The 57,171-nt window shown below is 36.2% G+C and overlaps 3 protein-coding genes across 5 annotated transcripts; all 3 read left to right on the forward strand.

The window, feature by feature from the left end:
- The first annotated feature begins 11,688 nt into the window (after positions 1-11,688).
- Positions 11,689-33,254, forward strand: LOC105141172 (germin-like protein subfamily 1 member 16). 3 transcript variants are annotated; one of them, XM_011048307.1, is made up of 3 exons: positions 11,689-11,770; positions 32,178-32,305; positions 32,404-33,254. In XM_011048307.1, the coding sequence occupies exons 2-3, from the start codon at positions 32,179-32,181 to the stop codon at positions 32,955-32,957; spliced, it is 681 nt and encodes a 226-aa protein (XP_011046609.1). In that variant the 5' UTR covers positions 11,689-11,770; position 32,178; the 3' UTR covers positions 32,958-33,254. The 3 variants fall into 3 exon arrangements, with proteins under 3 accessions (XP_011046609.1, XP_011046610.1, XP_011046611.1); XM_011048308.1 differs by lacking the exons at positions 11,689-11,770; positions 32,178-32,305 and adding exons at positions 18,148-18,371; positions 18,470-18,702 and having other exon boundaries at positions 32,637-33,254; XM_011048309.1 differs by lacking the exon at positions 11,689-11,770 and having other exon boundaries at positions 32,087-32,305.
- On the forward strand, positions 11,952-13,133 carry LOC105141173 (germin-like protein subfamily 1 member 16). Its single transcript, XM_011048310.1, has 2 exons — positions 11,952-12,177; positions 12,276-13,133. Exons 1-2 carry the CDS (start codon positions 11,961-11,963, stop codon positions 12,827-12,829), a joined length of 771 nt encoding a protein of 256 aa, XP_011046612.1. The 5' UTR covers positions 11,952-11,960; the 3' UTR covers positions 12,830-13,133.
- Positions 33,255-42,078: 8,824 nt separating the features above from the next.
- Positions 42,079-43,225, forward strand: LOC105141174 (germin-like protein subfamily 1 member 16). Its single transcript, XM_011048311.1, has 2 exons — positions 42,079-42,302; positions 42,401-43,225. Exons 1-2 carry the CDS (start codon positions 42,086-42,088, stop codon positions 42,952-42,954), a joined length of 771 nt encoding a protein of 256 aa, XP_011046613.1. The 5' UTR covers positions 42,079-42,085; the 3' UTR covers positions 42,955-43,225.
- The last annotated feature ends 13,946 nt before the right edge of the window (positions 43,226-57,171 follow it).

Genomic DNA, 57,171 nt, shown 5'->3' on the forward strand with positions numbered 1-57,171 from the left:
CTCTGCAAGCTGATTAGGCAAGATTAATCCTATCCCTCGCACTCCAAAAAAATCTAACTTTTCATCATGAAACCCATCTCAATTTTTTTGGCTTGAAAATAAAAGTCGCAATGTTCAATCATATATAGTTTGGTAGGATGATTTCGGCTATTTTTCTTAAAATCTCTGCATTACATAGTCATTGATATCTGTCCCTTATTGGTTGAGTTTAGTTTTAGATTAAAAAAAGAAAAGAAAATAGTATATGTGAGGTTAAGGGGAAAAAAATACAAAAACCATCTATCGATCGAGGCCATTCCAAGTAGTTGAAATCATTTACCTCTTTCTTAGTTTGAATTAATTAGAGTTTGAATCCAAGAAGAAATTATGGAAAATATACGTTTTTTTTTTTTTGTTATATGTGGATGATCTTTTAGATTCCTAAAGAAAAAGTATTAATGTTTTCTAGATTCCTCAACAATGAACGATCATGAGACTACCTCAATAATTTAAGTTAAAATTATATTATTTTATTAAAAAAACTGAAAGCCACATCGTTTTCAGAATTTAAAAGGTATAGTTTAAGTTGATGCGCCATTAATGAATTAATTTGGTTCAAATCTTGAATCAAATAAATTGAGAATTGCATCTATTTATTTTATTATTTATTATTGTGGTGAATGATTTTTTTATATTTTTTTAATAATAAGAGCATCTAAAAATATTTTAGAAAATGTATTTTGAGATAAAAAATTAAAAATATTTAGAAAAACATGGTGTAATGAAACAACAAACACTTGGTAATTGGCACGAGTTGATCAATGTATCCCCGTGATATGAAACGTGTCCTTCAAATTTAGTAAACCTGAGTGCCCAAGAAAACAACAGGAGAGTTACAAGTAAAAATTAAATGAAGTCATGCTGAAGCCTCCAATCATTTTTGATAATAAACGTTAAGCATGTTATATTAAACTTTCGTTATGATAAATCCTATATATACATATTGATTAGCTGCATTAAATGATAATACTTATGAAAAAAAGATATATAATAATCTTAAACATAACAAATAATTAACTTCTCGTCGCCATGCTTTGGTCATTAAATAGCTATTTTAATATATTTCTTGATTATCATTAAAAAAATGATATAATACTAATGAAAAAGAGAGGAAATCTTAAAAAAAAATGAAATTCAAGGCACCCATCTAAGAAAATTATTATTTATGAAATAATACTTTTGGTATTCCAAAAAGGGAGGTTTAGTCTTCACTAATGCTCAAGTTAATTTCAATATACTCCTATTTCAATATACTCCTAACATTGAGTTGAAAAACCAGGGGTGAAATTGAAAAAATTAAAAGTTTAATGGTTAATTAGAGGTTTAATTGACAAAATCCAATGCTAAGGACCATATTGTAAAAGATGTGTAACTTCGGGGTTCCAATTGAAGTTCTCCAAGGGCTTAATTGCATTAAATAAAAAATTTAGGGTTAATTGAAATCAATTGAAAGCTGGAGGGCTGGATTGAAAATCAATAAAAATCCCTAATTAATAAAAAACAACGTCGTTCTGAAAAGAAAAAAATCAGACAACGCATCGTTTAACACTGTTCATTGTCTTCCCCGTTCTTGGCCGGAAATGCTACCCACGTGGCTACTTTTTAGATGCATTTAATACTTCATTGCTATGTCAAATCTAATAAAAAGTGCACGTGAATGATCTCGTGTAGTTTCTTTACAACACCGACTGAATAGTTCAGTTTGAATGACGACGAGATGACGTCGGCGCTGGCCTAAAGTAGCCAACTCAGGCAGCCTTTTTTGCAAAATTGAACAACTCATGAGGCACACTTTGAGCCAATAGTTGGGATGCTTCCTAACCAAATCAAGGGCTGAGTTTTTTTCCCTTATGTAGACGAGATTACCCTCTTCTACTGGCTATAAATAAAGGCGAATTTGATGGCCTGAGAGAGGAGAAAATCGGGTTTAACGTCGACCAAAAACCAGCCTTCTGCCCTCATTTCTGTAGCTTTTCCTTCCCTCTCTCTCTCCGTCATTCCAGCCAACAACCGAAGCCACCAACAACATATACACCACCAGCTTCGCCACAAGAAACCACCTATCGACCATCGAGTGTCATCGTGAACTTTTCTCTCTCCTCTTTGTAGCTCCTCCTGTTCTCTTCTTCTTCTCTGTTTCCTCTACGATCTGCAACCAGTCCCCACTGCCGGCTCCACCATCGCACAACGTGCTCCATTGATAGATCACCACCGCACCTGATAGTTGCTCCTCTACCAACCTCCTTTTTCGGCAAGCATTTCGATTGCATGTAGAACATGAACATTGTTCACGTTCTGCATATAAATCAATTTTATGATGGGTCGAGCCAGTGTTGGCCCAGCCCTAAAAATTTTCTGGGTCAATATCAGCCTAACCTTTTTGGGCCAAGATCGACCCACTGTTCCCTGGCTTATCGCCTGGCCCAATTATATGGGTCGGGCCGGCCCATATTTTTAATATTTTATTAATAATATATTATATTATATATTTCCTTTTTCAAAAAAAATCTAGAAAAAATTAAAAAATCCTTTAAATTTTTTTGTGATTTTCTTAAATATTTTTCTATTAATTTTGCATAATATCGGTTTGTATATTTACATTGTAAAATATAAATTTGGTATTAAAATACTCGGTTTTCTCCAAAATATTTAAAAAAAATTAAAAAAACTTCAAGAAAAACTTTTAAATCAATTTCTATTTTTAAAAATTATTTTCATGTATACGACCAGATTCTAAAATTTTTCCAATCATATTTTTCATTAAAAAAAATAAAAATTGCATATTTTTCATGTTTAAAAAAAAATAAAAAATAAATATCGTAACTAGTTTATGATTATCCATTAGGATTTGGCCAACATGTTAAAAATATTTTTCCAATCTTTTTTTAGGGTCCAGATGTAGACTTTAATATTTTTAGTGTGTGAAATTACATAATAAAGTACGTCCTCAAGTATTAAAGATACAAAGAGTAAAAATACGACGCTAAAGTTCAGACTTTAGAACGGTTAGGATTTAATCTGATAAGGTAGAGACTCTCTTATAAAAAGAGATCTACCTTGAGCCTTGGATAAGACCAATAAATAGCAACCCAACCAAAAAAACAATCAAACAACAATATAGCTTACTTTAGGTAGGACCTTAGGTAGGGTGCACTGAGGGTGATGCTTCTTTCCCTTGCACAATCAGTCCTTTACTCGGAATCTCGCAGACCATAGGTTGCTAATGACCACAATATTAGGTGACAACTCCTAAAAAACTAATTTTTCCATCATACAACACCCCACAACGGGAAGCACAACTAAGAGCCTTTGTCGCTGCCAGACGACATCGCCCTTGCGACAATGATCATCTGTATAGTCAGCATCTCAAAAACCAACTGGTTTGCAGTCTTTATCTTTCTTATACAAAATGCCATCATCGAGTAGGCCCTTCACATATCTTAGAATTCATTGAACAACTTCCAAATAAAGTTTCTTTGGATTTTACATGTATTGCCTTATCACACTAATTGCCTGAGAAATATTTGGTTTACTTAAAGTTAAATAAATCAAGTTGCCTACCAATAATCGATACATTGTTGCATCTTCTAAATCCTTTTCTTTGAGATTATAAATTTTTGCATTTACTTCCATTAGTGTCAAGATTGGTTTGCAATTAACCATTCCAAACCTCTTTAATAAATCTCTAATCTCTGGAATAGCTTTTCTGATGAAGAATTATTCCTTTATAAGTATAGTCAATCTTTAGACCAAAAAAATGCTTGAGTTGCCTGGGCTTTTTCATTTAAAAGCGAACTGATAACTTCTTTTTTATTAGGGGAGTTTCTTCTTCACAATTTCCTATTATGATTATGTCATCCACATATACTAGCACAATAGCTAGCTTTGTGTTAACCGATTTGACAAAGCTACAATCTATAGATGTCACTAAATAGCCACTATAAGTTAGAAATTCAGCATTTCACCATACTAGCCTTTTAATGCTTGTTTTAATCCATAAAGCCCCTTTCATAACTTATATTCAGGATGATCTTGACTCTGAAATAACATTAATTGGTCCATGTAAATTTCTCGATCCAACTTCCATGTAAGAACGTGTTCTTCACATCCATTTGCCACAGATTTGTTAGCTGCAAGTGCAAGTAAGACTCTATTAGTTGTAATATTTGCAACTGGACTAAACGTTACATCATAGTCCAATCCATACTGTTGAGAGAAACCTCGAGCTACCAGACGTGCTTTATATCTTTTAATTAATCCATATGTGCGATGTTTTATTTTGTAAACCTATTTGCAAGAAATAGGCTTCACATCTCTTAGTTTTGGTATAAGCTTCCATGTCTGGTTTCATTTTAGCGTAGTAAATTCTTCTTCCATGGCTTTATTCCACTCCAAACTATGCATTGCTTATTCAAATGTCTTTGGTTCTTTTACTTCTTCTTCTTCTATTATTTTAAATATTTGGCCTTTTAATTCTTGTTTATCATCTTATTTCCTCTAATTTACTAAGCTCCCTTCTTTACTTGGTTGTTTATATATACCTATTTGCCAATAACTTTGTGCTATGCCTTTTTTTAACATCATTTGAACCTTTACCTTCCCCTAAATCCAATTGAATTTGGACGAATTGCAAAGAATTTGAAACTAATAATGTCTTCTTTTTAGACGACCACCATGAGGATCTTCATCAAACAATATATTTAATGGTGTGTAGCACTTCCTAGTTAAAGGATCACAACATTTCCAGCATTTTATTCGACTATCATATCCCATAAAAATACACCTCACAACTTTTTTTTAATCTTGCTACATAAATGATCAAATATAAAAACATAGCACACACATTCAAAAAATAAAAAATAATTGACTACAGGATTCATGTTCCACAGTTTTTCAAAAGGTGAAAGGGACATAACTATTGTTAAGGAAGCCTATTGATCATATAGGTAGTAGTGTTCATTGTTTTTGCCCATAAACATTCTGGAACATTCTTTGCATGAAGTATACTTTGATAAAGTTCTTTAAGGTGTCTGTTTTTTCTCTCTATGATGCCATTCTATTATGGAGTGTTGACATATAGGAATTGATGATGTATTCAATGTTCTTGTAGAAATTTAGAGAACTTGTCTGAGGTATACTCTCCCTCATTGTCCATGTATAGAAAATAGATTTTCTTACTAATCTCTGCTTTTGCTGCATTTTAGAACTTGTTAAATTTTAAGAAGGATTCAAATTTGTCTTTTTAAAAATAAACCCATACATAGCTTGAAAAATCATTAATAAAAAACATCATGTAGCTCACCTCACTGATAGAAGCTTGCTTCACAAGTCCAAAGACATTAGAGTAGACCAATTCTAGTGGTTTCTTGGCTTAAAATTTAGATTCTTCATACGACAATTGATGTTCTTTCGTATACTAGCACAAACTATATTTGTTCTTACTTCAAGTTGAGGAAATCCCTTCAACACCTGCACCAACTCTGACAATTATGGAGGTTAGCATGAGAACAGATTCACTAATAAAGCCTGCTTTATTATTGTCTTTTATTTCATGCTTTTGAACAAGGTTGTCTATGTCAAATGAGCCCCTGTTAAATAAAATCATATGCTTGCTGTGTTCATATCACACTTTTTTTTATTATTATCACATGTAAATAACACTTTGAGCACAACTTTTGCTTACAAAACTACAACATGAAGAATCCTTTGGTGTTTTTTGGGACCTTCAAAATGAGTACAAAAATAAACATCATATTAGTATTTATCCAAAATAAATGCATTCTGAAAATTCAAGTGGTTCCTTAGACAGGTAAACACACACTTAGAAAAATTAAAAGCAAAAGGACAAAACAAAAACAAAAAACAAAAACTCATTTAGGTGACTCAAAGGCTGAGTTTTCTTTGAATAAATAAAGCATTTTGCATACGCGTATGAAACCAAGACCTATCAATCCTCAATACATTGAGTTTGAGATGAGGAAAGGTCATCTTTGATAATCTTTTCACAAGACTAAAATATATCATTTACAATCCCATTTTGAGCATTTTTTTTAAAAATAACCTTGACTTGGATCACATCCAACATTGGAGGGCTAATAAAAAAGGTTTTAAAAACCATCAATAGGAAAGACTTCATTATCATCCAAACAAAGCAGTTGTCGCATGACATTGGCTGGCGATTTTTTTTATTAATGTTTGCTTCATTAGTTCATTAGAGACACCACCTAGTATTTAATTGAAGGCTACTAGGAAACCCGGGTATACTAGTCTTGTCAGAGATTCATGAGTAAGCGACTGGTTGTGGTTAAGGAAGCTATTAGTACCCCTAACATACCCTACCTGAGGTAAGCTGCTTTGTAACTTTAATGTGTTAAAGAAGTTTTAATAATTGTCTTTTCATCAGATATTAGAAATATGACTTACATGTAAGTTCATAATTCTTTACCGTAAACAAATCAAAATATTAAATTCTTATTTATTCTTTGCAATTTATCATAAAAAAAACATCCATAAAACAAATACAAATACATATATACACTGTCACTATATTTCTTTTCTTTTCCTTTTCTCTTGTTACATCAACACTACAAAATTATACAAAATCAAAACTAAACAAAAAAACATACATTAAACACTGTTAAAACTACAAAACAGACCCAAAACACCCCGAAACAGTGTTAGGAAGCCTTCTGGAACCACTGGAATAGTGGCGACATGTTGCCCCTGATGTAGGTGGAAGAAATCGGTGGATTGGGAACCTCTTCCTTTTCTTTGTCTCCCTACACCAGCGGTGACCCGCAGCAATAACAAAAACGCAACAACCAGTTGATTTTAGTTTTTATTTCCTTTGTTTTTGAAATCTACTTCTCTTTCACTTTTTCTCCGTTTCGGATATGCTCATTTTTCCTGATTGGTTCTTTTCCTTTTGTTTCCCCTTTTCTATTTCAGGTGGTCGGCTGTATGACCAAGAGGGGCCGACAGCTGCTAGGCTTTTGTCAGGTTTGGCCGCCGGAGATGGAGAAGAGATCTGTTGTTTCCCACGGTCGCTGGAGTTGCTGTGGAGATGGGAGACGGAGGGAGTGAAGGTCGCTGCTGGTTGAAGAAGGCAGGCAGCTCTGGTAGATAAGGAAGGGGCCGACATCTATGGGCGCTGTTGTTGTCGGACGCCACTAGGTTCTTCAATGGGAGGAGGCTGTGAAGGGGACTCCTGCTGGGAAGGTGAAGATGGCATCCCAAGCTGGTGGTGGAGGGGATCAGTTGTTGCTGTGTGGCTTGTAGATGCTAGCGATGATGGAGAGACAATTGTGGTTGAAGAGAGTGAGGGCTGAGAGGGGAAAAGGGAGCCTTGCTCTTGGCTGGAGAGAAGAAGGGAGAAAAATTAAAAATAGGAAAGGGGGTGGCGGCTCCAGGAGAGGGAGAAGAAAGAATTAGCGGTTTTTTTTTTAGGGTTTTTTTTTTATTGCCTCCCCCCTTATTACAAAATTGCCCCTCTCCTCTTGTGTGTGTTTAAGGCTATTATATATAGATAAAATATTGTTTGGGCCTCAAAATTAGTCCCTCAACTTTCTTTTTTTATTTTCGATGCTTTTTGCTATTTTTTGGATTTTTCTGAAAATTTATCAAACATGGATCAAAAATTGGATAACAACAGCAGTGAAGGTGGATGCTAGAATTGATCATGTCATTATCATTCAAACAAAGCAGTGAAGATGAGCGCTGGAATTGATCATGTAATTTGATTAAAAAAATCCAAAGGATCGAAAAGGATTTAAGCTACACATAAAAACAACTAAGGTGTGTATGCTCAACCAAAAAAAATAAAAAGAACAAAGAGAAAGAGCCTAAACCTGACATTAAGGGGCAACAAATATATTTTGGCAAGAAATTCCCAAAAACAATATTAGCAAATAAACACATGTGATCTTTAGTCTTAAAATTCCTTAAACACCTTTTTGAGCTTGCAAAATATCTTTTTTTTTTTTTTCATAACTAATAGCCTAAGTCTACATTATGTATCTAATCAAGTCTTTTTCTGATTAAAAGCAAGCAATCCGGATCAATAGGTAGTGCTTTTTCATGCGGGTCAAATCATTATTCATACAAATAAAATAAATGCTTTAAACTGATTCGGTTCTCAATATCCCTCAAATTAAAATTTTAACTTTTTGTAACCAACCGGATATCACTTCATCTTAACCCAAAAGCTTCAAAATATTTTCATCACTTTAAGAATCTGTTAATAGAAATCGCTTGAATGTTTTAGAAGAACTTTATTTTGAACTAATGTCAAAATGATTTTTATTGTTGGCTCCATCAGTCTATAACAATACAAATTTTTAAAGGGTGGAAGATCACCCCAACACTGTACACGTGCAACAAATACCAACTTCTTAATTATTACATCTAGCTTAAAATAGCCAACATGACTCAAACACATATGCCATAAGTCTGCTGTTCATTTTTTCTAGTCTTATTTATGTAAGCGGTTTTTGCAGACTTATTTAGATTGACTCTAGCCTTTGCCCTTTCATCAGTGGCTCTTTTGAAATCTCAAGATTATGATATACTCTCACATTTTAAGGACAAAAAAAAAAAAACAAAATGGCCTGAAGATGTTAACTGTGATACAGAAATAAGGTTTTTCGTCATACCTGGAACATGATAGACCTTTTGAATTGATACCTTTTCGGCACTTTAATGATTAGAGACCATGGTACTACAAATATAAGCTATCGGTAATTTTGAGTTGTTGGTTGTTGCCAACACATGGTTTCCTTTGTATTCTGTCATGTTTTGCAACTTCTATTTATCACTGGTCATATGATTTGAGCAATCTGAGTCAACTATTCAATGTTTCTCATAATCAATTTGATCAGAAATTGCTGTTATCAGGACTAGCTCATCTTTTTTGGCAACATCTCATTCTTCTTCACTTTTTGAAGTAACAGCATCACTCTCCACGAACTTTATTTGCCTTATTGTCATGGCTAGTTCATCTTCTTCTCTAAAAAATAATGCCTTAGCATCCCATTCTTCTTCACTTTTAAAAGTAGCATCATTACTTTCTGTAAACTTTGTTTACCATGTACAAAGCTTAGCCATGTGACCCTTCTTTCCGCAATTGTAGCACTTTCGTTCAAAAAAATTTATTATTACCCTGGTTCTTCCAACCTCCATTCACACGATTACTTCCTTCACCTTAATGATTTCTTGTCTTGTCATTGCTCCTTTTAAATCCACCATTGTCATACTGCTTGAAATCCCCACTCCTTTGTTGGCGTAGAGTGCTTCTTCTTTACTCTTTAGTAAGACACCTTCCATTTACTTAGCTAAAACCTCTTAAACCGTAAGCAAATTTTCAAACTCACCAAGTGATGGTTGATTCTGCCATCCTTGTAATGTAGTAATAAAACCCCTATACTCAAATTTCAAACGATGGATAACTATTCTTTTCATCCTGGTTTCCTGAATTAGAGCTCATGGATCCACCTCTGAAATTTCACGGCATAACGATTTTACTTTGTGAAAATATTGAGCAATCATCATATTACGTTGAGTTATCGATAATAACTCGTTTTCAAGTAACTGGAGCCTTGTAATGTTGTTCTTTGAGAATAGCTTGGCAAACGTATCCCAAGCTTCTTTAAGAGTTTTTGGCACCCCTTCTATGCTCCAGCATATCATTTTCAACTGTTGTCTTCAAAGCAACCATTGTTTTGCCCACTTTTATCTTCTATTTCCTTAGCATACCATTTGTATCTTCTGCTTCTGGTTATATAGTTTCACTTCCGTTGACAACCTCCCACAAATCTTTTTTTTTTTTTTAGATTAACGTGGGTGTCCGGGCCAGCTTACGCGCACCACGACTAATCCCATGGGCCCTGAAGTTAATGACCATGTAATTCTCCAGTGGCCATCATATGAGTAACTAAGGACTCGAACCTGAGACCATAGAGGGAGCAAACCCCTTGATCCCAAGTCCTTACCACTTGGCCACCACCTAGATGGTTACCTCCCACAAATCTTGGCCTTACATGTAGTACATCATACATGTAGACCAAGTATTGTAGTGATGATGATTGAGTTTCTTAATTCGGCTAATAACTTTCATATCACTCATTTTGCAAGCTGAAGAAAACAAAGTAATAATATAATGCCTACAGGAACTTGGCTTTGATACCAAATTGTTGAACAAATGAAAAATGTAGGAAAATAGAAAACAAGATGATGTATTATTATGCATAATTGAGTTGCTTTGTATAAGCAAGAGAGTTACATAAAAATAGGAACTAATGGCTATATTCATTACTTTAGCTATGAAATCCTAAACAAACTTCTAAGGAATAGGAAACCAATCATAAGAAATAAACAAAAAGTGCAAAAGAAGCAGCAATCAAGGCTAACTTTGTCAATTATTATATGAGGCTGGTATTGTAATTTTAACATGGAGGAGGCCGGATGTGTTGAAGTTCCTAGAGAAGAATGAACTTGTGATTTTCCTGTTTTGATACCAAGTTAAGTTAAGAGATTGGTTATATGTGAATTGTAATGATTGTCAAGGATTGCAACCATACTTTACATTTATACCTTTGTGTTATGTACAATACAAGAGTGAAATATACTGAACATGGTAAATATTCTTCTCTCTCTCTCTCTCTCTCTCTCTCTCTCTCTCTCTACACACACACACCTTTCTTAGTTTGAATCCAAGAAGAGATTATGAGAAATAAACGCTTTGTTATACGTGGATGATCTTTTAAAGTCATGCTGAAGAGATTATGAGAATCAAAAGCTTTATAATTAAAAATAGAAATTTAAAATTAAATGAAGTCATGCTGAAGCCGCACCAATGAGAAGACCCGTCCTCCAATGACTGTGCCAATAATTAAAACTATTTTTCAACATTCTGCTCAGAAACAATAAATAAATAAACAAACACAAATATGTATGCTTGCAGTGGTAAAATTTAATTTGATATTGAGTTGGAAAGAATGAAAAAGAAAAAACAATTGAAGTCCATTAACCTCCCGAAAAGAATGAAGAGGTTCTTTCTAAGAGTAGAAGAATTGAAAAATCTAGAAGTTCTTGATGATTGAGTAAGTAATTAAGATCAGATTCCTTCTTAATCGTCGTGATTAAACAGCAATTTTTTTGTCCAATTAAGAGGCGTAATGTACTTGCCTCCCATTAGTCATCGTCACTGTTGTTAGTCTCTGCTTGGTTATTTAAAAAAACAATTGAAGTCCATTAACCTCCAAAAAAGAATGAAGAGGTTCTCTTCAAGAATACAATATTTGAAAAATCTAGAAGTTCTTGATGATTGAGTAACTAATTAAGATCACATTGCTTCTTAATCCTCGTGATTAAACAGCACTTTTTTGGCCAATTAAGAGGCGTAAAGTATCTTGCCTCCATTTAGCCATCGTCACTGTTGTTAGTCTCTGCTTACTTGGTGAATTAATTAATTATATTGCTCCAAAAATGTAGATTTAACTAGTGAAGGTGCGTTAGAGTTTCATCCTGTATTCAATCGTCAAAGTCCAATGTTCGCTTGATTAAAAAAAAATTACTTGTTGTTGAAAAAAGAAATTAAACGATCTCATCGAGTTCCGTTTTATAACCTATAAATACCCATGCTCTGCATGCAAGCTCTCACGCCTTACCCAACAAACAATACCCAAAAAAGGAAAAAGGAAAGGAAAGAATTCAAGGTAGCAAGCCACAGGAAAACCATGATGAAAGTTGCTAAAATTATATTGCTCCAAAAATGTAGATTTAACTAGTGAAGGTGCGTTAGAGTTTCATCGTCAAAGTCCAATGTTCGCTTGATAAAAAATAATAATAATAATAATTACTTGTTGAAAAAAGAATTTTAAACATTCTTATAAGAGTTTCATGACCTATAAATACCCAGGCTCTGCATGCAAGCTCTCACGCCTTACCCAACAAACAATACCCAAGAAGGAAAAAAGAAAAGGAAAGAATTCAAGGTAGCAAGCCAAAGAAGAACCATGATGAAAGTTGCTCATTTGATAGCAGTTTTTATTCTCTTGGCTCTGGCTTCCTCATTTGTCACTGCCTATGACCCCAGCCCCCTCCAAGACTTCTGCGTCGCAATAGATGATGCTAATTCTGCTGGTACATTCAAGATTGTGATATTTCCGATTCACGAACTATTATATGTATTTCATTTTGAATTCGCATTCCAACTGATTACATTTTGCTTGTGTCTGCAGTTCTTGTTAATGGAAAATTGTGTAAGAATCCAGGCCTCGCCACTCCTGATGATTTCTCGTACTCGGGGCTTGATGTTCCTGGAAACACATCAAATCAACTTGGAGCACGTGTTAATATCATCACAGCCGATCTAATGCCTGGGCTCAACACTCTTGGCATATCTTTAGCACGGATAGACCTGGCGCCAAACGGTGGCCTAAACCCTCCACATTATCACCCCAGAGGATCGGAGGTTCTGCTGGTTTTGGAAGGCACTCTTTATGCTGGCTTTGTCACCTCAAATCCTGATCATCGCCTCTTTACCAAAATCCTAAAACCAGGAGATCTCTTTGTATTCCCATTCGGCCTCATTCACTTTCAATTGAATATTGGAAAGACTCCTGCCGTTGCTATTGCTGCATTAACAAGTCAAAATCCAGGGGTTAACACAGTAGCAAATGCAATCTTTGGAGCCAGCTGGCCTCTTTATCCTGAAGTTCTCACCACAGCATTCCATTTGGATAAAAAACTTGTGGAGGATCTCCAGAGTCAAGAATGGGTGAACCCTACATAAATATTTTCTAAATTTCCCAAATTCGCATAGTTGATATGCGATAATAAAGAAGTGTTCTATGCCTTCCCCTTTCAGAGTCTATGTGTTTTTCGGAACGTTCTGCACCTGTTTTGTTAAGCTAATAATTTCTCTGTCAAGTGTCATGTTGCTGAAGGGTTTATACTCTTCGGTTGAGGTTTCCCTTTTGGATTATCCACGTCCGATCTGTATTTTGATTAACTTAAGATGGCAAGCTGCCAACTTCTTTTCATCATGTACCAAGTTTATGTGTTGTTTGATTGTATGTTGTCACTTTCTTTCCTTCTCCCGGGGTTCTTTCCTCTTGGAGCTTTTTAATCTATGTACGTACCTTGGCTTACCAAAAAAATAAAACAAGGTATCAAAATTTTTTTTTACCGAGTAATCAAGAGTCAAAATCTAGACCACCACCAGTTAAAAAGAAATCCAGCCTCGATCTCGAACAAAGAATGACGAAGGTAGAGTTTCAAAGCATAGAGCCAATCTCTTGGCTGAAAAGCTTATAATGTAACCAAGGTCTGTTTTATGGATTATTCATCCAACTTATCATCACTCATTTTTTAATTATTCCTCAATTATATTATTTCTCTTTTAAAAAATCAAAAAATATTATCAAAAAAATATAAACAATGAAATAGGATGTCAGAGCGCCCTAAAATAGTCAAAAATTAGTTGAGAAGGTTAAAAAAATACAAAGATTAAAATTTAACAGTATTTTATTGATTGATAACAGCCCTATTGACAAAGAAAATTCAATTTGAGTAAAAAAATCCAAAATCAGATGTTAATGGACTCAATTAAATTTTATTAAAGGTTTCATTGAATTTATAGAGAGTTTGATTGCAAGAAAAATTAATTTTGGAGTCAATTTGAGTTTTAGTTGGAAGAAATTAAAGTTATGAGGTCAAATTATAATTTTTGAAAGTTAATTTGGTCAAATAGAAGGCTTAATTGTATAAATATTAAAGTTTGATGGTCAATTAGGGACTTAATTGAAGAAATCCGAAACCAATGACCAAAATAAAAAAAGGCGTATAAGTAGAGGGGTTGTAATTAAAACCAAATCGAGGCCCAATTGAAGAAATTCAAAGTTTATTTCTTAATTGAGGGTTAAATTGCACTAATTCAAAACCAAGGAGTAAAGTGAAAAGGGTGGTCAACTTCAAGGCCATTGTTGGATTTTTGGCAGGGGTGCAATTGCATTGATTTTAAAATTAAAATTGCAATTTAGGACTTCATTGAAAAAATTATAAATTGAGGACCGATGTGAAATTTAACACATTTTGTCGTCTTTTCCTTTTAAATAAAACGATGTGTTTTGTCTAAAATGGTGTTGTTTCATGCACTATTTACAAAAAAAAAAGATCAAAACGGTGTCATTTTGAACGGCACCATCATCTTCTTCCCTTGGAAGCGTAGAGAATAGGGGAAGAAGATTTTTTTCTCTCCCCTCTGTTTCTCACCAACTTCCTTCCTACCAATGACTTCGAAAGGACGCCTACACAACCCACATTTTTCACGTGTTGAAGAGGTAGTGGAGGGGCGACAGCATAATGGCCGCTCCGGCCACGTTTCCCTCCCCTATTTTTGTCTATAAAAATAGGGGAAAAGGAAGAAAAAAAAACCTAAGAGAAAGAAAGGAGATAGAGACCGAGACCAAGAGGAGGAAGAGGAAACAGGAGAGAGAGAAAAAAACTAAAAGGGAAAGAAGAAGAACAAAAGGAAAAAAATAGAAAATAGAGAGATAGGGAAAGCAGAGGAAGAACCGATGACAACAATCATCTCTGCCATCTCCAACCACCGTAGGCGACAACAATCGCTACCCTTCACGCCAGGTACGCATCTCTCCTTCCCTACTCCATTCTTCTATTTTCATCCATTTGCATGTAGAATGTGAGCAATTCACGTTCTGTAGCAAGATGAAAATAATTGGGTGGTTACCATACACAGCATAGTAACCAGCCTATTCTCATTTATGAGCTTGTGCTGGCCCTTTGTTGCATATTGTGCCGATACCGACCCGTTTCATTTTGTTCTGAGCCGGTGTTAGCCCATTTTATTTTATGTTGGGCAGGAGCTGGCCTGTTTCATTTTATGTTGGGCCGAAGCAGACGCGTTTCATGCCAAGCCAGTGTCGGCCGATTTTCATGTACAATCGGTGCTGGCCCATTTTGTTGTATGTTGGGTCGATGCTGGCCCATTGCAAATAAATACACCATAAAAGTACAACTTCGGTATTGAAATACCCGATTGTCATCAAAATTTCCAAAAATATAAAAAAATTAAAAAAACAGAAAAATATTGTTATGCATACGGCCAAGTGTATTAAAGCTAAAAAAATCATATTGTGTTTTTTGCACATACAGCCAAGTGTCTCAAAGCCAAAAAATCATATTGTGTTTTTTTTATACATTAAAAATAATGTTTTAGTATGCATTTTGGCTTTAATAACCAGTTTATTAAAGTCAAGAGAACATTGGTCAAAATTTTAAAAACAACAAAAAATTTACTTTGTTTGTCTCTTAGTATCCGAGGTATGACATTACACGTAATATATATTCTGGATATTTAATTCTTTTTTAGACAATAGAACGGTTAGGTTTAACCGTATTAAAGATAAAACCTCGTTATTGAGAATGACTTGTCTTGAATCTTAGACAGACCAACAATTAAAAATCACAAAATAAGACTTTAGATTTTATTAGACAAAACAATGCAGTCTACCTTAGGTAGGATGTATTTGGGGTGTTAATACCTTTCCTTTATGCAGCCAGTCTCCGTACTTAATCTCTAAGACCAGTTAAGGTTTCTAATGACTAAAATACTAGGTGACGACTCCCATTCAAATTTTTCACTGATAAGAGATACAAGAGTTCCTTGTCTCGTCATATTTTGCTAGAAACACACCACATTCTATTTTATTTAGAGAGACGACGATCGTCACGATGCTGCACACATGCGACACAACTAATAACATTAATAAAGTTAGATTCAATAATAATATACTTGTGATGTAAGAGAGAGTTAGAGGCTGAGATCTCAATAGCTTTGACAAGAACTTGTGGCTCGGCTTCATTGGATTGTAAAATTCCAACCGACAACAAGAAGATACCAAGAAAAATTCCATAATGATTTTGCCAAAAACCACCCATACCCAAGGGACCTGGCTTTCCCAGTGAAGATTCATTCACATTCCATTTGAAGCTATTAACCTTAGGGGCAGACCACATGACAACCAAACTAATAGTCCCTTTGCGGATCTTAATATATCTGAAGCCGAATAGGAAAAATAAGAATCTATAGTCCTTTAGCCACAAGCGGAGTCTAGTAATAATAAGAATAGTGTGTTATAGCCAGGGTCTTCTGCTTGAAGATCACATCATTACGGAGAAACCAAACGGACCATGAAACTGAGAAAAAGAGTATCAACCATGCCTTTTTTTTGGAACTTGTCATTGAACAAAGAATCCTACTGAGAAAAAAGGGCTGAAAAGCTATGTAGGCAACACCACGTTGACCCCCGGCAGCTTTAATCTCATCTCTAGAGAACGGAATTTCTAGAGCAGCAAAGGAGGAAGACTAAAGCTTTAGAAAATCCAGATTACAACTAGAGGCTCTAGATCTACCATCATGAGAATAAAGCTTACTAAAGAAATTGAACTTCACATCAGAAGGTTTTGTCAGAGTCGTTCCATCAACATCTAAGGAGAAAATCTAATTCTTTTTTTTGTCTTGTCGTGGCAGAGGGATGAAAAAAATAAGTATTTCTGTCTCCAAACTTACACCACTAAACTCTTGATTTCTGATGACAGGCAGACTCTTACACTCTGTAGAAATTTATAAGACTAAAGGCAATGGTGTTGTTTCTATTTAATTCATCCACTCATAAGTCTCTGCTTTCTTTATGGGAATCTAGGGAATCCACTTCAAGTTTTAGAGCTTTGATTTTACTATTAGTGTTACCCACCACATTTTTACCTCACTGTATGCAACTCTCTTTCAATAACCTCATTGTCGAGGCCACATTATTTTTACCAAAGTTAATAATCAAAGCTGCATTCTAGAAGACCTGTAGCACCTTCCTGAAATCAAATAAGTGCCACCAATAATTCGTGAACCGGAAAGGCTTTGGACCCCAGTTCATAGAGTCTAATAACAAATGAATCGGTCTGTGATCTAAAGAATACTTTGGAAGCCCATACTGGGTAAAAGATGGGAAAAGCTGAAGCCAATCAGTCAACATAAATATTCTATCAATATGGTTTGCTACATTACCTCTAGACCAAGTAAACTTCTTCCTGTTTAGAGAAGAATGAACTCGTGATTTTCCTGTTTTGATACCAAGTTAAGTTAAGAGATTGGTTATATGTGAATTATAATGATTGCAACTAATCTTTGTATTTATACATTTACGGTTATGGTTATATACAATACATTAATTAAGAGATTGGTTATATGTGAATTATAATGATTGCAACTAATCTTTGTATTTATACATTTACGGTTATGGTTATATACAATACAAAAGTGGAATATACTAAACATGATAAATACACACATATAAAAGGAGTCTAGCCTCTTTCCATAACAACTCCTTTCTTAGTTTGAACTAGAGTTTGAATCCAAGAAGAGAAGATGACAAATAAACGCTTTGTTATACGTGGATGATCATCCAAAGTCATGCTGAAGAGATTATGAGAAATAAACGTTTTATGATTAATTAAAAATAGAAATTTGAAATTAAATGAAGTCATGCCGAAGAGCCGCGCCACTGAGAAGACCGGCCCAGCCTCCAATCACTGTGCCAATCGTCAGAAACACTAAATAAATAAACACAAATATTTATGCTTGCGGTGGTAAAGGTTAATTTGATTTTGAGTTGGAAAAAATGAAAAAGAAAAAACAATTGAAGTCCATTAACCTCCAAAAAAGAATGAAGAGGTTCTCTTCAAGAGTACAATATTTGAAAAATCTAGAAGTTCTTGATGATTAACTAATTAAGATCACATTGCTTCTTAATCCTCGTGATTAAACAGCACTTTTTTGGCCAATTAAGAGGCGTAAAGTATCTTGCCTCCATTTAGCCATCGTCACTGTTGTTAGTCTCTGCTTGCTTGGTGAATTAATTAATTATATTGCTCCAAAAATGTAGATTTAACTAGTGAAGGTGCGTTAGAGTTTCATCCTGTATTCAATCGTCAAAGTCCAATGTTCGCTTGATTAAAAAAAAATTACTTGTTGTTGAAAAAAGAAATTAAACGATCTCATCGAGTTCCGTTTTATAACCTATAAATACCCATGCTCTGCATGCAAACTCTCACGCCTTACCCAACAAACAATACCCAAAAAAGAAAAAAGGAAAGGAAAGAATTCAAGGTAGCAAGCCACAGGAAAACCATGATGAAAGTTGCTAATTTGATAGCAGTTTTTATTCTCTTGGCTCTGGCTTCCTCATTTGTCACTGCCTATGACCCCAGCCCCCTCCAAGACTTCTGCGTAGCAATAGATGATGCTAACTCTGCTGGTACATTCAAGATTGTGATATTTCCGATTCACGAACTATTATATGTATTTCATTTTGAATTCGCATTCCAACTGATTACATTTTGCTTGTGTCTGCAGTTCTTGTTAATGGAAAATTGTGTAAGAATCCAGGCCTCGCCACTCCTGATGATTTCTCGTACTCGGGGCTTGATGTTCCTGGAAACACATCAAATCAACTTGGAGCACGTGTTAATATCATCACAGCCGATCTAATGCCTGGGCTCAACACTCTTGGCATATCTTTAGCACGGATAGACCTGGCGCCAAACGGTGGCCTAAACCCTCCACATTATCACCCCAGAGGATCGGAGGTTCTTATATTCGCATAGTTGATATGCGATAGTAAAGAAGTGCTCTATGCCTTCCCCTTTAAGAGTCTGTTTTTTTGGAACGTTCTCCACCTGTTTTGTTAAGCTAATAATTTCTCTGTCAAGTGTCATGTTGCTGAAGGGTTTATGCTCTTCAGTTGAGGTTTCCCTGTTGGACTATCCACGTCCGTTCTGTATTTTGATTAACTTAAGATGGAAAGCTGCCAACTTCTTTTCATCACGTACCAAGTTTGTCTTTTTTGATTGTATGTTGTCACTTTCTTTCTCTCTCCCGAGGTTCTTTGCTCTGGGAGCTTTTTAATCTACGTACGTACCTTGGCTTACCAAAACAATAAAAAAAGGTATCAAAAGTTTTTTTAACCGAGTAATCAAGAGTCAAAATCTAGACCATCACCAGTTAAAAAGAAATTCAGCCTCGATCTCGAACAAAGAATGATGAAGGTAGAGTTTAGGACATAAAGTTGAGCTTCAAAATCTAAATGTAATTTATTTATGTGGAGAGAAATAAAAAAGTTCACCGTTTTCATCGTTCGCCACCTAGAAGATGAGTGTGCGAGGCAAAGACGTGTTACAGAAATCATGATTTCCATCTCTTCTTTCAAGTAGTCTCCATTCAGGTGTGGATCAATGAGACTTTCCCATAGGCCGGAGCTAAGTAAAGACCTAGCCTGCAAGTCAAGGAGACAAAACAGCTTAGTCTTCATTCTGGTTCTGAATTCATTCAAATCCAAATTATTTCTTTTCTTACCCATAAAACCGAGCTTCCGTGATTCACCTGGTTTGTTTGGATAGCCTCTTTCCCAGTGATAAGTTCTATTTAATATTATTTAAAAAATTAAAATGATATTTCAGAAAAAATAAAAATTAAATTATGCTTTAACTGAGTCACTTTAATTTGTTAGGATCAATTCTCATTTTTAAAAATAATTGTTCAAATTTAATTATAATTTGATCTATCAAGTTAAGATAGGTTTAATGATTATAGATTAATCTGTCAGATTTAATATATATATATATATATAAAAACACAAATTCATTATATTTTCTATATAGTTTAATTTGAAATTTATTTTCTCTCTTAACTTTTATAAATTACATTTATTTTTGTGTAATTTACATGTTTAATAATAATTTATCAATGCATTCTGTTTGAACCAAGATAAAAAAAAAAATGTAAGTTATATAAAAATATAGGAGTAAAGTAAAGTTGAGATCAAACTATAGAATGGTTTATATAATTATCCCTTTTATTAAATTCAAGGAACCCCATCTTTCTGTGACGTGATATTTCTTTTGAGGAAATTGCCATTTTTCTGTGACGTGATATTTCTTTTGAGGAAATTGCCATTTTTCTGTGACGTGATATTTCTTTTGAGGAAATTGCCATTTTTCTGTGACGTGATATTTCTTTTGAGGAAATCGCCATTTTAATCTTTGACAAACAGTATATAGTGGCGGTCAATATCCATAGCATACATCACAGTTCCATAGCATATACATCACAGTTTATACTCTATATTTCAAAGCCAATATATAAGCAAATTTGCTAGAGTCCAACTCGGAGGCCACACCAAATCATTCAACAACCGGGTATAACATCAACTAGAGAATGATTAGGCCTTAATTAAGCTTGAAAGGTGAATTCTGTAGTCTTTACGATGACTGACTTTATTACACATACACGATCCCTGAAATGAGCAAATAAAGAAAACCCACAAAAACAGTTTGCTTATAATACGTGTGGCTATAAGGCGTACACCATGACTTTTTACAAAGAAGACACGAGAGCATGATGTGGGTGTAGGTAAGGTTGCAGTAATGATGGGAGTAAACATCAACCTTCTCCAATCAGCATTGATGGACTGTCTTCCTGATACTTTTCCTACCTGTAATATCATTTTGCTGCATAGATGATGCTGTTGAGGGAGATGGTACAGTCAACGCTTTTGTAACTGAGAGGCCGTTCTCTTTTTATGGAAGTGACTCTTTTCTGATGAAGATGGTACAGGATGTCGAAGGAGTGAATGGTTAGAGCCTTGTTGAGAGGTCCCTTGCCTCTAGAGTACGATTCTCCCAAGCATATCCATCACCAGAAAGCTGCAAGTTGGGGGCAACCCTTTTAGGTATTCATTGACTACTGTTTGTTTGAGCCTGCAATACAAAGACCATAGAAGTGAGACACGGGTGAAGAGAGACACAATTTGGAATGTCAGCTTGAATACCCTGAAAGGCTGCATCCAACTGCAAGGATTGTCGCATGGTTGACTCGTGCTTGATGGCGTAGTTCTGAAATGTAACTGTCCCCAGAGCAAAATTTAACTAGGAAATCTACCTTAATTCTGTCTAATAACAGAGAAATCTCTGAATGAATTTGTAGAATGGTAAAGATTTCCCGCGAATAACTTCACAAAGATACAAGCTGCCTGCCCACTATCTATAAACTTTCTATTTATTGATAATACAAGAGGATATTAGTTCCACAAACAAAGATTCAGTCATTCAGCTCACTTCAAGGCTGCCTACCCCACGAACCAGCAATCAATAATTTATTGAACAGAGTAAATACACCGAACTTTTTTCATGTTCTTCAACTTCCCCAAGGACAAAAATCACATTTTCTGGCATTTCCACATCCAGCCAGAAAAGAAAGGCAGACGATGATTCAATCCACCCGATCCACTTTACTTTAACTTCATTATGCTTCTCTCAATTACACCCCAGCTACAGAAGGAAAATGGGAAAAAAAAACACTGCTGAATGATTCTAGTGCATAGTGAATGAAATGTTTGCATTCATGGAAATAATGACCTAGTTATTGCATAACTCAAGAAATGGCTTATTTCCGGTTCCAGGCTTAATAGTTGTAGAACTGGAAATATTTAACCATGCGATAACTTGAATCCATTGTTGTAAATTTGTCAATCTTTTTCCAACCACCGTAACTTTGTTGTTATAGTAAGTAATAGTTAGTTGGCATGTATTAGGCTGCACATGGGTTGCCTCATATTTCTTCTATAAACAGAGACGAGAGAGTAAGAGGAAAATATAGTGTGTGCAAGAGAGCGCAGAGGTGATGAGTGCAACTATGAGAGTGAGAAAGTGCAGATTTGAAAGAAACACCGAGTGTAAGAGTGGAACACTGAGTTTTGTGCGATTGTATTAGGTTGATTTGAGTATTTGTATCATTCCTCCAATAATATACAATTTGTTGCCTCCATGGATGTACCTGATTTTGGGGAACCATGTAAATCTGCTTGTTTGTGTTTTATTTGTGTTTGCTTTCGGTCCAGTATGCGCAATAAATTGGTATCAGAGCATTAGGGAAGCTAGAACACTAAAAAAAAACATGTTTTTTCAGCTCTCTATTCAAAGTTGCAGAATTTTCAAAGTTCTCAGATCTTGATTTTGACCACCTGCGAAGATTCCTCTCGTCAATATGAGTCCGGCGATATAAAGATCATCAAAATTGGAGTTGAAACGAGCCCTGTAGAGCTCGTCGAAGTTTCATCGAAAATCTACCGCAAAAACCAGACAGTGCCGGAATTCTCACCTGAGAAGACAGCCACGTCATCTGACACGTTGGCGTTGAGTCACCATCTACGTCATCAACAGAGGGTCCACATTTCCATGTCATCAGACACGTCATCTAATAGTGGCAGGATATTCTCTTGACAAAATAAGAATATTTCGTTGATAGTAAGAGAATATTCCTGTGATAGAATATTCTTTATCAGAGATAGAATATTCCTTCCCTGAGTTAACTCAATCAGATTGATTTTTTTTTGCCAACTCAATGATTTTTTGACCCGTTTCAACCATTTTGGACGCAACTGTGGTGTATGTTTTATGAAATAGCACACTGAAGTTACTGTTTTTGGCTCTTTTGAGCATAAAAGTACGTGTTTCAATAATTTTGAGAGCCTATTTGTAATCCAAAGACGTCCTAATGGCTGATATTCTAGAAGAAAGATTAGCAGGAAATGCTAGTATACCTCCACAATGTATCCCAGTATCAAGTACCAAATTTGAGGTGGAGAAGTTTGATGGGAAGGGTAATTTTGGCATGTGGAAATGTGAAGTCATGGATATGCTTGTCCAAATGAATTTGGATTTCACTCTAGAAGATAAACTGAAGGATTTGGATGATAAAAGCTAGGAAAGGATTAATCGGTTGGCTTGTAGTTCCATCCGACTTTGTCTTGTAAAGGATCAAAAGTACGCCTTTTCAAAACAAAACTCTGCAAAGGAATTATGGCAAGCACTGGAGGACAAGTTTATGAAGAAAAGTATAGAGAATTGTCTCTACTTGAAGAGAAGGATCTTCCGCTTTTAGCACAAGAAAAGTACTTCTATGAATGAGCATCTGAATGATTTTAATAAAATGATAGCTGATTTGAAAAATTTAGATGTGGAAATTGATGATGAAGATAAAGCTTTGTTGTTATTGAATTCACTGCCTGACACATATGAACATCTCGTCACCACTTTACTGTATGGTAAAGAAAAGATTAAATTCATTGATGTGTCCAATGCTTTGGTAAACAATGAGTACCGAAAGAAGGACCAAATTGTTCACAAGGAGTCAACGTCAGAAGCATTAACAGTTAGAGGCAGAACAAACCCCAGAAGATTTCAAGGGCGAGGGAGATCTCACTCAAAATCCATACGATAATCATCAAATAGACGATATCTTGCAAAAGATGAGTGTGCCTTTTGTCACAAAAAGGGGCACTGAAAAAAAGATTGTCCGATCAAAGGCAACATGGAAAAAGATGAACCAACTGTGAACGTTGCACGAGATGAAGTTGAACAAGACTCTGCATTCATGGTCTCATCACTAGAAAACCATTCTGGTGAATGGATTCTTGATTCTGCATGTTCCTATCACATGTGCCCTAACAAGCATTTATTCTCAAGACTTAAGGAGTTCGATGGAGGAGTTGTGTTGATGGGTAATAATGATGTTTGTGAGATCAAAGGGATTGGGACTATCCATCTGAAGATGCAGAATGGGGTAGTCAAGACACTGATAGAGGTACGGTATGTACCTGACTTGAAAAAAAATCTATTCTCACTTGGAGTCCTAGAATCAGGTGGTTATAAGATTATCATGCATGGTGGAGTCCTGAGAGGAATTCGTGGCGCATTAGTTGTCTTAAGAGGCATGAGGAAAGGAAACTTATATTTCCTGGATGGATCTATTGTTACTGGTATAGCAGCTATTTCCAAAAGCATAGAAGATGATGAAGTAGATAATTCCAAACTTTGGCACATGCGCTTAGGGCATACTGGTGAAAAGGCTTTGCAAGGATTAGTCAAGCAAGGTCTATTAAAAGGCACCAAGACTGGGAAGCATGGGTTCTGTGAGCATTGTGTTCTTGGAAAACAGACAGGAGTCAAGTTTGGCATTACGGTACACAATACAAAAGGGATTCTTGATTATGTTCACACATACGTATGAGGACCTTCAAAGAATGAATCTCTTGGAGGTAATCGTTGGTTTGTTACTTTTATTGATGATTTCTCAAGACGAGTATGGGTGTACATGATGAAACACAAGGATGAGGTCCTTAATATCTTTCTGAAATGGAAGAAAATGGTGGAGACTCAAACTGGAAGGAGAGTTAAGACTCTTCGGTTAGATAATAGTGGTGAGTACACTTTAGATCCTTTGTTTAAAGTTTGCCAAGATGAAGGGATCAAGCGATATTTTACTGTGTGCAAAACACCACAACAAAATGGAGTAGCAAAACGCATGAATCGCACATTGGTGAAGAAAGTTCGATATATGCTATCACATTTAGGACTAAGCAAAGTGTTCTGGGGTGAGGCATTAAGTTATGCTCCTTATATTGCTAATCAGTTACCTTCAGCAATATTAAATGGAAGAACCCCCTTAGAGGTATGGTCAGGCTCTCCTACAAATGATTATGACTCTATGCGTATATTTGGTTGCTCAGCATATTATCATGTTAATGAGTCTAAGCTAGATCCTAGAGCCAAGAAAGCTATATTTTTGGGCTTTAATGGAGGAGTAAAAGGTTATAGGCTCTAGTGTTCTGAATCAAAGAAAGTGATTTTAAGTAGAGATGTCACTTTTGATGAGTCTGACATGTTATAACAAGAGAAATCACAGGAGAAGGAGAAACAGTCTGGTGATGCACAACAGGTGGAGTTGGAAACTTCAGTCATTCCTATAAAGACTGTTCAGACAATCCCTACTGAAGGAGATTCAAATGAAAGTTCAGATGAAAAGGATGCAATAACTCCAGCAACCAGACAACAAAAATCCATTACAACGAGTAAACCAAAAGGAGTTATCAAGAAATCTGCTTGTTATTGTAATATGGTGGCTTATGCACTTCCGGTGATTGATAATGGAATCCCCTACACCTATAAAGAAGCAGTACAAAGTGTAGAAAGTGCAAAATGGAAAGAGGCAATGGATGAAGAGATGAAATCTCTCCACAAGAATCAAACTTGGGATTTGGTGCAACTTCCTAAGGGAAAGAAGACAATTGGTTGCAAGTGGGTATATGCCAAGAAGGAAGGTAATCCTGGAAAAGACAACATCCGATTCAAAGTAAGATTAGAAACAAAAGGCTATGCTCAGAAAGAGGGGATAGATTATAATGAGGTATTCTCTCCCGTTATTAAGCATTCTTCAATTCGTATTCTGTTAGCCTTTGTTGCACAGTTTGATATGAAGTTAGCCCAACTTGATATGAAAACTACCTTCCTACATGGAGATTTGGAAAAGAAAATTTACATGTCTCAGCCAAATGGTTTCAAAGTCACTAGGAAAGAGAATTGGGCTTGTAAACTGAAGAAGTCATTCTATGGATTGAAACAATCCCCTCACCAATAATATAAGCGATTTGACAAGTTCATGATAGAATATTGATATACACGGAGTCAGTTTAATCGCTATGTATATTTTCACAAACTTTTTGACGGTTCTTTTATTTATTTGCTCTTATATATGGATGACATGTTGATCGCATCGAAGAGCAAAGTGGAGATTAATAAACTAAAAGCTCAACTAAGGACTGAGTTTGAAATGAAGGACCTTGAAGAAGCTAAGAAGATTCTTGGCATGGAGATTCAGAGAGACAGAAGAAACGGCACAGTCTATTTGACACAGACCCAATACTTGAAGAAAATTCTAAAGAGATTTGGGGTAGATGACAAGACCAAGCTTGTAAGTACACCTTTAGCTCCTCATTTTAAGCTAAGTGCTTCAATGTCTCCACGCATAGAGGAAGAGCACAAGCATATGGCTCAAATTCCATATGCAAATGCAGTTGGTGCATTAATGTATATGATGGTTTGTACAAGACCAGATATTTCAGATGTAGTTAGTGTGGTGAGTATGCATGATCCTAGAAAGGGTCACTAGCAAGCAGTTAAGTGGATTTTATGGTACATTCATGGCACAACTGATATTTGGTTTAAAATTTTAGAGGGATGATAGACTCGGACAAAATTTAGTTGGTTATGTGGATTCGGACTATGCTGGTAACTTAAACAAGCATCGTTCCACAACAGGCTATGTGTTTACACTTGCTAAAGGGCCTGTAAGTTGGAGGTCAACGTTACAATCAACAATAGGTTTGTCAACAACTGAGGCAGAGTATATGGCAGTAATGAAAGCTTTCAAGGAAGCTATTTGGTTACATGGGTTTATTGAAGATTTGGGAATTATTCAAGAGCATGTGGATGTCCATTATGATAGTCAAAGTGCTATTTGTCTTGCAAAGAATCAGGTTCATCATTCCCGCACCAAGCACATCGATGTTCGATTTCATTTTGTTCAAGAAATTATGGATGAAGGGGATATTCTGCTATAAAAGATTGGTACTGCAGATAATCCAGCTGACATGCTCACCAAATATGTCTCAGGGATCAAGTTCCAACATTGTTTGGACTTGGTCAACATCTCTTGGTATTGAGCACCTTTAGGGTGTAGCGTCATATGGCGCGTTAAAGGCAGCATTGATTGATCATGAGGATTGGATGAAAAAATCTTGTCAAGGTGGAGATTTGTAGCAAATTTGTCAACCTTTTTCCAACCACCATGACTTTGTTATTGTAGTAGGTAGTAGTTAGTTGGCATGTATTAGGCTGCACATGGGTTGCCTCATATTTCTCCTATAAACAGAGACAAGAAAGTGAGAGATAATGTGTGCAAGAGAGTGCAGAGGTGATGAGTGCAACTGTGAGAGTGAGAAAGTACAGATTTGAGAGAAACACCGAGTGTAAAAGTGAAATACTGAGTTTTGTGGGATTGTACTAGGTTGAATTGAGTATTTGTATCATTACTCCATTAATATACAATCTGATGTCTCCATGAACATACCCAATTTTAAAAAACTATGTAAATCTACTTATTTATGTTTGTTTTCAGTTCTGCATGCATGCAGAACATCCATCCCTCCTAATTTTTATGCTGGAGTTATCAAACAAATTAAATTAGACGGTTGGAACACATTGATTTCCCTGCCTCGTGCTAGATCTCAAACAAATTAAATTAGACGGTTGGAACACATTGATTTCCCTGCCTCATGCTAGATCACAGTTAAAATGGCCTGAATTCCAGGACAAGAGATCATTCCCACGTGCAAGGAGGGTCGGTCAAGCGAGCCAACTCTGGTAGGTTCCACAAATCATGTCAGCTAAATGTCTTGATAGCCATACGGCACTCACCAAACGAGAGCGGGAGTGGCATGTGCAGACAACCGACCATTCAAAATTTTAACATGGTACAGTGCCTCTTTCTTATAGATGTGCTTGCATTCTTTTATTCCTCGTTCTCGATGTGGGATAAATGGCATATTTTTTCTTCACAATCTCCTGCTATGATTAAGTCATTCATGTACACTAGTATAATAACTAGCTTTATGTTAACTGATTTAACAAAGCTATAATCTGCATATGTCATTGAATAGCCATTATAAGTTAGAAGTTCAACATTTTACCATACCAGCCTCTTAATGCTTGTTTTAATTCATAGAACACCTTTCATAGCTTACAGACATATTTAGGATGATCTTGACTCTGAAATAACATTAATTGGTTTTTGAAAATTTCTCGATCCAACTCTCCATGCAAGAACATATTCTTTATATTCTTCATATCCATTTGCCACAAATTTGTTAGCTGCAAGTGCAAGTAAGACTTTATTAGTTGTAATCTTTGCAATTGAACTAAACGTTGCATCATAGTCTTGTCCATACTGTTGAGAGAAACCTCGAGCTACTAGACGTGTTTTGTATCTTTCAATTAATTCATATATGGGACGTTTTATTTTATAAACCTATTTGCAAGAAATAGGCTTCACATCTCTTGATTTCGGAACAAACTCCCATGGCTGGTTTCATTCTAATAAAGTAAGCTCCCCTTCCATGGCTTTATTCCACTCCAAACTATGCATTGCTTCTTCAAATGTCTTTGGTTCTTTTGCGTCTTCTTCTTCTATTATAATAGCATTGGCATATTTAGAATTTGGCCTTTTAATTCTTGTTGATCATCTTAGTTCCTCTGTTTTGCTAGGCTCCCTTTTTTTACTTGGTTGTTCATGCACAACTATTTGCTTAGGACTTTGTGCTATGTCTTTTTTGAAATCATCTGAACCTTCACCTTCGCCTAAATCCAATTGAATTTGAACGAACTGTAAAGAATCTAAAATTAGTAATGTCTCCTTTTCAGAGGACCACCATGAGGATACTTCATCAAACAATATATTTTATGATGTGTAGCACTTCCTAGTTAAAGGATCGCAACATTTCCACCCTTTTATTTAACTATATCATATCTTATAAAAATACATCTCGCAGCTTTTTTTATCAATCTTGCTACATAAATGATCAAGTATAAAAACATAGCACACACATCCAAAAACAGGTTTCATGTTCCACAATTTTTCAAAAGGTGAAAGGAACATAACCTTTGTTAAGGAAGCCTATTGATCACGTGGGAGGTAGTGTTCATTGTTTCTGCCCAAAAACATCCTGGAACATTCTTTGCATGAAGTATACTTCCACAAAGTTATGTAAGGTGTTTGTTTATCATTTCTGCGATGCCATTCTATTGTGAAGTGCTGGCACATGTGAATTGATGATGTATTTGATTTTCTTGTAGAAATTTAGAGAACTCATCTGAGGTATAATCTCCTTTGTTGTCCATGCGTAGAAAATAGATTTTCTTACCAATCTCTGCTTCTGCTGCACTTTGGAACTCGTTAAATTTTGAGAAGGTTTCAAATTTCTCTTTTTAAAAATAAACCCACACATGCCTTGAAAAATCATCAATAAAAATCACCATGTACCTTATCCCACTGATAGAAGCTTGCTTCACTAGTCCGAAGACATCAGAGTAGACCAATTCTAGAGGGTTTTTTGGCTTGAAATTTGGATTCTTCATACGGCAACTGATGTTCTTTCCCATACTGGCACAAACTGTTTTTGTTCTTACTTCAAGTTGAGGAAGTCCCTTCAACATCGACTTCTTAATCATTATATCTAGCTTAGAATAGCTAACATGACTCAAACACGTATGTCATAAGTATGTTGTTTTGTTTTTTCTGGTCTTATTTATATAAGCGGATTCTGCAAACATTACATAGACTGACTCTAGCCTTTGCCCCTTCATCAGTGGCCTTTTTGCAATCTCAAGATTATGATATACTCTCACATCTTAAGGTCCAAACAAAACAAAATGCCCTGATGATATTAATTGTGATACAGACAGAAGGTTTTTCTTCATACCTGGAACATGATAGACTAGACAAAAGGTTTTTCTTCATACCTGGAACATGATAGACTATTTAAAGTGATACCTTTTTGGCACTCTAATGATTAGAGACTATTGTATTACCAACATCAGCTATCAGTAATTTTGAGTTGTTGGTTGTTACCACCACACGGTTTCCTTTGTATACTGTCAAGTTTTGCAGCTTCTCCTTGTCACCAGTCATATGATTTGAGCAGTCTGAGTCAACTATCCAATCTTTCTTATAATCAATTTGATCAAACAATGTTGTTGTCAGGACTAGTTCATCTTCTTTGGCAACATCTCATTCTTCTTCACTTTTTAAAGTAACAGAATCACTCTCCACGAACTTTATTAGCCTTATTGTCATGGCTAGTTCATCTTCTTTTGTAACAAATAATGCCTTAGCATCCCATTCTTCTTCACTTTTAAAAGTAGCATCATTACTTTCTATAAACTTTGTTTACCATGTACAAAGCTTAGCCATATGACCCTTGTTTCTGCAATTATAGCACTTTCCTTCAAAGTTTTTTTTTTTTTATCACCTTGGTTCTTCCAACCTCCCTTCCCACGATTACTTACTTCACCTTGATGATTTCTTGTCTTGTCATTGCTCCTTTTAAATCCACCATTGTCATATTTCTTGAAATTCCCGCTACCTTTGTTGGCCTAGAGTGCTTCTTCTTCACTCTTTAGTAAGACTCCTCCCATTTGGTTTGCTAAAACCTCTTAACCAGCAAGCAAATTTTCAAACTCAACAAGTGATGGTTGATTCAGCTATCCCAGTACTACAGTAACGAAAACCCTATACTCAGATCTCAAACCATGGATAACTATTCTTTTCATTCTGGTTTCCTGAATTGGAGCTTGTGGATCCAACTCTAAAATTTCACCGCATAACGATTTTACTTTGTTCAAATATTGAGCAATCATCATGCTACGTTGAGTTATCGATAATAACTCGTTTTCAAGTAACTGGAGCCTTGTAATGTTGTTCTTTGAGAATAGCTTGGCAAACGTATCCCAAGCTTCTTTAAGAGTTTTTGGCACCCCTTCTATGCTCCAGCATATCATTTTCAACTGTTGTCTTCAAAGCAACCATTGTTTTGCCCACTTTTATCTTCTATTTCCTTAGCATACCATTTGTATCTTCTGCTTCTGGTTATATAGTTTCACTTCCGTTGACAACCTCCCACAAATCTTGGCCTTACATGTAGTACATCATACATGTAGACCAAGTATTGTAGTGATGATGATTGAGTTTCTTAATTCCGCTAATAACTTCCATATCACTCATTTTGCAAGCTGAAGAAAACAAAGTAATAATACAATGCCTACAAGAACCTGGCTTTGATACCAAATTGTTGAACAAATGAAAAATGAAGGAAAATAGAAAACAAGATGATGTATTATTATGCATAATTGAGTTGCTTTGTATAAGCAAGAGAGTTACATAAAAATAGGAACTAATGGCTATATTCATTACTTTAGCTATGAAATCCTAAACAAACTTCTAAGGAATAGGAAACCAATCATAAGAAATAAACAAAAAGTGCAAAAGAAGCAGCAATCAAGGCTAACTTTGTCAATTATTATATGAGGCTGGTATTGTAATTTTAACATGGAGGAGGCCGGATGTGTTGAAGTTCCTAGAGAAGAATGAACTTGTGATTTTCCTGTTTTGATACCAAGTTAAGTTAAGAGATTGGTTATATGTGAATTGTAATGATTGTCAAGGATTGCAACCATACTTTACATTTATACCTTTGTGTTATGTACAATACAAGAGTGAAATATACTGAACATGGTAAATATTCTTCTCTCTCTCTCTCTCTCTCTCTCTCTCTCTCTCTACACACACACACCTTTCTTAGTTTGAATCCAAGAAGAGATTATGAGAAATAAACGCTTTGTTATACGTGGATGATCTTTTAAAGTCATGCTGAAGAGATTATGAGAATCAAAAGCTTTATAATTAAAAATAGAAATTTAAAATTAAATGAAGTCATGCTGAAGCCGCACCAATGAGAAGACCCGGCCTCCAATGACTGTGCCAATAATTAAAACTATTTTTCAACATTCTCCTCAGAAACAATAAATAAATAAATAAACACAAATATGTATGCTTGCAGTGGTAAAAGTTAATTTGATATTGAGTTGGAAAAAATGAAAAAGAAAAAACAATTGAAGTCCATTAACCTCCCGAAAAGAATGAAGAGGTTCTTTCTAAGAGTAGAAGAATTGAAAAATCTAGAAGTTCTTGATGATTGAGCAAGTAATTAAGATCAGATTCCTTCTTAATCGTCGTGATTAAACAGCAATTTTTTTGTCCAATTAAGAGGCGTAATGTATCTTGCCTCCCATTAGTCATCGTCACTGTTGTTAGTCTCTGCTTGGTTATTTAATTAATTAATTATATTGCTCCAAAAATGTAGATTTAACATGTGAAGGTGCGTTAGAGTTTCATCGTCAAAGTCCAATGTTCGCTTGATAAACAATAATAATAATAACAATAATAATAATAATAATTACTTGTTGAAAAAAGAATTTTAAACATTCTCATAAGAGTTTCATGACCTATAAATACCCAGGCTCTGCATGCAAGCTCTCACGCCTTACCCAACAAACAATACCCAAGAAAGAAAAAATGAAAGGAAAGAATTCAAGGTAGCAAGCCACAGGAAAACCATGATGAAAGTTGCTAATTTGATAGCAGTTTTTATTCTCTTGGCTCTGGCTTCCTCATTTGTCACTGCCTATGACCCCAGCCCCCTCCAAGACTTCTGCGTAGCAATAGATGATGCTAATTCTGCTGGTACATTCAAGATTGTGATATTTCCGATTCACGAACTATTATATGTATTTCATTTTGAATTCGCATTCCAACTGATTACATTTTGCTTGTGTCTGCAGTTCTTGTTAATGGAAAATTGTGTAAGAATCCAGGCCTCGCCACTGCTGATGATTTCTCGTACTCGGGGCTTGATGTTCCTGGAAACACATCAAATCAACTTGGAGCACGTGTTAATATCATCACAGCCGATCTAATGCCTGGGCTCAACACTCTTGGCATATCTTTAGCACGGATAGACCTGGCGCCAAACGGTGGCCTAAACCCTCCACATTATCACCCCAGAGGATCGGAGGTTCTGCTGGTTTTGGAAGGCACTCTTTATGCTGGCTTTGTCACCTCAAATCCTGATCATCGCCTCTTTACCAAAATCCTAAAACCAGGAGATCTCTTTGTATTCCCATTCGGCCTCATTCACTTTCAATTGAATATTGGAAAGACTCCTGCCGTTGCTATTGCTGCATTAACAAGTCAAAATCCAGGGGTAAACACAGTAGCAAATGCAATCTTTGGAGCCAGCCGGCCTCTTTATCCTGAAGTTCTCACCACAGCATTCCATTTGGATAAAAAACTTGTGGAGGATCTCCAGAGTCAAGAATGGGTGAACCCTACATAAATACTTTCTAAATTTCCCATATTCGCATAGTTGATATGCGATAATAAAGAAGCGTTCGATGCCTTCCCCTTTCAGAGTCTATGTGTTTTTTCGGAACGTTCTCCACCTGTTTTGTTAAGATAATAATTTCTCTGTCAAGTGTCATGTTGCTGAAGGGTTTATGCTCTTCAGTTGAGGTTTCCCTTTTGGATTATCCACGTCCGTTCTGTATTTTGATTAACTTCAGATGGCAAGCTGCCAACTTCTTTTCATCATGTACCAAGTTTATGTGTTGTTTGATTGTATGGTGTCACTTTCTTTCTTTCTCCCGAGGTTCTTTCCTCTTGGAGCCTTTTAATCTACGTACGTACCTTGGCTTACCAAAAAAATAAAAAAAGGTATCAAAAGTTTTTTTAACCGAGTAATCAAGAGTCAAAATCGAGACCACCACCAGTTAAAAAGAAATCCAGCCTCGATCTCCAACAAAGAATAATGAAGGTAGAGTTTCAAAGCATAGAGCCAATCTCTTGGCTGAAGAGAAAAGCTTATAATGTAACCAAGGTCTGTTTTTTGGATTATTCATCCAATTTGTCATAACTCATTTTTGAATTATTCTCTAATTATATTATTTCTCTTTAAAAAATTAAAAAATCAAAAAAAAATATAAACAATGTAAAAGGATGGCAAAGCGCCCTAAAATAGTCAAAAATTAGTTGAGAAAGTTAAAAAATACAAAAATTAAAATTTGACAGTATTTTATTGATTGATAACAGCCCTATTAACAAAAAAAATTTGATTTCAATAAAAAAAAGTCCAAAATCAGATGTTTATGGACTCAATTAAATTTTATTGAAGGTTTCATTGAATTTATGGAGAGTTTGATTGTAAGAAAAAATAATTTTGGAGTCAATTTGAAGTTTAATTGGAAGAAATTAAAGTTTTGGGGTCAAATTATAATTTTTGAAAGTTAATTTGATCAAATAAGAGGCTTAATTGTATAAATATTAAAGTTTGATGGCCAATTAGGGACTTAATTGAAGAAATCCGAAACCAATGACCAAAATAATTAAAAAAGCGTGTAAGTTAAAGGGTTGTAATTAAAACCAGATCGGGCCCAATTGAAGAAATTAGAAGTTTATTTCTTAATCGAGAGTTAAATTGCACTAATTCAAGACCAAGGAGCAAAGTGAAAAAGTTGGTCAACTTCAGGGCCACTGTTGGTTTTTTTACAGGGGTGCAATTGCATTGATTTTAAAATTAAAATTACAATTTAGGATTCATTGAAAAAATTACAAATTGAGGACCGATGTGAAATTTAACACATTTTGTCGTCTTTTTCTTTTAAATAAAACGACGCGTTTTGTCCAAAATATTGTTGTTTCATGCATTGTTCACCAAAAAAAAAAGATATAAACGGTGTCGTTATGAACAGCATCATCATTTTCTTCTCTTGGAAGCATAGAGAATAGGGGAAGAAGATTTTTTTCTCTCTCCTCTATTTCTCACCGACTTCCTTCCCCCACAGTGACATCAAAAAGACGCTAAGACAACCCACACTTTCCATGCATTGAAGAGGCAATGGAGGAGCGACAGTATAATGACCGTTCCAGTCATGTTTCTCTCTCTTGTTTTTATCTATAAAAATAGGGGAAGGGGAAGAAACAAACCTGAGAGAAAGAGAGGAGACAGAAACCTAGACCGAGAGGAAGAAGAGGAGATAGGAAAGAGAAAAAAAACTAAAAGAGAAAGAAGAAGAACAAAAGGAAAAAAAATAGAAAACAAAGAAAAATAGGAAAAACAAAGGAAAAATCGGTGAGAACTGTCATCACTAGCATCGTCTCCGCCATCTCCAACCACCGCAAACTACAACAATCACTACCTTGTTAGGATACCGGCATGCAAACCCGATAAGACAAAAGGTAAGGGATAAGTTAAAATGAGAAACGACACACAAGAATTTACGTGGTTCACCCAATTTGGCTACGTCCACGGGCAAGTATAGAAGGATTTTACTAAGTAATATGGGAATACAACTTCTCTCTAATAATAGGAGAACAACAAAAATCTCTCTATTATTAGGAGAAAACACCTCACTTACTATCTCACAAATACCTCACAATTTTGTGGGATTATTCTCTCCTCACCCTCTCTTCTTTCTCTCTTGTGGTGTGTCTATAATGCTTGGATGCATTGCCTATTTATAGGCAAACATCCATGCAAAAGACAAGGGGTTAGGCAAATAGCACCAATTTGGTGCATACAATTTTTGACTAAGATGGTTATACCTTCTCCCACCATTTTTGACTAAGGTGTAAAAGGATGACTACACCTTCTCCCACCATTTTTGACTAAGGTGGTTAGCTTCACATTCTCCCACTTGAAGACTTTGATGATTGAATCAAATCTTCACACTTGATCATTTGTGCTTCTTCTATCCTTTCTATACTTGCCATCTTCATGCTGCTTACGTTTCTGCTAGGCCGTAAGAGGATCTACACCATATATACTTATTAGTGTTAACCGGTTTCGTCAAAGCATCTGCTGGGTTTTCCTTTGTGTGAATCTTCTGAAAATCCACACTTCCATCTTCCACCACTTCACGAACAAAGTGATACTGAACATCTATGTGTTTTGTTCTTGAATGAAACGCTGGATTCCTTGCAATATATAAGGCACTTTGACTATCACAATACAAAAGAATATTCTCTTGCTTGTGCCCGAGTTCCTCCATAAGTTTCTTCATCCATATTGCTTCTTTACAAGCTTGTGTAGCTGCCATGTACTCAGCTTCTGTTGTGGATAACGCTACAACAGTCTGAAGTTTAGAAACCCAGCTCACAGCTCCTCCTGCAATTATGAACACATAGCCTGTAGTGGACTTCCTTTTCTCAAGGTCACCAGCAAAATCTGAATCAACATATCCTCTGATAGTAAATTCTGATCCTCCATAACATAATGCAACATCTGAAGTACCCTTGATGTATCTCAAGATCCTCTTAATAGTATTCCAATGCTCTCTACCAGGATTTGCCATGTATCGACTAACTGCTCCCACTGCTTGTGCAATGTCTGGTCTTGTACATATCATGGCAAACATTAAACTTCCCACTGCTGATGCATACGGTACTCGAGACATCTCCATCCTCTCTGCTTCATTGCTAGGAGACATACTTGAGGATAATTTGAAGTTAATAGGAAGTGGGGTGGAAATTGGATTACAATCTTGCATGTTGAAGCGTCGCAAGATCTTCTTCAAATAATTCTTTTGAGAAAGCCAAATCTTCCTCTTACTTCTGTCTCGGTAAATTTGCATCCCTAGAATCTTGTTTGCTGGTCCCAAGTCCTTCATATCAAATTCCCTAGCCAACTGTGCCTTCAATTCTTAGACTCGATCTTTGTTGGAGCCTATCACCAACATGTCATCCACATACAACAACAAAATGATGAAATCTTCTTCAAACCTCTTGTAATACGTACAATGGTCTGAACTGAGTCTGTTGTACCCAAGGCTAATTATGAAGGAATCAAATCACTTATACCAACACCTCGGCGCCTGTTTGAGACCGTATAGAGATTTGTTCAACCTGCAAACCAAGTTCTCCTTGCCTATTTCAGCAAAACCCTCTGGTTGGAGCATATAAATTTCTTCTTCAAGTTCTCCATGAAGAAATGCAGTTTTCACGTCTAATTGCTCCAAGTGAAGATCAAATATAGCACACATTGCCAAGACTACTCTGATTGTCGTAAGTCGTACCACTGGAGAAAATATCTCATTGAAGTCTATTCCTTCTTTCTGAGCATATCCTTTCACCACCAATCTTGCACGATACCGCTCCACTTGATCATTGCCATCACGTTTTATCTTGTAAACCCATTTGTTGCCAATGGCCTTTCTTCCTTGTGGTAGCGGAACAAGATCCCAAGTATTATTCTTGTACAGAGCTTCAATCTCCTCTTGCATTGCTGTCATCCACATAGACATATCTGTGTTTTTAATAGCCTTATGGAAAGTTGATGGCTCTCCATCCTCTGTTAGAAGACAGTATGCAATGTTACTTTCAGTAACATATTCTGAGTGCCAAGCCGGTGGTCTTCTTTCACGAGTCGACCGCCGAACTTCAGGAGTTTCAGACTCTATTTGTTCTTGCTCTTCATGCTCTGGTACAGCTTCAGAAAAAGCATGATTCTGAGTATTTTCCACATGGACTGCTGTAGTCTCCTTTAGAATGCTATTATGTTCTTCCATCTGCATTTTACCTTCTACAAATATGACATCTCTGCTGATTACTACCTTGTGGGCAGTGGGATCCCACAAGCGATACCCCTTCACTCCATCAGCATATCCCAAGAATACACATTTTCTGGATTTTGAATCCAGCTTGCTAACTTCTTGTGTATTGTACATCACGTACACAGGACTTCCAAATATATGCAATCGAGAATAATCAGCTGGTTTTCCAGTCCACATCTCCATCGGTGTCTTCAACTCAATTACGGTTGATGGAGATCGATTTATCACATAACAGGCGGTATTGACTGCTTCTGCCCAGAATGACTTTCTTAGACCTGCAGCCTTCAACATTGCTCTTGTTCTTTCTAATAGAGTTCTGTTCATCCGCTCTGCCACTCCATTTTGTTGTGGAGTGTATGCCGTTGTGAACTGCCTTTTGATACCTTCATATTGACAGAAGTTATCAAATTCATCACTGGTATATTCTCCTCCATTGTCAGTCCTCAAACACTTGACCTTCTTTTCAGATTCAAGTTCCACCCGCGCTTTGAAAGTTTTAAAGACTGTAAGCACATCTGCCTTCCTTCTAATTGGATACACCCAACTTCTCCTAGAGAAGTCATCTATGAATGATACAAAGTATCTTGATCCTCCCAAGGATATAACCGGTGCTTGCCATACATCAGAGTGAATCAGGTCTAAGATGCATTTGCTCTTAGTTATTGATGTGCCAAACTTCAACCTGTGTTGTTTACTTGTAACACAGTGCTCACAAAAAGATAAAGTAACCTTTGTAAGCCCAGGGAGTAACTTCTGATCAGAGAGAACCTTTAAACCTTTTTCTGATATGTGACCTAGTTTTTGATGCCACATCATCGTCTTCTCTTCTGCAGGACTGGCTGATGCGATTGACGCTTCTGCCTCATGATGTGTTTCTCCCATTAATGCAAATACATTTGCAACTGTCTTTCTTGCCTTTAAAACCACCAGCGCTCCTTTGATGATTTTCATGATTCCATTGTCTGTTCGGATCTTACAGCTAAGACTATCAAATTGTCCTATAGACAAAAGATTCTTCTTTAAGTCTTTCACATGTCGCACTTCTGAAATAGTACGAATTAAGTCATCATACATCTTCAATTTGATGGTGCCAATGCCGACAATCTCTAAAGCATGATTATCACCCATGAACACTTTGCCTCCAGAGATAGGTTTATATGTATGGAACCAATCTCGATTAGGAGTCATATGTCATGTTGCTCCTAAATCCATTAGCCAGACCTCAGTGAGCTCTTCTGTATCTGTAGAGATTGTCGCTGCTTCACTATATAAAACATCTCCATCTTCTGAGGTACTCGCAACACACCCTTGAGATTTTGATGACTCTGCAGAATTCTCTATACCCTTTTTAAACCAACAATCCTTTTTTAAGTGCCCCTTTTTGCCACAGTTGTAGCATTTCACAGCCTTCTTACTTCTTGATTTGGACCTCCCCTGCCTTTGACTCCCACTAGAGCCACGCTCCGTTGATCTTCCTCTTGACACCAATAATGCCTCTGCTTGGTTTGAACTATTTCTGTCTCCTTTGTTTTTGCGCCTATTTTCTTCTTCCAAGATAGCGGCTGCAACATCATCGAAGACTAGATAATCTGAGAGGATATTATTTGTCAAGCTGATAATGAGTTGATCATACGAATTAGGAAGACTTTGAAGTAGAAGCTCTGCACGTTCATTTTCCTCTATTTGCTGACCCAATGTAGTGAGTTGTGAAAATAGAGTTCTTATTGTGTTGATATGGTCAGTCACCGATGTGGTTTCTGCCATTCGAAGGGTATAAAGTCTCCGCTTTAAGAAAATCTTATTGTGCAAAGACTTGGACTCGTATAGCTTTGTTAGAGTCTCTCATATCTCCTTAGCTGTTTTCTTCTCCGCCACACTTGATAATACTTCATCGGTTAATGCTAAATGTATGTTAGCAATAGCATTGCCATCCATCTCATTCCATTTTGCATCATCAGTGATCTCCGCGGGCCGATCCCCAATTGCTGCCAAGCAATTATCTTTTCTTAAGATTGCCTTGATTCTCATTTTCCACAATGAGAAATTGCTCCCATTAAACCTCTCAATCTCGTACTTTGCTGCCATTGTATTCACCAAGATCTATTCAACTATCATTGTTTCACAGATCTGTAACGTATATAGAAATAGTATCGTGTGAATAATACTTCACTAAGTAAGTTCCCAGGAAAGATTGGAGGGGTCACAAACGGTCCCGCTTAAAACCCAATCTCCTTAGACAGAACTTCCTAGACTGTATTTAATCACCGCACTAACTTTCTATATACGCCAACAACAACGTATGTGAACAGTACCGTATGGATGAATAGTAACCGTATAGATGAATAGTACCGTATACGTGAATAGTACCGTATACACGAATAACTTTTGTGTATTAATCAACACCAACCAGAAGGCTCTGATACCACTGTTAGGATACCGGCATGCAAACCCGACAAGACAAAAGGTAAGGGATAAGTTAAAATGAGAAACGACACACAAGAATTTACGTGGTTCACCCAATTTGGCTACGTCCACGGGCAAGTATAGAAGGATTTTACTAAGTAATATGGGAATACAACTTCTCTCTAATAATAGGAGAACAACAAAAATCTCTCTATTATTAGGAGAAAACACCTCACTTACTATCTCACAAATACCTCACAATTTTGTGGGATTATTCTCTCCTCACCCTCTCTTCTTTCTCTCTTGTGGTGTGTCTATAATGCTTGGATGCATTGCCTATTTATAGGCAAACATCCATGCAAAAGACAAGGGGTTAGGCAAATAGCACCAATTTGGTGCATACAATTTTTGACTAAGATGGTTATACCTTCTCCCACCATTTTTGACTAAGGTGTAAAAGGATGACTACACCTTCTCCTACCATTTTTGACTAAGGTGGTTAGCTTCACATACCTTTCATGCCAGGTATGGTTCTCTTTTCCTACTTCGTTCTTTTATTTTCATCCATTTGTATATAAAACATGGGCAATTTACATTTTACAGCAAGATGAAAATAATTAGTTCATTACTGTGCACAGTACACATTCCATTTAAAGCTATTAATCTTAGGACAGACCACATGACAACCAAACTAGATTTTTGGAGATTAGTCCATATCAGTAGTCCCTTTGCGGATCTTAATATATCTGAAGCCGAATAGGAAAAATAAGAATCTATAGCCTTTAGCCACGAGCGGAGTCTAGTAATAATAAGAATAGTGTGTTATAGTCCGGGTCTTCTGCTTGAAGATCACATCATTACGGAGAAACCAAACGGACCATGAAACTGAGAAAAAGAGTATCAACCATGCCTTTTTTTTGGAACTTGTCATTGAACAAAGAATCCTACTGAGAAAAAAGGGCTGAAAAGCTATCTAGGCAACACCACGTTGACCCCCGGCAGCTTTAATCTCATCTCTAGAGAACGGAATTTCTAGAGCAGCAAAGGAGGAAGACTAAAGCTTTAGAAAATCCAGATTACAACTAGAGGCTCTAGATCTACCATCATGAGAATAAAGCTTACTAAAGAAATTGAACTTCACATCAGAAGGTTTTGTCAGAGTCGTTCCATCAACATCTAAGGAGAAAATCTAATTCTTTTTTTTGTCTTGTCGTGGCAGAGAGATGAAAAAAATAAGTATTTCTGTCTCCAAACTTACACCACTAAACTCTTGATTTCTGATGACAGGCAGACTCTTACACTCTGTAGAAATTTATAAGACTAAAGGCAATGGTGTTGTTTCTATTTAATTCATCCACTCATAAGTCTCTGCTTTCTTTATGGGAATCTAGGGAATCCACTTCAAGTTTTAGAGCTTTGATTTTACTATTAGTGTTACCCACCACATTTTTACCTCACTGTATGCAACTCTCTTTCAATAACCTCATTGTCGAGGCCACATTATTTTTACCAAAGTTAATAATCAAAGCTGCATTCTAGAAGACCTGTAGCACCTTCCTGAAATCAAATAAGTGCCACCAATAATTCGTGAACCGGAAAGGCTTTGGACCCCAGTTCATAGAGTCTAATAACAAATGAATCGGTCTGTGATCTAAAGAATACTTTGGAAGCCCATACTGGGTAAAAGATGGGAAAAGCTGAAGCCAATCAGTCAACATAAATATTCTATCAATATGGTTTGCTACATTACCTCTAGACCAAGTAAACTTCTTCCTGTTTAGAGAAGAATGAACTCGTGATTTTCCTGTTTTGATACCAAGTTAAGTTAAGAGATTGGTTATATGTGAATTATAATGATTGCAACTAATCTTTGTATTTATACATTTACGGTTATGGTTATATACAATACAAAAGTGGAATATACTAAACATGATATAGAACTATTTTTCAACATTCTCGTCAGAAACAATAAATAAATAAACACAAATATTTATGCTTGCGGTGGTAAAGGTTAATTTGATTTTGAGTTGGAAAAAATGAAAAAGAAAAAACAATTGAAGTCCATTAACCTCCAAAAAAGAATGAAGAGGTTCTCTTCAAGAGTACAATATTTGAAAAATCTAGAAGTTCTTGATGATTAACTAATTAAGATCACATTGCTTCTTAATCCTCGTGATTAAACAGCACTTTTTTGGCCAATTAAGAGGCGTAAAGTATCTTGCCTCCATTTAGCCATCGTCACTGTTGTTAGTCTCTGCTTGCTTGGTGAATTAATTAATTATATTGCTCCAAAAATGTAGATTTAACTAGTGAAGGTGCGTTAGAGTTTCATCCTGTATACAATCGTCAAAGTCCAAAGTTCGCTTGATTAAAAAAAAATTACTTGTTGTTGAAAAAAGAAATTAAACGATCTCATCGAGTTCCGTTTTATAACCTATAAATACCCATGCTCTGCATGCAAACTCTCACGCCTTACCCAACAAACAATACCCAAAAAAGAAAAAAGGAAAGGAAAGAATTCAAGGTAGCAAGCCACAGGAAAACCATGATGAAAGTTGCTAATTTGATAGCAGTTTTTATTCTCTTGGCTCTGGCTTCCTCATTTGTCACTGCCTATGACCCCAGCCCCCTCCAAGACTTCTGCGTAGCAATAGATGATGCTAACTCTGCTGGTACATTCAAGATTGTGATATTTCCGATTCACGAACTATTATATGTATTTCATTTTGAATTCGCTTTCCAACTGATTACATTTTGCTTGTGTCTGCAGTTCTTGTTAATGGAAAATTGTGTAAGAATCCAGGCCTCGCCACTCCTGATGATTTCTCGTACTCGGGGCTTGATGTTCCTGGAAACACATCAAATCAACTTGGAGCACGTGTTAATATCATCACAGCCGATCTAATGCCTGGGCTCAACACTCTTGGCATATCTTTAGCACGGATAGACCTGGCGCCAAACGGTGGCCTAAACCCTCCACATTATCACCCCAGAGGATCGGAGGTTCTGCTGGTTTTGGAAGGCACTCTTTATGCTGGCTTTGTCACCTCAAATCCTGATCATCGTCTCTTTACCAAAATCCTCAAACCAGGAGATCTCTTCGTATTCCCATTCGGCCTCATTCACTTTCAATTGAATATTGGAAAGACTCCTGCCGTTGCTATTGCTGCATTAACAAGTCAAAATCCAGGGGTAAACACAGTAGCAAATGCAATCTTTGGAGCCAGCTGGCCTCTTTATCCTGAAGTCCTCACCACAGCATTCCATTTGGATAAAAAACTTGTGGAGGATCTCCAGAGTCAAGAATGGGTGAACCCTACATAAATACTTTCTAAATTTCCTATATTCGCATAGTTGATATGCGATAGTAAAGAAGTGCTCTATGCCTTCCCCTTTAAGAGTCTGTTTTTTTGGAACTTTCTCCACCTGTTTTGTTAAGCTAATAATTTATCTGTCAAGTGCCATGTTGCTGAAGGGTTTATGCTCTTCAGTTGAGGTTTCCCTTTTGGAGTATCCACGTCCGTTCTGTATTTTGATTAACTTAAGATGGAAAGCTGCCAACTTCTTTTCATCACGTACCAAGTTTGTCTTTTTTGATTGTATTTTGTCACTTTCTTTCTTTCTCCCGAGGTTCTTTGCTCTGGGAGCTTTTTAATCTACGTACGGACCTTGGCTTACCAAGAAAATAAAAAAGGTATCAAAAGCTTTTTTCCCGAGTAATCGAGAGTCAAAATCTAGACCATCAACAAATAAAAAGAAATTCAGCCTCGATCTCGAACAAAGAATGATGAAGGTAGAGTTTGTTATGTGTGTGGACACAAATGGACGGTGGCAGCCATGGTAGGTGGCAGCCATGGTTGGTGGCAGCCATGGTTGAAACTATAGTCAAATGGTAGGTGCCTAACTTGCCCACCATTGTTGAACAATCATCTCCCTCCTCAGCTATAAATAGAAGATGTATTGATAGCTGAGAAAGACCACGAGATAGAGAGAAACACAGAGAGAGAGCTAAGGGTGAGAGTTGAGTTGAGTTGAGAAGTTTTTTCTCCTCCTCCTTGTTTTGTTGTTTGTATTGCTTTTGAGCTTGATTAATACAAACCAGTAGCTCCGTGGAGTAGGCAAGTTGCCGAACCACGTGAAATTCCGACGTCCTGCATGCCCGCACGCGCCTACACGCGCCACCACCAGGACTGCCCACGCGCACAGACGCGCCGTACGCGCGTCACGCGTCTTCCTCGCCAATTCCTGCAAATCGACACTGCCACGTCAGCAGCCACGTCAGCCGTCCAGCACAGTCAGCAGCCGCGCGCCCCTGCCATGTCAGCCGTCTGACCGGTCAACCAGCCACGTCATCCCTGCCACGTCAGCGCCACGTCATCACTGCCACGTCAATCGAAAATCTCCGCGGATCTGCCACGTCAGATTAGGTGGGCCCCACATTGCCTACGTGTCTGACACGTCATCCTGCCACGTCAGCATATCTGGGTTTTGATCCGGTGTGGCGCAGCGACTATTCCTCATGCCACGTGGCTTCATCTGCAGCGTCCAGTTATCCCAAACTTTGATTGCTTAATTCGGAGCCATCCGAAGTCCGATTTGGGTGATCTCAGTGTCGTTTCCAGCATTTTTGGCCATTCCGGACACATCTGTAAGGTCAGATTTTTGAGATTCAAATCCGAGAAAGAGTAAAAATGGCTGATTAAATAAAGGCTGCAGGAATTGAAAAATTTGATGGAACTGATTTTGGATATTGGAAAATGCAAATTGAAGATTATCTATATGGGAAGAAACTTCATCTTCCTCTGTTAGGGAGCAAGCCAGAAAACATGTCAGAAGAAGATTGGCAAATACTTGATAGACAAGTCTTGGGCATTATCCGGCTATCATTGTCAAGAAGAGTTGCTCATAATGTTACAAAAGAGAAATCCACAGCAAGATTGATGGAAGCCTTGTCTGGGATGTATGAGAAGCCATCAGCAAATAACAAAGTGCACTTGATGAAGAAGTTGTTCAACCTGAAGATGACAGAAAGCACCTCTGTTACACAGCATCTTAATAATTTCAACACCATCACAAATCAATTGTCATCCGTTGAAATTGAGTTTGATGATGAGATCCGAGCACTTATTTTGCTAGCTTCACTTCCAAGCAGTTGGGAAGGTATGAGAACAGCCGTAAGCAACTCAGCTGGAAAATCCAAATTAAAGTATGATGATATCCGAGACCTGATTTTAGCTGAAGAAGTACGAAGAAAAGACTCAGGTGAAAGCTCAAGTTCAGGTGCAGCTTTCAACATCAACACTCGAGGAAGGAGACAAGATAGAGGCTTATCCAGAGGAAGATCAAAATCCAGGTACAGAAGCAAAAGCAAGTTTGGACCCAGGAAGCAGGTTGAATGTTGGAATTGTGGCAAACCTGGTCATTTCATGAGGAGTTGCACAAAACCAAAGAAACCTGAAGTTGATTCTGCAAATGCCACTACAGACGAGGTACAAGATGCTTTGATCCTTGCAGTACATAGTCCTATTGATGATTGGGTTCTTGATTCTGGAGCTTCATTTCACTGTGCACCACACCATGAAATGATGCAAAACTATACTGCTGGAAATTATGGGGTAGTCTATCTGGCCGATGGACAACCATTGGATATTGTGGGTATAGGAGATGTGCAAATCAAGACAATGAATGGATCTATTTGGAACTTGCAAAATGTAAGGCATGTTCCTGAACTAAAGAAAAAGTTGATCTCGGTCGGACAACTTGATGATAGTGGCCATTCAATCCTTTTCTCTGGAGGAATGTGGAAGGTATCAAAGGGAGCAATGGTTTTGGCTCGTGGAAAGAAAACTGGCACTCTGTATATGACCACAAGATCAGCAGATATAATTGCCTCTACTGAAGCAGAAAATCAAGCACAGCTATGGCATTGTAGACTCGGTCATATGAGTCAAAAGGGGATGAAGATACTTCAGTCAAAGGGAAAGCTGCCAGAGTTAAAAAATGTTGATCTAGATATTTGTGAAAGCTGTGTTCTCGGAAAACAGAAGAAGCTCAGTTTCTTAAAGGTTGGAAGGACCTTAAGACCAAGAAAACTAGAACTAGTGCACACAGATTTATGGGGACCAGCTCCAGTAGCATCTCTTGGCAGTTCTCGGTACTATGTCACTTTTATTGATGACTTTAGCAGAAAGGTATGGGTCTACTTTCTGAAGAATAAATCTGATGTGTTTGACACATTCAAGAAATGGAAGGCTATGGTTGAGACTGAATCAGGTTTGAAGCTGAAATGCTTACGATCTGATAATGGAGGAGAATACATTGATGGAGGTTTCAAGGAGTATTGTGCTGTCAACGGTATCAGAATGGAAAAGACAGTTCCAGGCACACCACAACAGAATGGTATTGCTGAACGGATGAACCGGACCATCAATGAACGTGCTAGAAGCATGAGGTTGCATTCTAGGCTACCTCAAACATTCTGGGCTGATGCAGTTCATACTGCAGTTTACTTGATCAACCGTGGACCATCAGTACCTTTGGAGTTCAGACTGCCCGAGGAAGTCTGGAGAGGAAAAGAAGTACAGCTTGCTCACCTAAAAGTCTTCGGGTGTGTTTCCTATGTACATGTAGACTCTGATGCTCGCAACAAGCTGGATGCCAAATCAAAGAAATGTTTCTTTATTGGCTATGGAGATGAAGAATTTGGATTTCGGTTCTGGGATGATCAGAACAGGAAGATTATCAGAAGTAGGAATGTGATCTTCAACGAGAAAGTTTTGTACAAAGACAAATCAAGTACAGAACTAGAGATAACTGATTCAAATACGAGTCCACAGAAATCTGAATTCATACAATTAGAAGGGCTTCCTGATGTTACCACTCAAGAGTCCACACAAGATAGTTCAAGCACTTCAGTACCCACCACTTCTACACAAGATAGTGCAGAGCCAAGTGAACCAGCTGTTCGCAGGTCTTCAAGGACTATAAAGCCTCCACAACGGTTCACACTTCTACTGAATTATATCTTGCTGACCGATGGTGGTGAACCATTAAATTATGAAGAATCCTTACAAGATGGAAACTCGAGCAAGTGGGAGTTAGCCATGAAGGACGAGATGGAGTCATTACTGAAGAACAAGACTTGGGAGTTAACCAAACTGCCTGAAGGAAAAAAGGCTTTGCAAAACAAGTGGGTTTACAGAGTAAAGACTGAGCATGACGGAAGCAAACGGTTCAAAGCAAGACTTGTTGTAAAAGGGTTTCAGCAAAAGAAGGGGATCGACTATTCTGAAATATTTTCTCCAGTTGTGAAGCTTACAACAATCAGAGTTGTTCTGGGGATAGTAGCTGCAGAAAATTTACATCTTGAACAATTAGATGTAAAAACAGCATTTCTTCATGGAGAATTGGAGGAAGACATTTACATGCAACAACCAGAGGGGTTTGCAATACCAGGAAAGGAGAGTCAAGTTTGCAAACTAAAGAAGAGTCTATATGGTTTGAAGCAAGCTCCAAGACAATGGTACAAGAAGTTTGATAACTTCATGAGTAGTACGGGATACACAAAATGTCAGGCTGATCATTGTTGCTATGTCAAACATTTTGACAACTCCTATATCATTCTACTGCTATATGTGGATGATATGTTAATTGCAGGTTCCAGCATGGAAGAGATTGACAAGCTAAAGCAACAGTTGTCAAAACAGTTTGAAATGAAGGATCTGGGAGCTGCTAAACAAATACTTGGCATGAGAATCATCAGAGACAAAGACAAAGGCATACTAAAGCTTTCACAGGCAGAGTATGTCAAGAAGGTTCTCAGCAGGTTTAGTATGGATAATGCTAAGTCAGTATGTACACCTCTGGGGAATCATTTCAAGCTCAGTAAAGACCAGTCACCAAAAACTGAGCTAGAACGTGGATACATGGACCAGATCCCATACGCCTCAGCTATCGGCTCCTTGATGTATGCCATGGTCTGTACTAGACCAGATATTGCCCATGCAGTGGGAGTTGTAAGCCGATATATGAGCAACCCTGGAAAGCAGCATTGGGAGGCAGTGAAATGGATCATGAGGTACTTAAAAGGCTCATCGGAGACATGTCTTATTTTCACAGCTGGCGGTTTGAAACTTGAAGGCTTTGTAGATGCTGATCTAGCAGGAGATGTTGATAGCAGAAAGAGTACTACAGGTTATATATACACTCTAGGAGGCACTGCTGTTTCTTGGAGTTCTACCTTGCAAAAGATAGTTGCTCTTTCAACGACAGAAGCTGAATATGTCGCAGTTTCAGAATCTGCAAAAGAGATAGTATGGCTACAGAGTTTCCTGCAAGAAATGGGCAAGATGCATGGAAAAGGTACTTTGTATAGTGACAGTCAGAGTGCAATCTTCCTTGCCAAGAATCCAGCATTTCACTCCAGAACAAAGCACATACAGATCAAATATCACTTCATCAGGCAATTGCTCGACGATGAACAACTGTTACTTGAAAAGATCTGTGGAAGCAAGAATCCAGCCGACATGTTAACCAAAGGAGTTACTCTCGATAAACTGAAGCTGTGTAAAGCTTCAGTGGGTCTTGAAGATTAAAAGACAGACCTAACACCATTTGTGTCCAAGTGGGAGATTGTTATGTGTGTGGACACAAATGGACGGTGGCAGCCATGGTAGGTGGCAGCCATGTTTGGTGGCAGCCATGGTTGGTGGCAGCCATGGTTGAAACTATAGTCAAATGGTAGGTGCCTAACTTGCCCACCATTGTTGAACAATCATCTCCCTCCTCAGCTATAAATAGAAGATGTATTGATAGCTGAGAAAGACCACGAGATAGAGAGAAACACAGAGAGAGAGCTAAGGGTGAGAGTTGAGTTGAGTTGAGAAGTTTTTTCTCCTCCTCCTTGTTTTGTTGTTTGTATTGCTTTTGAGCTTGATTAATACAAACCAGTAGCTCCGTGGAGTAGGCAAGTTGCCGAACCACGTAAATTTGATGTGTGTTTGAATGTTTGGATCTCCCAACAGAGTTTAGGACATAAAGTTGAGCTTCAAAATCTAAATGTAATTTATTTATATGGAGAGAAATAAGAAAGTTTTCCGTTTTCGTCGTTGGCCTCCTAGAAGATAAGTGTGCAAGGCAAAGATGTGCTACATAAATCATGATTTCCATCGCTTCTTTCATGTAGTCTCCATTTAGGTGTGGATCAAGGAGACTTTCCCAGAGGCTGGAGCTAAGTAAAGACCTTGCCTGCAAGTCAAGGAGACAAAACAGCTTAGTCTTCATTCTGGTTCTGAATTCACTCAAATCCAAATTATTTCTTTTCTTACCCATAAAACCGAGCTTCCTTGATTCACCTGGTTTGTTTGGATAGCCTCTTTCCCAGTGATAAGTTCCAGGAGTACAACCCCATAGGAGTAAACATTAACCTTGTCCAATCAGCATTGATGGACTGTCTTCCTGATATTTTTCCTACCTGTAATATCACTGTGCTGCATTGATGATGCTGTTGAGGGAGATGGTACAGTCAACGCTTTTGTAACTGAGAGGCCGTTCTCTTTTTATGAAAGTGACTCTTTTCTGATGAAGATGGTAGAGGATGTCGAAGGAGTGAATGGTTAGAGCTTTGCTGAGAGGTCCCTTGCCTCTGGAGTACGATTCTCCCAAACATATCCATCGCCAGAAAGCTGCAAGTTGGGGGCAATCCTTTTAGGTATTCATTGACTACTCTTTGTTTGAGCCTGCAATACAAAAACCATAGAAGTGAGACACCGGTGAAGAGAGACAATTTGGAATGTCAGCTTGAATACCCTGAAAGGCTGCATCCAACTGCAAGGATTGTCGCATGGTTGACTCGTGCTTGATGGCGTAGTTCTGAAATGTAACTGTCCCCAGAGCAAAATTTAACTAGGAAATCTACCTTAATTCTGTCTAATAACAGAGAAATCTCTGAATGAATTTGTAGAATGGTAAAGATTTCCCGCGAATAACTTCACAAAGATACAAGCTGCCTGCCTACTATCTATAAACTTTCTATTTATTGATAATACAAGAGGATATTAGTTGCACAAACAAAGATTCAGTCATTCAGCTCACTTCAAGGCTGCCTACCCCACGAACCAGCAATCAATAATTTATTGAACAGAGTAAATACACCGAACTTTTTTCATGTTCTTCAACTTCCCCAAGGACAAAAATCACATTTTCTGGCATTTCCACATCCAACCAGAAAAGAAAGGCAGACGATGATTCCATCCACCCGATCCACTTTACTTTAACTTTATTATGCTTCTCTGAATTACTCCCCAGCTACAGAAGGAAACTGGGAAAAAAAAGAACCACTTCTGAATGATTCTGGTGCATAGTGAATGACATGCTTGCATTCATGGAAATAATGACCTAGTTACTGCATAACTCAAGAAATGGCTTATTTCCAGTTCCAGGCTTAATAGTTGTAGAACTAGAAATATTTAACCATGCGATAACTTGATGAATCCATCCCTCCTAATTTTTATGCTGGAGTTATCAAACAAATCAAATTAGACAGTTGGAACACATTGATTTCCCTGCCTCATGCTAGATCACAGTTAAAACGGCCCGAATTCCAGGACAAGAGATCATTCCCACGTGCAAGGAGGGGCGGCCGAGCGAGCCAACTCTGGTAGGTTCCACAAATCATGTCAGCTAAATGTCTTGATAGCTATACGGCACTCACCAAACGAGGGCGGGAGTGGCATGTGTACACAACCGACCCTTCAAAATTTCGACAGGTTACAGTGCCTCTTTCTTATAGATGTGCTTGCGTTCTTGCATTCTTTTATTCCTCGTTCTCGATGTGGGATAAATGGCATATTTACAAATTAATAAGCAATATCCCCAGCAGCATTTCAATTCGCACGACCTTGTAAGTTAGAATTTGACATGACCGCAAACAGGGCTTGGTTTAGTGGTGGAAGGGGCTTGTTTTCTTCTACTGTACCTGGGTTTGAGTCTTGGCGTGCACGTCTGTTACCCTGCGGTGCCTTACATGCCTACTGGATTTGCAGGATATTCAGTGGACCGTGGGGATTAGTCCTGATACGCGCAAGCTGGCCCGAACATCCCACGTAAATAAAAAAAACAAGAATTTGACATGACCTGGTCGACCATCTATTATATCTCATGGTTGTCCCATGGTTGGAGCCTTGACCCATCATTTTCTAGACTATTAAGTCCGTCCATGAGAGGGCAGCCAGAGGAGAATTGCGTTTAATCTTGGTACTATTAATTATAATAAAAATAATTATATTTATTATATAAATAATTATATTAAAAATTTTAAGAATAATTATGATACAAATAATAAAAAACTTTATATCAATACTTTGAGTTATAATAAAAATAATAATATTTATAATACAAATAATAATATTTTTTATATGAAAACTTTAAATTATAAAAGAAATAATAATATTTATAACAAACATTATTATATTAAAAAAACTAACATGGGTTGGGCACGAACACATCTAGACCCACTATAGAGATTGATACAGTCGTGTTTATACCAAACGAATAGTTGATTGTGGACATGTTCAGGTCCAACATGTGTATGGACACGGTCACATCTAGATCCATTATAAAATTAAGCATAAACGCATCCACGGCCAACCTGGAGTTGGGCGGGAATGCGTCCGGCCTAACATGGGATTGGAGCGTGGACACGTCCAGGTCCAACATGTTTTTATAACAAAAAAAATTATATAGTTAATTTGAATAATAAAATTAAAAATTATTATTATTATTTATACCATAAATATTATCATTTTTATTATAATTAAAGGTATTAATATTAATACTATTATTTGTGTTATAAATATTATTATTTCTATTATAGTTCAAAGCATTAATATCAAAAATATTATTATTTGCGGTGCAAGTATTTTTATTTTTATTATAATTCAAAGTTATAATATTTATTTTAATTATAATTCAAAGTATTAATATCAAAAATATTATTACTTGGGGGTACAAAGATTATTATTTTTATTATCATTGAAAGTATTAATATTAAAATATATTATTATATGTGGTCATGCCGGGTCTGACCCTTAGCTCTAGGAACAAGGCAAGCCAGCCCTAGCACCATGTGTTGCACGGGTCTAACCAAGAAAAAAGATAGGTAACTCAAGCGTCAAGTGACATCACGTGGGGGTGGGGGCTTGGCTCTTAGCTAGGGCAAGGGAAGCCAACGCCACCTGATGCTCAGGTTTGAACTTGTAAAAGGGTAGGTAGCCCTAGGGCCAGGTGTTCCCAAATAGGGGCTCGAGCTAGCTCATGCTCAGGGTAAAGGCAACCTCGTGCCATATGGTGATCAAGTTTGACCCAGTACAACGGCAAGTCAACCCAAGCACCAAGTATCCTCACGTGGGGGTGTGAACTTGGCTACTGCTCAGGGAAGCCCTACCAAAACTTAAAGTGATTATATTCTCCCCAATCATCACTTCAATGCTAAATGCATCCTAGTAAAAAGATAATCATACATTTCTTTCATTGCCTTTTGCAACTCTTTGTGGTAAGGGTTGAGCTATCATTACATTTCTTCAATCTATAGTGCTCTAAGTTTAGGTAAACAGTAAGACACATTGAGCTCTTTTAGTATATTGTATAATTTTTATATGTTTTTTAAAAATATATTTATCTTGAAAAAATATTAAATTAATATTTATTTTTATTCTTTTTAATAATTTTGATATGCTAATGTTAAAACTAAAAAATTAAATAAAAAATTATTTTGATATATTTTTAAGCAAAGAATACATTTAAAAAGCATTTCACACCACAATATCAAACATACACAAAGATATATAAGTGTGCCATGAAAAAAAAAAACTCTTAACAGAACACTTGGAACCTCTAATTAACACATAGACTTTGGTGTGTATTTGGGAATTTGATGCAGGTGCTTTTTAAAGTTACTCTTTAATTGAAAATATTTTAAAATAATATTTTTAAGATTTTTTTAGTTTTAATGAAAAATATTATTTTAATATACTTTAAAAAAATAATTTAAAAAACAAAAGTTAATACAATGTCAAATAAATACTAAAAGACACGAGAATTAAGCTGTTACTTCTTATAAGTTGCATATCTTAATTATTTCTTACCTTTTGGGCTTCAAACAAATGTGGAAGGGAATTATTTTAACTCTCTTGTCTAGACGTAACTTTCAATGTGCAAATATGTTTATCATGCTTATAGCGTTCACCCTTCCTACCATGCTTTATACCATTTTAAGCTCTGAATCCTCTAACCTTAGAAGATCTTAAGGGCTTTAGGAGTGTAGAAATCTAAGACACAAGAAGTTGGGGACTTAGTGGTAATGCAGACAAGCATAAAATAATAATGGCATTAAAGTTAACTTAGTCTACTAAGCAATCAGAATAACTTTTCTTTTTACTTTATTTATCATGGTCTCAGGAGCTATTAACTCAATCAATTCTTTGACTTTAAGCCTTTTCTCATTAAATCTCTTCAAGCATGCTCGTGTGGACTCATCATTTACATGAGTAACCCCAAAAAAATTTGTAAAGCTTTTTTTAGCTAGAATGCTCGTGTCGAATTGTGTCACCACCTTAAAATAAAGGTTGCCAAAGCTTATAATAGTTATCTTGGAAAACAAGTTTCAGGCTACACTATATGTTTTGTATGTGTTTCTTTGGGTTAGCAAAACCATCATATTTATCCAAGTTCATCTTGGTGGAAATAAACACTTGTTTTGACAATAAAAAATCTTGAATTTCATGTGAGATATCGACATCTTTATGCATATACTCCCTTGTAGGCTGCTTTCTACTCCTATATTTATAGAGTTTTAGGGAGCTTAAGGTTTCTAGTGTAAAATAACAAGATCAATGGATAGCCTTTATCTTATAATAGCCAAATAAGCATTTAGAGTTCTCACTATATGCATGAGCATTATGATGACATTAACACCCTCTAAAAGGACTTCATAATCCTTGAGGCTAAAACCCCCCCAGCATTTCATTATGCCTAAACTCCTCTAAATAATACAATTTTTTATAGGGGGTACCATGAATGTCAAAGCTTGTTGAGGTGAAAAAGTTAGATTTGGCCTTTAAATTGTTAACACAGCCTGAATAAGAAGTTATACATAGTTTATGAGTTATTGAATGTTTGGTTAGGTAGAAGTGTTTACTATGGCAAAGAGATCCATCACATGTCTTATTCTAAGAGTATCTTGATTATCTAACATTTTTGGTGATTAAGGATGCAAAAAATTAGTTTAATGAGAATATTGTATAGTTTTTTATCAAACTCTCACAAACAACGCCAATTAATGATGTTCCAAATTTCAATATGCTCATGAATAAGGTTTTTGAGTGTTTAAACGATGGATAATTACACGTTCACATTAATATTCCCTTCTTTAGAGTTTTCAAAATTGATGGTTACTGTAAAAAAACCTAACATCTATAAAATAGTCCTTTTTAATGGGGTTTAAGGACTCTCTGATAATAAAGTCAATGACTTTTAATATGAGATTGTAATAAATAAAAGAATAAGCTTTAAATTCTAAAAATAAAAGTATTTGTTCTTATTTTTATATGATAAACACTCTAAAAATAAGAGTATGAATACTTATAAAAAAATATATAAACCATCTACCCAAGTGGTTTAGAGGATACATATAGTTCTTTTACCATTTTGTGTTGCTTAAATGAAGGGGTCGGAATTTCATTTCTTTATAATAGCATTAATAAAAAATAAATATTTCTTACACAACATTAATGAGGGATATATATTTTTATATAATATTAATATTAATGGAAATATAATAAGTCTTTAGGAGAGTTTTATATACTTGGAGGTGGAGAAAGATGATTATTCTTGACTTTTATTATTTTATATTTAAAACCATAAGAATAAGCAAAAAAAGTCTCGTGGTCTAACATAGAACATATAATGATCACCACTTTCATATACATTTAGACCTTGAATGATTAGATGCCAAAAAATAATGGGTTTATCATCTCATGAAACTCACATGTACTTAGACTCAGTGCTTAGCTAATCCAAGAATATTAGTCTGATATCTCATCAAACCCACGTATACTTAAGTTCAACACGTAGTTGAATTTAAAGATATTATATTTAAAATCTTAATCAGACCCATATGTATTTAAACTTAGCATATAGTTGAACTCAAGAATAATAGTTGAACGCAAGAATATTGAATTTAACAATTCTCTAAACTTATACATACATGGGTTCAATATATATCTGAATTTAAGGATATTGAACCTAAAAACAAATCAAACAATGTCATCTAAGCTTAGCATTTTTTCAAGCTATGATATGTTGGGTTATTAACCTACATTTATTCCTTTTAAACATAGGCTTATACTAAAATAACATATAAAATACATTGATTCATCACTTTTTTTTTTTGCAAATCTAATTATCTAATTTGCCACTAAATTAGCATAAAGGACATACATGTTTGATATTTTTATACAAGAATAACGGCGGTCCAAATCACTAAGAGATGTACTCTAATTATCATTATTTGTCTCTATGCCAGAATGGTTATCAAATATGGTCAAGGTCTCAACCAGCCAGAAACTCGAGTTATTAGATTATGGAGTTAATTTTCATGTTGTTGGATCAATATTGTCGAATGAAATCAGGTCAATTTTAAAATAATATTATTTTAATAATTTTTTTAATAGTTAAAATTATATTATTTTGAATAAATTTTTTTAAAATGATATTGTTTGAGATAAAAATTTAAAAAAAATCCTTTAAATTGACTCATTGAGGTATCATTAAAGTTTGCCTCTATTAAATGAGTTATGAAGTGTTCCACTAAGTTACTAAGGTTGGATCAAATTTATATCTAAATTGTTTTAAGAAAAACTCAAATTCAATCAAATCTAGCTAAATTTAACAACTATATTATTGATTGGATTTATCTATTTATTAAATAAGCCACATTAGCCAAAAGATATAGAACAAATCAATAAAATCATGCATTAATTCACGATTCACACAGCTTATTTATTCTAACCTAACCCATACATTAAACCAGTCATCATATATGATATGGATCAGAGTTGGTCCAATTTCAAATCCGAACTCCCTTCCTTTCAACTAAATTATATCATTTTTTTAAAAAAAAAATTATATCAATTTGATGAAACAAGAATAAGAAAACAATAACGAGATATATATTAATATATTACTGTAAGTTCATTGGTTCAGTAAGTACTGTGGATGAGATCCATGGTGGAGAACGGCAGGCAGACGTGAAAATTAATAGCCGGGACCAGAAAACAGTACACCGTCTCTCATCACATGGAATGTACAGTAAATCCAAGTCATGTCATGAATGCATAAATTCCGTTCAAGAGAATTCTAGATATACTAATAAAAGGGAAATACAAAAAAAAAAAAAAAGGAATGAGAGGAAAATATGTTACCTTCCCTTTATTGTTCTATTCATTTTTATTTATTTTTATCGGTATCTTTACAGTATTTATCACTCTCTTGTAACAAATTGATCCGAATCCGTACAAATTAATTAGAATACAGTTTAGTGTAATTCCATGGCCTGGTGCTGGGATACACTCCTGCCATACAAGGAAAGAAAAACGACCATGATTGGCGTCATGTCAAGTCCCCGGATTAAGGTTCCCCGGAGGAGATAAGAACTCATTCTCGTCCATAGATGGGATTTCAGACTTGTTCATGTTATTAGGTGGGATGTTGATACCGTCTATTTTTGCGGTGCAAAATTAAACGCAAAGGATTTTGGTACGGTGCAAAAACGTTTTTGGTTTTTCAGACTATTTTTACTGTTATAGTTTTTTTAAAATAATTTTTTATATTAAAATATATATTAATAATATTTTTTTATTTTTAAAAAATTATTTTTAACATCAGCACATTAAAACAATTTAAAACATATTAAATTTTAATAAAAGATAATTTTTAAACTTTTTAAAAACATAATAGTACTTTAAGGTTTTCTCTACCCTTTAAATCAGTTACCATACATGAAAAGATTAAATATAGACAAAGTATGTTTAAGATTGTAATAATAGTAATGATTGAAGGTAATTTTTGTTTAAAATTATATTAAAATAAAATTTTTTATTTTTAAAAAAGTATTTTTGATATTAGTATATTAAAATAATTCAAAAACATTAAAAAATATATTTTAAATAAAACAAAATTTTAAATTTTAAAAGAATACGAATTATATCATGTTGTCAAACACCTTATTGCCTCGGCCACAGTTCCCTTGCCGCTCCCGACATCATCCAGCGAACTTAACCCTTCGGAAACCCCCATGCACTCATTTATCATCACACCTGTAACCAATCGACCTGCCATGTACAGCTTCATTAAAGAAATGATTGGTCTTCGATTGGTTAGCATGCTCCCAAAACTTCCTTCCCAAGGAGTAGGGCATCACTTTGGAACCAAGCGCTTAGACATTGCCATGGCTGTGTTAAAATTGGATCAAGCATGGCTAGCAGG

Source organism: Populus euphratica, unplaced genomic scaffold (genome assembly GCF_000495115.2).
Source record: "Populus euphratica unplaced genomic scaffold, PopEup_1.0 scaffold115.1, whole genome shotgun sequence".
Lineage (NCBI taxonomy): Eukaryota > Viridiplantae > Streptophyta > Magnoliopsida > Malpighiales > Salicaceae > Populus > Populus euphratica.

Excerpts from the sequence above, each read along its gene's own strand:
- LOC105141173 (XM_011048310.1), top strand. The coding sequence starts at position 11,961 with ATGCAAGCTCTCACGCCTTACCCAACAAACAATACCCAAGAAGGAAAA. Across the intron at positions 12,178-12,275 it reads AGATGATGCTAATTCTGCTG|TTCTTGTTAATGGAAAATTG; the intron begins GTACATTCAAGA and ends TTGTGTCTGCAG.
- LOC105141172 (XM_011048308.1), top strand. The coding sequence starts at position 18,155 with ATGCAAACTCTCACGCCTTACCCAACAAACAATACCCAAAAAAGAAAA. Across the intron at positions 18,372-18,469 it reads AGATGATGCTAACTCTGCTG|TTCTTGTTAATGGAAAATTG; the intron begins GTACATTCAAGA and ends TTGTGTCTGCAG. Across the intron at positions 18,703-32,636 it reads ATCACCCCAGAGGATCGGAG|GTTCTGCTGGTTTTGGAAGG; the intron begins GTTCTTATATTC and ends AGAGGATCGGAG.
- LOC105141174 (XM_011048311.1), top strand. The coding sequence starts at position 42,086 with ATGCAAACTCTCACGCCTTACCCAACAAACAATACCCAAAAAAGAAAA. Across the intron at positions 42,303-42,400 it reads AGATGATGCTAACTCTGCTG|TTCTTGTTAATGGAAAATTG; the intron begins GTACATTCAAGA and ends TTGTGTCTGCAG.